This window comes from Poecilia reticulata, chromosome 21 (assembly GCF_904066995.2).
Source record: "Poecilia reticulata chromosome 21, P_reticulata-male-v2, whole genome shotgun sequence".
NCBI classification, from domain to species: Eukaryota; Metazoa; Chordata; class Actinopteri; order Cyprinodontiformes; family Poeciliidae; genus Poecilia; species Poecilia reticulata.
In genome coordinates, this window is record NC_088850.1 from 24,179,622 (window position 1) to 24,251,710 (window position 72,089).

Consider the following 72,089-nt stretch of genomic DNA (forward strand, 5'->3'; position numbering starts at 1 on the left):
CCAAGCCTTTGACATCTTTGAAACGTGGAAAGACAGAGAGTATGTTGCTTGACTGTTGGGGATCGAGGACCACGTTGCGTCGGAAGTCAAACGTGAGCTTCATCTTCTTCTTGACTGTGTCCTCATCGACTGAATGCTTCATCAGTGCGATGGCTTCCTTACACTCTTCTTCACTCAGGACAGTCTCTGGAACAAACTGGGTCTCCCGTCTAGCAGCTGGTCCTCCAAGTCCATGTTCACACGATGCTTCTTCGGAAGATGCTAGTCAATATAAGAAAATCCTTCAACTTAAAAGAACAACAACAATAAAACCTCCTCTGCCCCCCAAAAATGCAACACCATACCCGTAGTTGCATTTGTTCTCAAGTGTTAATGGTTTACCTCCATATGATGATCGTCTGTCTCTAGCAGTGGATCTCTGATTATGACTGACACAACCAGTAAATCTGCTGAGAGCAGGCATCTCAGAACTTGTAACGTCCACAAATGGATTTATGATTTTAAACTGTTTATAGCATTATTGGTTATATTTTTAAAAGGTTTATATAAAAAACACAGTTGAAATGTGGAAAAAATATTCTCAGCAGAAATTTCACAATTGAAACTTAAGGAAAATCATTTACAAAGCAACTGCATCAGTTACTCATACAATCTAATTAAAAACTAAAAGTTTTTAATGTGTTACGCTGATTACCGTAACACAGTCAATTATGGTATGTGACTTACATAACCATTCCTGGAGAATGGATCTCTGAGGTAGGGGAATAAGCTCACAATTCCTCTGGCATACATTTCTTTAACCTCTCTGGGTGGTGATGTCCTGCAAAATTAAAATGGTCAAGGTATATTATCCAAGGTATGCACTGGATTTAACAAAAACTTTTATTTCAACTAGACACCTAGCTAAAGCCCATTTGCAAAATTACCCGTTCTTCTCTGTCATATCAGCTGCCAGTATGTTAACCATTTTCCTTCTGGTTTCATCTGTAAGGCACTTGCTTCGATTATATTCCTTCATGATCCGTTCGCCATCAGGTTTGTTGTTAAGAATGGATTCCACCAACTTCAAACAACAAAACATTTCAGCTTTTATTAAATACATATCAAAACAGTAACTGTTAGTAAAACAAAAAAACATTCTCTTCTCAAATATAAGCGATAATAAAGCAGTGTGTATTATAAGACTGGTGGATCACTAGTATTTATTTTATTTTACTTGTATGTTCATTATAAGTAGGGTTTTTTATGCCCTAGTAACAGTAAAAACGAATGAAGGTTTGACGCACTGAACTTGGTGCAAGAATGTGCAAACCAATTGCCAAATCTCTGCACCTGCCCCTTGGCCCAATAAGCAGTTATTGCACCTCTGATTTTTTGTAACTTTTAACATTTAACACAAACACTGTTCTAGCACCCCTACTGAGCATAGCAGGTTTTCTGGAGGAAATAAAGGCTTTTAAAACAAAATACTTTTCGTTTTGCGTTAAGTTTTTGAGAGTCAATTCTTACATGCTTAGCTTCTGTGTCCAGGCGCTGGCGTTTAGCGGAAGGACTCTCTGAAAGAATGAGTGTCTCTTGAGAATCAGAGGAGCTTGGCTGAGATTCCTCAGGCGATTCCACAATGGAGACAAATTCTGAACATAAGAGAAGCAAATGAAAGACAAAAACATTAACCACAATGAAATAGCAAGCTTATTAAATACTAACATGAATTACTAATATAACAAACCAGTTTCATATTTGATGGTTAGGACTCCAGCAGAGGGATCCTTAACAACATCCTCAAATACATCTTCATCCAACTCAGTCCCAGAACTGTCAACAACCTTCACACCCTCTGTTATAGCTGGCATGCCAAATTTTGTGAATGCTAGAGGAAAAAGACAAATGCTTGTCTAAACCACAATTATGAGGTTATGTTGCTCTAATATTCACATGTGCATAGACTCTGGAACATTACTTTTGAATAAACAATGCAAAGTAACATTACAAGCACTTCAAATCTTCCTGTGTAAAGCTACCAGTGTCTTACCTGCTATCAAAAACTCCTTCAGATTCGGCTCCGTTAGTCGGACACATTTTTGCAGCTCGCCAAGTCTTGTTTTAATCAACATGGTTCCTGCAGGACATAATTCCTCAGTCATTCATCTTTAGTACTGAAATGCTTTCAATTTGTGAAACGTGCCAACTGCTTCACAAACCAATACAGCTTACATTACATGGTTTTCATAGAACACAATTAAAGTTTACATATTAATGGCTTGAGCGCAAAGTAACTTGACTTTGTCTGTACTCTTATCTAGGTTACAGTTACTAAACACCCTGTCCTTTAGTAACTAGAACAGTTTATCAAATTGCCTCGCTTCTTTGTCGGCTTTCCCATTAGCATTAGCAACGGTTAATGGAGGAGTCAAGCAAGATTTACAGTGGAGGTATTGTGCTGGGCACAGTGGCGGAGCCAGAGGGGGGGCCAGTGTCCCCCCTGTCATCTGATTGGCCCCCCCAGTGGTCCCCCTGATGATTGACATGTAACAGCACCAGGTTATTCCTGTACATTATTTGGAATCATTCTAAGTCAACCTAATATCTAAAGAAGAAAAACAATAATAAGTATATGAAAAGAAAATGTATAAAACTTTATATAAGTCCATGTGATGACATAAATAAATAGATTTAGATCAGGCGCGATACCAGCCTCCTTTGTCATAACAACAAGCTGAAATTGTTCTTTCAGTTATGCTGCGCTGTGGTGCAACTCAAACGCTAAAGCACTTCATACCTGGTGGTGATGGTAAAACACCAATAAGTTATTTATTGATCCTCCGCAAAAAGAGAAAAAACCGAAGAGGGGCCGACAATGTTCGTAGTTTGGAGCAGAGGTTGTGCTGGAGTTTTTTCGTTGTCCGTCAAAGAAATAAATCATTTTATTTCCAATTTGTAGTCATCAAACGAAACATTTATTATTTCTCTGTTAGAACGTTTTTGAAATCAGGTAACATTTCACGAAATAACGTGATTAGAAGACGACAGAACTCTGATCGGTTCCTGATCCCTCAGCGGGAGAAAAACCAGCAGAAGCGGATCAGCTGCTGGACGCTCCAGACGCTCTGCGCTTGTTTCTGCCTAACGGATCTGCACTTTAATTTCTTTCCTCTCTCAACAGTCAGCTGTTATTCCTCTACTTAAACTACAATAAGTAGATCATAACATTCTCTTTAGGTTTTCTCTGTGTGCTGCAAACTCATTAAATGTAAACTCATTAGAAGCCTGAGCACCATCAGGCAAATAGTTCTGGTCCGACCCGAACTATTGTTACCTGTCCAATCAGAGCTTCCTAACCAAGGTGTCCGTAACTCTTCAACACGCTGTCAGCTCCCGGTCAGAAAGATGCATTTAGTTCAGTGTCCATGAGATGATATTCAGAAAGGATATTTTATTTGATTGATTTTAGTTTCCTCTGCGATGAACTCTGCATAAAGTCCATCATGTCTCCATGTGCGCCAGTCAAAGGTGTTAATTATAACATGTCAAATGACAGAGGGGCTTAAAAAATAACCAAATATTCAGTTTGGTTATTTTTTTAAATAACCAAACTGGAAACTCGTGGCACCAACGATACAATTTACTTAGCCAAAAAAAAAAAAGTAAATAAAAAATAAAAAAGTAGCTGGACGGTTAGCATTACTGTTGACCTGAAAAGCCAGAAAGCCAACGTGACTTATTTTGTCTCAACCCAGACATCTTTTGCTAAATTTATATTATATTTCTTAAATAAATAAAACACATATCTATGCAATATCGCTTGGACATGGATTTAAGCAGGACATAGTCGAGTTGGACAGGCGAACATTTTAAGCTAGCCATTCACTCGGTCAGGTTAGCCGTATTAAACTCAGTATTAAGATATAAAAACTCACTCGGATAATGGGGCTTACAGAAAATATTCTTATAAAACAATTCAAATTGTATTATTATCTTATAAAAAGAAACTTACCGCAGTCTTTCAAGCAAGTGAAAAATGGCGTCCATGCAACGGCTAGACTTGTTGGATTGAGAGGAGGAGGAGGGCGGAGAATGTTAGAGTTAAATTGACACGACGTGTATACACTGGAAATTTTCACGAACTCTAGGGGGCATTATACTCAGTCTGTTGTATTAGCTCTGAAAGAGTCAATGAATTGTGACACAGTGCATATTTAACACTGCGAAAATTACTGTGTAGTGAACAGGTAAAACAGCCTCTCTCTACCTGCCTGTTTAAAACTGTCACATGGTTTTGTTCAGTGTGCTCAACGGTGGGTTTAAAGACAGACATCTAATCAAATCAGTATAAAGTATTAATTTCATTGTAAAGCAAGGCAGCATTAAAAAAATGAGACCATATTCTCTATGAACATTTAACATAAAAAGTACATACATAAAATACAAAATAGGTCAAACAATAAATACAAAATAGGTCAAACAATAAATACATACCCTATACCCTAGCAGTACTTCAGTATTTGTACTGTTAGCTGCAGCTGGATTATCACACTGAGACACAGTAGAGAAGACCTGCGATAGTTGGAACACTTTTTGTTTTGGTCCTTCTAACTCTGATCACTGAAGCTGCTCAGACTTCTACATAACAAAACCTACATGTGTTTACTGCAAGTGTCACCAATACCTAACCATGAAGGAACACCACAGACCTAATATGTTAATGTTAAATACAGGGTGTTCCTTTGTTATAACCTGCCTCATTAACTGTAACAACTGGGGCAAATTGGGGCAGAGTGGGAAGATTAGTTGTTTTGCAATCTGAAAATTATAGGTCCGATTCCAACCTCCTGCTGACTCACGTTAATGTGCTCCTGGGAAAGGCATTAAACCTAGGCTGCTGACTGATCTGCATTCTGGTGTAAGCTCCTCCTCCTGCTGTCTCAACAGCTTGTCCACATTGTTCTTTTAGAAAGTTCTGCCTGTCATTACATCGGTTCTGATTCAAATAGTAAACTATATGTTTTTCTCCAGGCATTAAAAACAGAAGCTCTAAAACCAGTGACTAAAAACTGAACCATCTTCTCTACAATGAAGATAGTATCTTAGTCCAGTGTCCCTGCTGGTGCAGGTATTTTGGTCCCACAATGCTGCAGCCGACTGTCGATCCTCTAATTACATGACTGAGTCAGACTCTGGTACAGTATTTCCTGATTGGAGTCTTAGCTGAAGATCAGGGACTTCTTTGTGTCTGTGAGGGTTCTACACAGACCAGCCAGAGAGACGCTGAATGGATTCCAAAAATAATCTTAATTTATTACAAAAAAGTCAAAAAATAATTAAAAAATGATGAATTGGGCACAAAACAGAGGTCAACATAACAAACTACAACTCAGGTAGTAACACAAAGAACTCACAAAGAACTCAAGCACAAAACTGACCTCACAAACAAGAAATGAGAGGAACTTAAATAGTGGCTGATCAGACCACTGCTGACACACAAGGGGTAATTAAACATACAAGAACTTAAACAAACACTGGTCAACACAATACTAAATCTTTAAATTAAATAAATACAATTATAACTAAACTGCCAAAAAGAAGAAGCATTAAAGAAATAGCTAAATTTAACTAAAGAAAACTAAATTTTAAAACAAGTGGAATGATCTGCTGAGGAAGTTTGCCAGCCATATAAGGACAACAATTAGCTGGAGATCTTCTGAGTGACTCCAACAGCAGCCCCAAAGGAAACTGGTAACCCAAAACAAAGAAATTAATTTATTGCATTTAACAAAAATATCTGACAGACAAAGTTAACTAAATGTGTGCACTGCAAATAGTTAACTAAAGAGTCAAGCTAATGATAATTTTAAAAATACAAAGTCTAAACTATTCACTAATCAATATGTAAACTAATGTTAAGGATGAACAGAAAATGATTGCCATTCAGATCTCTGTGTGACAGTAGGGTCAGCTGTCACAGTGTTAATAGGAAATGTTTTATCAGAGATGACAAAAATCACATGTTTTGTCTACTCCAGGATTCCATCTTGGGGCCCCTCCTATTTAATATCTATATGCTCCCACTAACTTATGTTATAACTACGCAGATGATTTTTTTTTATCTACAAAATTAACATTTTGTAGCATGACCTCAGAGAGAATGTTTAATCTAAAAAAACCATTTGAGGAGACTGAAATTAAACAATTTTGCAGAGAAGATTTGAGACACTTCCTTCACCATGAAGTTAAAGGGGTTATAACACTTTATTTTAAAGACAGTGTATAAAACTGATATGACTCTGTCATAAACATGAAGGAGTCTTCATGACTGTTTATGACTGTTATCATTAATTGTTTTTTGTAAATAATGACACTTTTGATGCAACTTTGAATTAAAAATGTGATTATTTAGAAAATAACACTTAATAACAACAGTCATGTATGCACACCTCTTCAAATAAAGTGTAACCATTTAACCATTCCGCGCCGCCGCCACATTTGGTCCGGCCCCCTGAACAATACCAGAGAGCATTCAGATTTTTTTTTATATATATTGTATTTTCCGGTTTATATGTGGATTTTTCTTCAACCACCAGGAGGCTCTTTAGCAGGAAGTGTGTCCTGTAAACTGTGGGTGTTTTGTTTTACATGGCGCATTGCTACCATCTGTTGGACTTTTAGGGAACTGCTTGACTTTTATGTTATTTAATCAGTACGGTTGTTTGCTAGCGGTAGAGCAGATGAACACACGTGTTTGTTATGAACGCCGCATTCCAGGTTTCCCTCAATGAAATATATACTAGTCAGTCCCGGTGACCGTTTCACTAACGGCTTTTGCAAATGTGCTTTCTGGGTAAAAATCAATCAAGAAACGCCCCCCCTCATCCCCTCCACCCCTCGTCAACAATTTCCGGCAGCGCAGGTCATAAACTGACTCCGGCCCCCCCACCAGAGAAGGGAAAAGTTATGTGGCCCTCAAAGGAAAAAGTTTGGGGACCACTGATTTAAGGTCTGAATGGCAGCTGTTGCTGTTGTGTCAAAAAGGCAGTTAATTTTTCACACTGGACCTTTTGGTTGGGATGGCTTCCATTCCGTTAATAAATAAAATCAAAATTGACAATACTTTTGTATTTACTTATTAATTAACTAATTTGTCTATTTTCTTAGACAAATTAGGTATATTTTCTTTGATGACACAAAATATTGCAGATAGACAAAAAAGCTCAACTAGAAATCTGTCAGACGGTAAATCTTTTCTAGCAGGGTTAAATTCCTGGACTTTCCCTTTAAGGCTTCAGCAGCAACCACAGCACTCAGTCACTCTCTTGTTTTATTTCATGTTAAGTTGTGTTACATTAGAGCTGGAGCAGTTGTTGACTGTCTCACCACTCTGTTTAATTAGTGCTCCTCTAAATGGACCTGCAGCAAAACTATGAATGGGGACTGACAGAGCTGATTGGCTTTCCAAATAGTTAATGAATACATGAGCCCAGTTAGCGTGCCCACTCTTAGTGTCACTAACTTGCAGTAATCAATGCATGAAGTGGAGTAAACACAGAATCAGGCGTGAAATCTAGAGACTGGTTTAAACAGTAGGCCTGTAAAGGGTCTGGCTCAGTTCTTAAACCACGGCCGGAGGCTCCGAGCATCAACCAGGGACTCACAAATTAATGGAATCCTAAGTGGCACAAGATGCAATTTATAGAACTAACATGCAAGATATAATGACCCAAATTCAGTCCATTATTAAAAACTACAACATCCCTTCCCCTCTGCTAGCCTATTTATGTCATCCAGTTTCCATGGCTACCATGCCATAGATAAAATCTAAAGCTCATGCAGTTTGCAACTGCAACTTGAACTTTCCCTCCCAGAGACAGTAAAGAGGGATGACAGTCTGGCTTTCCTGTTCATTAATGTAAAGCTGAGCAGGAAGCAGATCCTCACGTCTTCACTGTTCCTGGATCAGCTTAACGGAGCAACCTGATCCCAACAGGTTCCAGACCCCTCTGGATGTGATCCACTCTTCTGACACTTCTAGACTAAATGCTGCTGATGCAACGTTTGAGATCATTTTTATGTAAATTACAGGAGTTCATCTGATTGGTCATAAAATGACAAACTGATCTTAAAGGTGTATGTTCAGAAACACACATCAAACTATTTCAGGCCACAATAAGCTGTAATCACCAGTTCCATGTAAAGAAATAACACATATGCAAACACCTACAGTTAGAGTGCTGTTTTACTGAACGTTGAACCTAATATAGAACAGTTTCCTGGGAGCAAATTGTCTCCGTAGCAACAAGTAGAAAAAACAGCTAGGCGGAACATGAAATCTTCTTTCTACTTCTTGTGCAATTTATGCATTTGTCACTTCTGTAATGAATACTTTCTGAATGTTTGATTGTTTCTGGCTCTCAGCAGCTCTCAGGTTTATCATGACAGGCCCAACTCCCACAGGTAGCCTGTGAGCAATCACAACATGCATGAAACTGCCTTATATACTCACTTGAATAAGGATAAGGAGGATTTAGTACATTCAAAAGTCAACATAAGCCACAGGTCTGTGGAAGGAAACCTTGACAAAACCATGTGGTTTCCCTTCAGCTTCCAGCGGACCAAACATCACATCACAACCAAAGAGCAAGAGACAAAACTGGTATCACCACACACACACACACACACGCACGCACGCACGCACGCACGCACACACACACACACACACACACACACACACACACACACACACAATATCTTGCAGGAGAAGGAAGATGACTTCACTTCTCCACAATGAAGTGACTCATTGTTCCACATTTAGCTGCTAAAACAACCAGTGGAAAGAAAGAAGCAAGCCTTTGTCAGCAGAACACACAGAAAACCAAATGGAAATCAAAAGAGTGAGTCCAAACAGCAGAACAGTGAGAGCTGCTGGAGGCTTCACTTTGATTCTACTGACTGATGCACTGAATATACAGTCATAACCAATAAATTTGAATAATATTGAAAAAATTATTTTATTTCAATAATTCAATTCTCAGAGTAACACAGCATACAGATTCATTCCACACAGAGCAATGTTTCCAATAATTCATTTTGTAATTCTTATTTTCAACTAACAAGAACGTAACATTAAAGATTAGATAATACATCAGATTAATAAAACAATTTTAATGCAGAAATGTATATTTAATACCTGCTTAAAGTTTATTTTCAAAAGCTATTTTTGATCTGACAAACGAGCCTCAACAGAACCACAGTTCTGATTTATTGAATATGACTGCATGTGGTTCTTTGTGCAGAGGGAGCTCTGCAGCTTTAAGCTCCATGTCTTGATGTTTAGTGCCACCTGCTGGTTGAACTCCTGGTGTTTGCTGAGATCCATGAAACCTCAGTGCATGTGTAGGTTGAGGGTTTTACAACATCAACTTGGAGTTTCATAATAAAGGAGGAAGAAAAATCTTTTATTAATAAAAGAGGAAAACTGGAATTAAAGTGAGAAATTTTGTTTTATGTTTTTGTGGCTCTTATTCATAAATATTTGGACAGGATGGGAGGAGAGAGATGGGGGACAACTGCTTTGAAGACTGCAGCCTCTATATGGTGCTCTTGCTCTACCGCTGACCACTGGGTCACACAATGCAAGAGTGTCTTTTTTTAAGTTTTAGCAGGTCATACTTGAGCACATTTACTATTTTCCCTCTGGTGTTGGCGTGGCATGGACAGATCAACTTGCAAACAGATTTCATGTGAAAATGTGAGTTTTCCACAAAGTCTCATCTTTCTCAAGCATTTCTTCAACATAATCAGGTGATCTACTAATGAGCATGTGTCGAATATTTTTAAGCTCAAGTTGTGTGAAAACATTTTCAGGTTTAATTTTATGAAATAATCATCTTGAACAAAATTATTCACAGATGTGCTGGATGTAGTTTAGCATCAGCAAAACACTGAATGTAAGTTTAAAAATCTCATTTACATCTTCATGACAGACTTGGGCACTGCGGCTGATTTTTATCCATTAATTTTTTCATTTCTGTTTGATAAAATACACAATGCAATCAGTGGTCCATGCGTTGATGCTATAATGTTAGACTGGTAAACCCCAAAGCCGTTGGAACCATACACCTGACGGAGGGTACATGTACTTTCTTACTGTTACTGTATTGAAATGATTCCAGTACACTCTGACATCAGGCCACGTTTCCAACAAACTCAGAGCTTCCTGCATAAGGTCTGCATTATCTTCAGCTATCGAGACAGAAAAAGCCTGTTGCAATGATGGAGTTTTATAAGCATCAGGGAACAAAAAATGTATAATTGTATGACTGAAGTTATTTTTGATATTGGAAGGTTTTTATTAAACTTCAACTCTACAGTACTTGTCTACAGCAGAGTGACAATAGGAAGCATGGCATTTTTTTGACCATTTCTCATTTCTGCAAATAAATATTACAATTTTGCTTGGAATTTCAGAGACATGTCAGGAGTTCATAGAATAAAAGAACAATGTTCATTTTACTCAAACATATCAGTATAAAGAGTAAAATCAGAGAAACTGCTCATTTTAAGTGGTCTTAGTTTTTTCCAGAACTGTATGTCAAACATGACTTCAGAGAACTGAATGCGTAATCTAACATGTTGAAAGTGGCCTCTGTCCCTTTAAGAAGCTCCTGCTCTTTCTGAAATTCTGCTTCAGTTTATCATCACTATGCGCCTCCATGATGCCGTTTACAACCATTACTCGGAGCGTTGTACTGAGGAGCAACTCATATGATGAGCTCAGCAGACTCTCAGTTCCACCAGGTGTTTGCAAACTGCTGCTGCTAGTCTGTAGGAACTGAGTGGGGGAGGGTTGATCTGTGAGGCAGAATATGTGCTTGGAGACTGCCGCTCTGAATAGATTAAAGGATTTCTCAAACATGCATGAAACAATCAAGGCAACACTCCAAGCACATTTCTGATAAGGGAATGAAGTCATAATATAAAGCTAAAAAAAAGTTGCTTTCACATGATGCTGCCCCTTTAAATAGCTCCCACTCCCAGAGCTGGATCATTGTTAGTTAACATTACCACCTGCAGCAGTAAAACAGTTGATACACTGGTCAACAGCCAAAATATTGTCTGGGGTTTTTCATCTGTTTCAGGGTCATGTTGATGAATCAAAAAAAAATAATCACATTGGTTTTGCTCAATCAGGTCAACTTTCTGAACTATGGAGTAACATGAGCATCAAAATGCATGACTTGTTCTCACATCTGGAGAATCTGATCAATGATGAGCAGAAGAGATTCCATCAGGACAGAAAAGAGATGGAGAATTTTGCACAATGAAGACAAAATTTACTAATTAACCAATACATACACGTATTACTGTTTATTATTCAATTTACAGAAATCCAAATTTGTAACATTTAATTAATACATTTTGTTAGAAAACATTTTTTCCTCCTAAAACCATTTTTGGATGAGAAATATTAAAGGAAATTAACTGATAATGTCAAAAATGTCACTAATTTAGTCAGAAGATCAGATTTCTCTAAATCAAATCAGAAAAACCTGATTGAGAAAAATGGATCATTTTTGGATCCAGTGGTACAAAATAATCCTGATTCAGTTGAAAAATATGAGCAACTTCCAAAAAATATTTTGTATCCCAGTGTACAAAAAATATATGCAGAGATCATTACCATTATTACCATCATCTCCATGCAAATATATTAATGTTTGCATAGATCACTGCATATGAGATTTTCCTCTGTCTCGTGCTCCACATTGTAAACCACTAACAGCAGAGATGCTGCTTCCTGCAGAACTCCTGCATCTGCTTTCCAATTACAGTCACAGATGTTTCCACAATGCCTCACAAACTGCAATCCATTTACACACATCTGAAAGTATTCAGCAAATAAATGAGCAACAGTTCATGGTTTCGGTTCATTTAAGTTAAGAAGTTAAGACAAGAGTAGTCGATCAGGATCCACCCTTTAACCCATTAAAGGCCAACGAGTACAAAAAAACAAGAAAAGCTAATTTTAAATCCAATAAATACAGGCGCAAAATAAGCAGTGGTATTAAATATGATGTTGCAGAAAGAATCTGCTAACTCCATGCAGAGGCAGACCCCAGGCCGGGATTTGAACCCAGGACTTGCAGCAGTGAATATCCACAGGTGCTTTTAATGTAACTGTAACATAAAAGCTGGGATGAGGCCTGAATGCAGACTGTGTGCAGACCGCAGTGAAGAGCATGTTCATTCGTCAGCATGATCCCCCAACAGGACAACCATCCACTGTCACCTCCACAAATCTGACCTTCATGAAAGAAAAGCACGTTGTTTCAGGTTTGCATCATGTGCAAACCTTAAATGTGCTAGAAGATGCTAAACTCTTTAGCTTACTTCCAAAAGCAGCAGCGTGCATCATCCTCACCGCACCATGCCCATGGAGGTGGCAGCAGTATGCTGTGGGGATGCTTGTCCTCAGCAGGAACAGATCAGCTGGTCAGATGATTTGAAGATGAACAGAGTGAAATAAAAATTGATGAAAGCTGAAGCTGGTTCGCCTTAAAGCAGAGCAGCACAGCCAGGGTACAACGGTCCAGTCAAAGCTACAAGAAAACTGAAGGCCACTAACTAGCCACACGTCTCTGGGTGTAAAAGGGGCACCGTCAACATGTTCTTTTATTATTCACTTTCTTATTCTTTAAAGTCTTGGAGAACCATGAGTCATTTTTCTCCCATGGTTACTCTGTGTTGGCCAATCAGAACTGACAGTAAAGTTTTAGTTTGGAACATGATGACATGTGAAACCTTGTGGAAGGATCTGGATTTTTCCTGCTAGTTACTTTATTTGAGCTGTTTGAACACAGATGTTCGCCGAACAGTTCCTTGACTGTCTGAAACAAAACTTCTTAAAACAATCAGTAACACAGTGAATCATTGCACAGATACACCATTCAGTTTATTGTAGAATGCCTTCTAGATCTCCTTTTCACAGGAAGTTGGAAACACCTGCAGGTTACATGTAGGATGAATCTACATCAGGAGGGGCCTGGCCACTTTAAAAATACTTACTAAAAAAGGAAATAAAATGTCGGAGTAGCCAGAGTAAAATCAGTGACTGTGCAAACATATCTGGAGGATGTGAGGCATAAAGTACATCAAGTGTTCCTATAAAGCTGTTAGGAAACAGATTCACACATTCCTCTGCTTTCTCACCAGAAAACATTCCCACCTCAGCCTTAACGTTAAAATCTGCTCCGTTTTTTACTCTGTAATAGCTGTCCCATAAAACAAGCACTTAAATGCAGGCAACCTCTAAGGCAACATGTGAACTACAAGCAGACTGCGCTCAAACGCATCCTGGACAGCAAGGGCCTTCCCAGACCGGTTCTGATCCGCTCTAACGGGAAGATACCACAGAACCAATTTGCCAAATCCACTGCTGGATACAAAATACAAAAACATTACACACACAATACTGAGGTCAAACAATCAGGGAATCCACAGCTTAGTGTTGGCTCCAGAAGCTGCAGGAGGTGAAGGAGCTGCAGCAGCCAGACTTCCTGCTGCTGCTGTGAGGCGTGACCAGGAGGAGGGGTCCAGGAGGGGAACGAGGAAAAGCTGAAGAGATTCTGCTCGTTTCCAGGAGACCAGGTGTGTTTTGCATAAGCAGGATCCCGTGTACACAGCAGGGCACATTTCAAACCCCCTGCTAGCTTCTGGTTGTTCTGCAGACAGTTAGCTAAATGAACTCCATCCCAGTTTCACATTCTGTGGAGTGCCATGATGATCCAAACACACACTCACAAGGCAGCCTGGAGTCCTGAGTGCAAATGCAAAAAACCCACACAAGCTCCCACTGCTGTGGCCTCAGCCTGTCCGTCCTGCAGCAGCTGCTTGTCAGTCAGTCAGTCAGTCAGTCAGTCAGTCAGTCAGTCAGTCAGTCAGTCAGTCAGTCAGTCAGTCAGTCAGTCAGTCAGTCAGTCAGTCAGTCAGTCAGTCTCCCGCCCCTCCCCTCCTGCTGGGGCCATGGTCACAGAAGATGCTGCAGCTGTTTGTCTTCTTATAGAGTCTGTGATGCACCATGCAGGACATGCTAGATGGGGACATGTGCGTGTGTATGTGTGTGTGTGTGTGATGCAGTGAAGCAGAGAGGATGCTGGGTAGTGTCCTCATGATGTGCCCTGTCTCTTCTGCTGCTGCACCCGGATCAGCTCCAGCTGCTTCTTGCACTTCTGGTAGTAGGTGGACAGACTCTTGTTCTCTTCCAGCAGCTTCTTGTGCTCCTGCACCAGACGGGATGTGTTCTGCTGGTCCTTCTCGTCTTGGTCCAGTTCAGCGATCAGCTCCGTCCTGCACACAGGTCATTTTAAACATACACTTGAAGTAATGCATTCCAAACCACTTCCAGGCTGTGTTGCCATTCCATACAAACATGAAACAGTTTTAGTCCGGTAACCTGATGGGGTTTATCTGGAAGCAACTCAACAGTTCAGCAGACCTGTGGACAAACCTGGATCAGACTTCACAATGTAAGTAAAGTTGGTCTTAAATTAAATAAGATCTTTATACTTTACACACGTATAGTCATTGTTTAACTGCTGATATCTGTTGCATCTCTGGTTTAAATGCATCTAACATTGAATCAGACCAAGTCTAGGTTTCAGAGGACCTAGAAGCCAAAGAAATGGTTAAACTATCTGTTTACATTTTGAGACCAGGGTGCACAAAACCTACAGATCTGATGTGGTAAACCTAAGACAGGAAACTTAATTTACTGAAATGCCAATGCTTATCTTTTACTTAATGTAAAGGAAATCAAGTCTGGAAGTCACAACTTTAACAATCCATATTTTCCGTATTAATTAGGCCCAAGCAGCTAAGCGCTGCGTAGGTCTATTGTAATTGTATTGTAAATTATTATTATGCTTCTGTCAAAAGAATTGGCTTTTTGGGGGCTTTATCATATTCATGAAATATGACATGAAATTTGGTACACTTGTATAACTTCCTAAGGAGGTATACAATTAATGTCACAGTGCAAGTCAAACAGGAAGTCGGCCATTTTGGATTGAAGTTCCGATTTTCACTCCATTTTGGTCGTTTACAGCTTTCGCATTTGAACTCCTCCTCCTAGGGATTTTGATTGATCGGCTTCAAACTTGGTCAATGGTCGATTAAAAGTTATCAAAACGGTGAGTTTTATGCATGCTGAAGGGGCGGTACCAGGGGTCAAAGTTCGCCTACTCGCCATGAAACACGAAACTGTTATATCTCCTACACAAAAACTCACAGAGGCACCAAACTTTCAGTGATTGATCATCATCGGGTTAAATGATGATTTAACCCGATGATGGGTTATATCATCAATGAGTCATCATCGATGATGACTCATTGATGACTATTGAGATTTATTCCTCAATAGTCATCAATGATGACCCAATAATGACCATTGGGTGATCATTTGATGACCAAATGATGTCAAATGATGACATCACTTAGGTCACGCCCCCTGAGAACAGTAAGTGTCATGTTTTACTGTGAACAGTCTCTGTGTGACCCCTTTGACCTAATCAATATGAAACTGTGTCCAGAGACAGAAGACATGTTGCTGTGTTGTGGATTCCAACCCTGACTGGTTTCGATGGAGTAGGTGGGCGTAGTGGCGTGGCGAACTGACCTGTAATGCAGTTGTGATACATTTGGCTTTAAATTCCACAGTTTTGAGCCGAGCTGCACCAAACTCACTAGGATGAATCTTTATCCACCCGCCGACAGGAATCCAGGGTTTCCCCCAGTGTATTATAAGCCTGGCAGCCAGTCATGCTTTACTAGCCCCGTCACCTGGCTATGCATTGCTTGTTTACGTTTCTAGGGGGGAAAAAAATAAATAAAAAAATTGCTTATTTTTTACTTTTTTTAAAAGCTGCAAGAGTCTCTGTTGCTCTGAGGATTTCACTAGCAGAGCAGATTTATTCCTAAATGATAGGTTTATAATAGATAGGTTTATAGTTTATGCATTTAAAGCCGACAGCGCACGGACTAATCACACCCTGGCGCCTCTGCTCTTTGCCTCGCGCGCTGCCGCTGCTTTACCTCAGCGGGATCGCGTGCGCCTCCTTTCACTCAAACTGGACACTTACTGTGAGGAATTATGATCCTTTGGAGAACTCTAGGTAATAGTTTAAAACCCGCTGCGTTAGCTCTGGTTGTGCAGCTTAATGTGAACCGCAGGAATAACTTGTAGCGAATTCAGAGGTGGCATGTGAAGTGGTGAGAATGATTTATCTTTGTGAACGAACAATTATATGCGCCGTTTACATCTCAACACGCTGCCCAGCGTGTGGCTCTGTGTCTGTCTTCCCTGTAAAGTTTATTGTGATCCTGGTTGGCCAGAGTGTTTGTGGATAATGACCACCGCTAACCTCATCATGCAGGTTCAGCCCGGTGAGGAGCTTTCGCGCCCTCTGGTCTGTAACGCATCACGCTGATTTTATATTTTTTTTTTTAGTATTATTTTTCCGGTTACATTTTGCATCAAACGCGTTGTCTACTTAGAGTTAATGCGCGCGGTGGCACGGAGATCTGAGAAACTCGTCCAGAAACTCGACGAACCAAAACAGTTTCTGTGACGATTAAAAACTCAACAGACATGAAATGAAAGAGCTGCTAAAGCCACATTAGCAGCATTGAATTAAATCTCCCGTTTGTTGCGCATCTCTGCGTAGTGCAGCGGATTACCTCATCATCCAGGGCCAGTCCAAGGCTGTTTGAGGCCTTGAGCAGACTTTGACTTAGGGGCCCCTCTTGCTGCTAAAAACATCAGCACCTCTAACAGCTTCTGTGTTAGATTTAGTGAAATATAGGCGAAGGGAGTAGTTTAATTGGCCAGCCTAAAAAGCAATAATCGCAGTTTACTAATTTGTGTAAATTCAAAGATTAAACTCACAGCATCAGATTGTTGGTATGGTAACAAAACAATCCAACTATGAATATTATTCTTTGAAGTTTTACAAAGTAAACATGCCAGCTCCTTAAAATCTTGGATCTAAATGTTAAACAATTTAAATTCTTTTAATTTATGTATGCCTTAACAATTGAATCGAATTTAATAGCATTGATAATCTCAATAAACAAGTGTTACATTTATGTATCTGTGGTCTGTTTTAAAATATTAGCGTTTATGGGGCCCCTGGAGTCCTTGGGGGCCTGATGGACCTGCTAACTTAATTTGGATTAAACAGAAGTGCAAATTTGTTGTTTTTAGTCTAGTTGTGGGTTTAAATAGCATTTTACAGAAGATGTCTTCCTGTAACATATAATTACAAAGTAATACTTTTACATTTCCTGTCAACTTAACATCTTTTAATACAAAAACACGGTAGACCACCGGTGGACCGCCTCGACGCCCCGACCACCGGGCTTAGCAAATTTTCTGGGGGAATCCCTGGAATCTATAACAAACTTTGGTGGGTGTGGCCTAATTTCCCTACAGCGTTCCCTAGAATATTGAATTATTAAACTTGGTACACATCTTGTCAGGACCTATAAAAAAGTCTCTTGGAGTCATTGTCCAAACCCAACAGCAAGTCGGCCATTTTGGATCAAAGCTGCCATTTCCTCTTTTTTGTAGACGTCGCATCTGTTTGAACTCCTCCTACAGCTTTTGAGATACAGACTTAAAACTCAGTGAGCACACTCTGGAGGCATTGAAGGTCAAACGTTATCAAAAGATTTCTTGTACATCAAAATATGTGGGCGTGGCTAAGTGTCAAACTTTGACTATTCGCCATGAAACATCAAGGTTCAATAACTTCCACATGCAAGGTCACAGCTGCATCAGACTTCCTATATCTCACTACAGACCAGTCCTAATCACATTGTCATGTTCAATTGATGACATCACCGTAGCCACGCCCACTTCCGACAGGAAGTCACCTGTTTTTTCTACTGTATGTCTTACTTTTACTCTATGATTCATATGGGTCTAATCCTGTGCCAACTGACATAAAATGACATGATGATGAACTCTGTCAATGCTGGCTGCTGATTAAACAGTACGAGCGTGGCCGAACAGCAAATTTGAATCCCTCTGCGTTTGCATACCATCGTCTCTAAATCACACATGCATCATCCAATTTCCACCAAACTTGTTATGATTGACTCTTGTTAATAATAACAAGCCCCATAGCAGTACATTACATTGTAATTTGACTCCACTGCGCCCCCTAGGTTAATCAGTCAGTTACATCTCCTCTCTACATTGGCCGATCTGCACCAGATTTTGGGTGCTTCGTCGGGGAGTGCTACCGAAAGCGTCGATTAGTATCGCCTGGCGGACGGGTGGGGGAACTGCGCAAGAGTGTCTGCAGTGCGGGAACCCCCGCGGAGGCCAATAGGCCGGAACGGCGCTGAGCTGTGAGGGCCGTTCGAGGCTGCTCACAGCCTGGTTTCTTTCTGAAAAAAGGAGACTTTGGAAACTACAAAAAAAGAGAAATTACTGAATTAAAGGTGTATTTGACATTTTGTGGCTTACTATCCTATCGTTCCACAGCGTCTGATCCTCTCGATTGACAAATGACAAGGGAATAGACTTGGTTAGCTGGTTTCCACTTCAAGATTGAAAGTCTTTAATTTAGACTTTCAATCTGCTTCAGTTAAGTTCCAGATTTTTCCCACACTTGTTGACTACAAAATAAAACTCTGGTGATGTCCCACAGCATCCTAACATGCACAACAGGTGGTATATGGTTTATCACCTGGATAAACCTTTCATCATTTCTGAAGTTAAACCATGAATACAAAACATCTACTAAAAGTGAACATTTTGATGCATCTTGAACTGATAACTTTTTAATCACCAACATACTGCTGTTACTAGGGAAACTAAGGTTTTAACTGTTCAGTGTAAGCACAGTGTAACAATGTTCAGCCTGTTAAAACAACACGTTTAAAGAGTTTATTTTTATTTGAGCGCCATTTTAAGGTGCAACGCTGCAATGAACCTGGTCAGTTCAGTTCAGAGGGAAGCTAGTTGTTAAAGGAGAAGTTGTTGTGGCTCAACAGAGACATCAGTACATGTATTATGCAAGTAACACTAACTCACACACTTCCACACATGCTCATAGAAGGAAGATAAAGTTATCGTTTCTATTTACTTCCTTTACTGATGTATTCTCTGATAGAACAGACGTTGACAGCTTGCCATGAACAGCCAGAGCTGCAGCAGCAACACTTACTTCCGCTGAATCAGCAGGGCGATCTCAGTTTGGACTTTCAGATATTCTTGGGCCATTTTGCAGTGCTGCTCAAACACCGCCATGGACTCTTTGGAGTTCGGACAGGGAGCAAGAGGCTGGAAGACAGAGTATGTTGTCAGGAGTAATGGAGGCAGAAACTGAAAGCTGCTACAGACTACAGCTAATTAAACACAGCTAGCATAGAACTGGTAGCAGAGAGGATGAGGTACCTGCAGCTGGTGATCCAGGGTCAGATAAGCCATGGGAATGGAGTTGTCTGAGCCATTAGTGTCTGTGAACAGAGCAGACAGATAAGCTGATGGCTGCTGGGGCTGAAGTTCTTCTTCTCCATCAGTGTATTCCTCTTCAGATCACTATGACAGCGCTTTGCAAGAGGCTTTAAAGACTTTCCCTCATATTGTTATGTTATCACTACTTGTAATACAATATCTGTATGGGATTCAAATGATGAACCAACAAAGTAGAGCATAATTGTAAAGTGGAGGGAACCCGAAATATGTTTTTTAGAGGTTTTACAAGTACAAACATAAAAAGGTGATTCGCAAAGACAAAGTCCAGAATGTCTCCAACAGCTTTCAGAAGTCACTGAATAAGGAAATGGAGTGACCTGTGTGTGATTAATCTCTGAACAGTGCTGGAAGCTCAGATGTTCCTTGAAGGTCTCAGATGTTAGTTGGAGAATATCAGAGAACATCCAGCATCATGCAGACCAGAGAGCTCAGCAGAGCTAGGTTCTACCACAATGGTAGAATCCAGGTCCTGGAGGGCCGGTCCTCCTGCAATCATACATGTCTCCCTGGTCCAACACATTTCAATCAAATAGTTGAATTACCTCCAAAGTAGGGCTGTATAAATAAATCGATTCGGCGATATATATCGATATTTTCCGCCCTCTGGAAGTATTGATTTTTCATCCGCGAGTATCAATCCGTTAAACCAGGGGTCCATAGCCTTATAGCTCTTTTTAAAGTCTAGCTTGTCCCTCAGTCTCACTTTTAACTTGAGCTTAAAGTGCACATTATAAACTACACACCAGTTTTTAAATTGTGTTAATAAGCCAAGTATAACCGGAGTTATGCTAAAATTAGTAAACCATATCTTTCCGACTGTCAGAGAAATGTCAAAAGCGCTGCCATTCCCCGGCTTTTCCGATTATGTGAGAGGGAATGAGCTTCCAAACTACAAAACGAAACGAAACGAAACATTAAGATTCCTGTGTTTTTGGACATGTAAAATCTTCAATAAATAATGATGGGCTGTATTTTGTTGCTGAGAAACGAAGTAAAGTTGCGCAAGTAACCCTGAAAGAGAAGTGGAACGGAGAAGTGGAACGGAGAAGTGGAACGGAGAAGCGGAAAGGAGTAGCGGCGCGAACGGAGCAGCTGCAAAAGCAGTGAGATCGCGAAATTAATGCAAATTTCGACTGGTAGCATTCACTTCGTAATTAGTTTTTAGCTTAGCGGTTTCTGTTCTGTATATAAAGGATTACCTGAAGAATGAACAAGGGTTGATAACATCCGAAGCGGGTGTGCAGCGGCACTGCGTTTTGAGCAGGAAGACGAAGAGGAAAAACCCCGAGCCGGAATCCGCAGTGAGGATTTCCATGATAACAATGGCTGATCGATCATTCTTATTAGCAACAGACAAAGAGTATCAGAGACTGAGAGAACTATGAGATCCTGGCAGTTTGAGAGGCAGCTACTCAGAGATCCAAGCAGGGGAATAGCGGCGCTGCGTAGCTGCAGGGAGTCGATCACTACGGGGTGAGGCGGAGCCACTACTTTAGCAGTTAGAAGAAAGCAGCTTACAGCCACGACTAACTCCGGGAGCCAAGGTAGAAAAGCCTTTTCCCCCATAGTTCAAAAGACTGGATTTGTGGCTGCATTTTGGAGTAAAAATGCAGCCACAATGTCCAAAAGAAAAAACATAAGTGCAATCATCATATTGAGAGTCTACAGAGGCTGATAATCTCACCACTCTGCTCCTCGATTACAGTTTAAACTTCTAAGTTTTATGTCAAATCCACATGAATTAAATGACATAAACTAATTCTCTCACTGCATCTTGGATTCATTTTGTCCAGCTGCAGACTGTGAGACTGTCAGTTAACTAAATTCAAGTCTATGGAACACAAAATGTCACTAAAATCACTCTGTCCTTCTAAAATCTTTCAGAAAATTGTAAAAATGCACTGAATCGCATTGAATCATATCGAACTGTATCGCTCAGCAAATATCGTGATACATATCGTATCGTGACCAGAATATCGTATATCATATCGTATCGTAAAATTATTGTATCACTACACCCCTACTCCAAAGTGCAGTCAAGTTCTCCAGTGTCCTGCTAAGGACATCATTATTTGACTCTGGTGTGTTGAAGCAGACACAATTAATGGTTTCAGGACTGCGGTTCTTGAGGCCTGGATTTGTCCACCCCTGTTCTACAACAACATCTCCCAGAGATCTGTCCAACCAATCAGCTCATGTGTAGAGTATGACATGGAGGCATGTTCTGCCTAGCAACACCTCAACTGACTGGCTAGGCAAGGAGAGATTTACACAGCTCAAATGGTAAAATGTGTTGTTAGGGCAAGCTTTAATTAATCAATCAATTAATAAGTGTGCACACTACAACTCTAACTCTTTTATAAAAGAGTTGCACAAAGAGGACCACAACTGATGAAAGTCATCCAAGATCTTGCTTAAATTTCTCCAAAGGCCATGTACTGAACTCAACAATCATGTGGAAGATGGTGCTGGGGTCAAAACGTATTACTTTTAGTATCAATATAAAATGTGTGAATAAAATGTACAAGGTAGTGAACTGGGAGAAACAGTGCACAAGTAATTTCATGCAGAGGTTTTCATTAGAAGTCTTAGGTAAGACAAGCTGATGTCCAGATGACGTTTGTGTTCCAAGTGTGGGGTCACCTGTGGGGTCGTCGTGGGGGAAGTAGCTTCTATTGTTCGACTTGTCAGGTGGCCTCACACTGGGACTGGAGGAGCGGCTGCTACTCCTGCTCCCCTGAAACAGGAAAAACACACATTCAACAGAGAACCCTCACACACACAGACTGCCTGAGGTAAAAATGAACTAAAACATGCAGTTCATCACACATTAAAAAAACCACTAGAACCGTCAACATTTCAACATTAATGCAATATAAAGCTACCCATTTTGACCTAAAAACCTCTCTCACAGGAGGTTTCCCTAATTCACATCAGTGTGTTCTGGACTTGATACGTGGAGTGTGATAAACAACAGTGAAAGAAAAATGTTTCCATGACGACAACAAAAAAAGTTGATCCTTTTCTATTTTCTTGTGATGCGTTGCTAACAAAGGTGTAAACATCTTTGTGGACGAGCTCAACATTTCTCAAGCACAAATTATTCTGGTCACAACAAATCAAACTCAGATTGATTTGTTGACAGATGTATAATACAAGATTGAGCAAATCACTGACTCTACGATCCTGACAAATTTTCTCACTGTCATTTGTGAAAAAAACTTCACTAGGTTTCAAAGCAGGATTACAAATATCAAAATGAATTCCCATTTCTGCCACTTGGCAAGTTAATATCAGACAACACATCAACAAATTGTATTGAAATTAGAAATATCAATTCCAGATGATGCTACTACTGCCTTACCTGACTGGACTCTGTGCCAATAGCTGGCAGATCCTGGACAGACCGGCGTCTTTGAGCCTCGCAGGTGGCTGTGGACAAGAGGACAAGGCAAGCAAAAACGAGGGACAGAATGAGACCGAGAGGATCAGGAAGCTGTGGTGGGAGACACATGGGATGCTGTTGCTCAACATGGGACTAATTCAATGGTTTATGTTCAGGCCTCCCAAAATATAGATTTGGAGGTTTGTGAAGAGAGCTTTCATTGCTTCCAGTCCGGCACACACATACTGGTGCAATCTAAAAGTATTCATACATCTGTTGGTCAAGCTTCCAAATATGATACAACCGCAAACCTCAAGATCTTTCTTTGCTTTGACGTGAAAAATCAACAAACCGCAGAATATGGTTGTGATGAGACAGCAAAGAAAATATGGTCTCAGCTGTTTCATATAAATTCAAACCTGAGGAGTGTGGCATGCATATTTATCTCCATAGAATCATGTTTTAGTGCAATTACAGTATTTCGGTGCCATTTTAGCAATTTTAAAAACTGAATCTTGGAAACCTGCACACTCAGATACTGGTGAGTGTCTGTGGCCAGTCACTGTTTTGCCAAAGATTTTAGATTAGATTTAGTTCTGAACTTTGATCTAAAGTAGTTTATTGTAAGTCTGATTGCATGTTTAGCCTCATTGTCCTTCTGGAAGGTGAATCCCAGTCTGAAGGTAGACTAAAATGTTTTCTCCAGTAATCACTTTAATGATTGAGTGTACAAGTCATCAATTATCAATAAAAACACAACCTTTTGTCACAACCTCAAACTTGTGACAAAATGTGACAAAAAATAATTGGGTAAGAATACTTTTGCAAGACACTCTTACTGCAAACTAAGTCAATCCACAGCAGCTTCTATTAATGAGTGTGCACTGAATAAAAGGCAAATGAACAAATGTTTGGCCAACATGGCTGAACAGAACTGAAAGGTACTGCTGGTGTCTGATATTTATTCATTTATGTACTGAGCAGATTGATACCATGTTTTAACCAGCCGCAGAAGATATGCAGCATGTGAAAAACATTAAAACATCAACATTTGTCCTCGCAAATGTACTGTATTTTTATTAATATAAAATTCATGTCAGATTACAAAGATTTTCCATAGGACACAAGTTGACAGGCTTCTTCAGATTTACTATAATACAGACCGCTACAGGAGATCTTTCCTGCCAACAGCCATCACTCTTTGCATTAACTCTTTGAAGACTTTGAACTAATGAGTTACAGCAGCATTTAATTTCTCTTTGGGATCAATAAAGAGAAATTTGAATTTGAATTATAATCCACTAATGTGTTGTAACATTACATTTTATGTAAAAGTCTCTCTGCTTTTACCACTCATACCAATATGTGCAATACATATTGTCAAGGACAAAACACACACACACACACACACATATATATATATATATATATTTTTTTTTTTTTACAAGTCATCAATTTAAACTGCTAATATTGATATGCTGAGCAGCAGAGATGCTTTTTAATGACAAACTTCAGCGGCTTCCTTGGCTTTCTGACTTTTTGCACATTTTCTTCATGGGAAGAAAATGGCATTCAACACATCTTCCCTCTAGTGCTGGCCAATATGGAAAAAAAAATCACATATCACAATATGGACAATTTCATGTCACAATAACAGTATATATCTCAATAGACCACAATTAAGTACATTTTCAGTTATTCTCTGAAAAATCTGGCAAAAATAACAGGAAAAGGGCTCTGGGATTATTTTAATCACAAGATTAAAAGAAATCAATTTGTATTCATTGTTCACTTCTGAATCATAGTTCCAAATTTAAAGGTACATCTGCATAGAAGATGACATAATGTGTTGTTGTTGCAAGCTTATATAATAACCAGATTCTGCAGGTATTTTATTCTACACCAGATGTAAAGGTTCATCTAACTCTGGCTGATATTATGCTCTATGAAACACTTCAGCATGAAACATGAGTACACATGTAAACAAGGACACAGCACACAACACAAAACACGACAGAGCAGAAGTCTGAATTTCCGTTTGCTAAACTAAACATTTGCTATGTCGACATTTTAACAAGTTCATGTACGCAAAGTTTAACCCTGATCTAGGTAAAACTATGAGTTAAATAAGTTTAGATGTTACTGGCACTTGAATTGTTGAACCTCCTTGAATAGTAATGATGCACAAATGGCTCATAGGTGCTACAAGATGTTCAAAATAATGTCCCTCTGTGCTATGGGATGCAAATGGACATTTTTCAAATTAAACTTCACTTTTAGAATTTTTTCTATATAGTTTTATTATAAGGTAGACCTTCTATGTCAGATTTGCAAATCATATTTCTATGAATCCTTCAAGGTAGGCTATTGAATACTGAAGCTATCTAAAAAACCGAAAATAAAAGAGTGGAAAAACAACAATTAGTGTTTGTGTGTGTGTTTTGGAAAGAGATGCGGGCTGGCTATGAGATTATGATGAATATAAATGTACCTGTATATAAAATTAATACGTCTTATTGGCCATAAGAGCAATGTTAATATTGAATATTGCTATCGGCCTGCATTTTGATAGGAGTTCATCTCTGATCTAAAGCAATGAGTTTGATCTCCCTTTACCAGATTAAGTTAGCATCACAAAGATCAGCTAAAAAAAACTGAATGTTTTTTTTTTATATCTTTATCAGAAATAGATTCAAGTATCAAAATTAGTGAAATTCTTCTTGGTATTAAGTTCATAATTGTCATATTATAAAAAGCCTAAAAGTGACACTAAAGACACAATGACTTTCTTAGCCTCTTATCTGGTCAAATTCAGGGTCTCTCATATGAGAGCTGTGAACGGAAGCCATTTCTGACACCCAGAGCTGTCCCCATTCCTTCATATTCATATCTCTGCTAGTAATAATAGCTCTGACCCTCAAAGCGAAGGAAATTAATCAAAATGACTTTTGCAAAGTTAATGGATTTAAAGAGAGAAAAAGAGGAAGAAAGAGTCATGCTTTCTCTTAGTCTTTTATGCATGAAAGTCAAGGACAAAGCCCAAAGAACTGGTGAGCCGATTTACTCTTTGTGCCCATGATTTATTGCAGTCAAGACAGGAAGACAACAGAACACAGAGCCATGAGTTAGCAAAATTGACTTATCTGGAAACTTGACTTGCAGTGATGTTCTCACTGATTTTCCAGTGAATTATTAAAAGTCACGATCCACTAAAAACTAGAGATGTGCCGATCAGGTTTTTTCCTGCCGATACCGATCACCGATACCGATCACATAATTATTATTTTTTATCATAAATACTACCGGTTACATTATGTGGAAAAAGGAACCACGAATTCACCTTAATTTAGACAAAAACTTGTTTTTAATAACTTTTTCCAAGAAGAAAACTAAACAAAACAGGCATTCTGCAAATTGTACTGCTATCAGTAATACTATCTTTAACAGACTGATAACATATGAAGGCTCTGAAGAGGCTAAATAATGCAAAGAGCCAAAATAAAACCTCTCAACATTGCCAAAAAAATTCAAGTACAAAACTTAACATTCAAAGGCAAATACAGGATCCATTACAATAAACAATCCAGAGTTACTGAATGAAAACTTCCTGATAGCATGGAGGCTAGCTGATTACTGCTAGTTCTGAGTGGCTGTTTCTGACTGAGCGGAGTAATTATGCAGAACTGGGAGGAGATTGATTATTTTTTTAGAGATTATCTGTCTCATGTTAGGACAGCGAAAGTTTTAATATGTATGTAAAATGTATTTTTTTAGGTTAGATGCTGCAGCTTTAAACAGAGGTTCAGTGTGAGAGTCACTACCAGGTGGAGCACAAGCGGCACTCCGTCTGTGAAATATTACTACCTGTAGCGCATAGCAGCGGTTCAACAGCGAGAGAAGAACCAGCGTCTTACAACGCAGACTTAAATAATTTTGCGGATTATTTGTTTAGCTTTCTGACCATCATGCTAATCTGGGTGAGTGTTTGTAGCTGTGCGCTGCTTTACCTGCTATCTGATCCTCCATATGTCTTTTTTACTGCAGTGAGCCTCGATGTAGCCAAACTCTGTCAAGTATGCCATTGTTTTTATGTCGTATTAGCTTCGTTGTGTTGATGCTTCATTGTGTTGATGCATTTTGACGGGATTCTCCCCACGTGCTTCAATTTTCCATATGATAGTTCCACATCGCTTAGGATTTGTTGCTGCGCTTTTGCGCAGTGTGAAGGAAAGAGGAGACCAGCTGCACAAGCAGGCTGCGAAATGAGATGCAGGTGATCGGTATCGGCATCAAGAGCCAATGATTGCCAATCACCGATCATGCACTTTTTCACGAAAATCGGCCGATTATGATCGGTTCGATCGGCACACCTCTACTAAAAACTGATTTTAGAGATTGCAAACTCAGATGAGAAAGTTTAATAGTAACTCATGTTCTGGTTTTGTCAACTAAAAAGTAAATCAAAAAGCAATGAGGAGAGAGACAACGTGTGGTTTTCCCACGCCAGCACAAATACAACCTTAAATCAGAAAACTAAACAGCCAGGAAATTTAGTGGTGATAAACAGGTAGAAACTGACACAAATGAGAGAACCATGTAAGCTGACAGCAACCCACAGGCTCAGTCAAGCAAGCTCTATCCAGTCACCGGGAAGCCCAGGGATCCAGTGATACCTGTGACGACGATCTTGGGGACATCCAGAATGGTCCCGAATGATGCAGTTTTGCGATGGCCTGGCTTATACTGGCTGCGTGCTGCAAAAACACACATATACACATAGAGCTGCGTACACAACAAGCATGCAGACTGAGACAGACTTTGGGCCCACAGCAATACTGCTAATATGGGTCATGTACATGCAAAGCGGAGAATGAACTTGTAAGAAAAACATGCACCCTGCCCATTCCAGGAGCAGTGCTGTGCAACACTTCTGAGCACATCAGCAGGCACTCATCTGCAATGCTTGACATTGTGGAAAACATTACAGAAACAGTTTGTTAAAGCAGCATCAAAGCCTAGAAAACAACACAGCAAACGCTGAAGCATAAATGAAAGCAGTGGTGTGTCTGCTTTATTTCTCAGCCTGTAGAGGAAAACATGACTGACCACTGTTTCTTACCGTTTTAAAACAAACTTAACACATTGAAATATGAAGCTTACAGAGTTGTGACAATATCCAGGTAAATAAAGAGAAAATAACTTCAGTCTGTGGAAAGTACTTTCTTAAAAGTCAATTCAAACAATAAAAACTGTAAATATCTCTTAATAATTTATACTCCCTGCATATTTTTGTGCAGTGTGATGTCTGCTTGTACCTGCAGGTGTAATCTGCATTGTGGGCTCCAACTCAGACAGGTCAGCACTCATTCGTTTGCTGTCGGAGGATGCAAAGCACTGTGTTCTTGCTGGCAGGCTCTCAACACTGCCTCCTCTGGACAAGGGTAAAGTTCTCAGTGGGTCTCCCTAAATAAAGAAAGAAAAAGAGATAATGTTGATTACAATAATTTCCTTCCAAAACAATTATTAAAAGGAAACCCATCAGGATATTAAAATGTATTACTTGCATAAAACCAAAGACAAAGAGAGGTGTAAAAGGCACTTAAGTTCCATAGTCAGGTCTTTTGTGAAGTGAGCTCCTAAAAGCTGGACTGAAGCCAAAACCAAAGAGGCTTTACCTGGTAATTCTACCCCTGTAGGGTCTCAGATCACAACCCTTACATCTCACAGGAGGAAACCACCTTACAAACCAGCTGTACACAAACCAAGTGACCTGGACAGTAGAAAGGTATGAGGAGATTGAAGCTCAGCTAGACTGCCCTGTAAGCCAGGAACTCTGTGAACCTTAGAGAGAGTACACCTGTAGTCAACCGAACTCAATGGAGAACGTTGCTCCCAAAGTTCTCCAACAGGAGATGGGAGACAAAATGTATGCCAACCAAGTCACAGCTGAAGGACCATCTTTAAAATCATGCTAGACTGTGACTGCAGAGAGGAGTTCCTTCAGTAGCATCCTGATGTACTGCAGCTAGACAAGAAGCATCATCACAGAACATGATACGAGCAACCACTAAATTACACTCCACACTGGCCATGTTCCAACTCTGATCCATGTTCCGGCCCTGTTTTAAGAACAGAGCCTCTTCTTTTAGCTCCCTAGTTCTGATGCTACTACCCCAAAGATGACGGTAGAAGAGATGATGCTTTCAGCAACACACTTATAGAATCTGCAGCATCTTCAGGATATCTGCAGCAACTTCCTGCAAACCTTATTATTGTTATATTAGTTAACAATGGTCTCAATACACAGGGTTTCCCCCAATGTATTATAAGCCTGACGGCAGGCCATGCTTTACTAGCCCCCACGCCAGACTAAGCATTGCTTGTTTTCCAAAGCCAGATTGCAATCATCTCTGTTACTCTAAGAGTTTCACTGGCAGAGAAGATTTATTCCTAAAAGATGGGTTTATAGAAGAAAGGTTTATAGTTGATGCCTTTAAAGTCGGGAGAGAGGATCAATCACACCGCTGGCACCTCTGCTCATTGCCTCGCGCTATACCCGTTTGATCTCTTAAGTTTACCTCAAAGCGGATCGCGGGTGCCTCCTTTCACTTAAACTGGACACAGGCTGACCTGTATGGATATTGACTTCAACCCTCGGTGAGGAATTATGTTTCTTTCCAGAACTCTTCGTCAAGGGAAAAGTTTAAACCCCACCACATTATATCTGGTTGCGCAGCTCTATGTGAACCGCAGGAATAACTTGCAGTTGTGCTTTCAGAGGTGCGAATGATTTATCTTGTAAACAAAGAGGCGTTTACATCTCAACACGCTGCCCAGCATGCGGCTCTGTCTTCAGAGTAAAGATTATGTATGTGGTTCTGGTTGGCCGGTGTATTAGTGGTTAATGAACCAGCGTTAACCTCATCATGCAGGTTCAGACCGGTGAGGAGCTTTTGCGCTCACCTCTTAGTCATGCATCATGCTGGCTTTATATTGTTTTATTTTTTTTTCTAGCATTATTTTTCCGGTTACACAATGCATCACACCATTTGTCCACTTAGTCAACAAGAGCTAATGCACATGGCCGCGCAGAGATCTGAAACTCTTGTCCCATAAACTCGAGCAACCAAAACAGTTTCTGTGGCACTTATTAAAAACTCAACAAACATGAAATGGAAGAGCTACCAAAGCCACATTAGCAGCAGTAAATTAAATCTCCCATTTGTTGCACATCTCTACAGGCAGTGGATTTAACTCATCTTGCAGGGTCAGTCCAAGATTGTATGAGGGCTTGAGCAGAATTTGACTTAGGGGCCCATTTTGTTGCTAAAAACATCAGCACCTCTAACAGCTTCTATGTAAGATTTAATCTGGGAGAGAGGAAGTAGTTTTAACTGGCCAACCTAAAAAGCAATAAGTTATAACTGCAGTTTACTAATTTGTATTTGTGAACAAACAGAGCTCAAACTCCAAGATTAAACTCATACCATCAGATTGGAGCTGTGGTAACAAAACAATCCAACTATGACAATTGTTCTTTGAACTTCTACAAAGTAAACTTGCCAAGTCCTTAAAATCTTACATTTAAATGTTAAACAATGTAAAATCTTTGATTTTCTGTATGCTGAAATCTCAATAAAATACAGTGGGGAGAACAAGTATTTGATACACTGTTGATTTTTCAGGTTTTCCCACTTGCAAAGCATGTAGAAGACTGTAATTTTTATCATAGGTACTCTTCAACTGTGAGTGATGGAATCTAAAACAAAAATCCAGAAAAATACAATGTATGATTTTTAAATAATTAATTTACATTTTATTGTGTGAAATAAGTATTTGATCATCTATCTATTTTGGCTCTCACAGACATGTTAGTTCTTCTTTAAGAAGCCCTCATGTTCTCCACTCATTACCTGTATTAACTGCACCTGTTTGAACTCGTTACCTGTATAAAAGACACCTGTCCACACACTCAATCAATCAGACTCCAGCATCTCCACAATGCCCAAGACCAGAGAGCTGTGTAAGGACATCAGGGATAAAATTGTAGACCTGCACAAGGCTGGGATGGGCTACAGGACAATAGGTAAGCAGCTTGGTGAGAAGGCAACAACAGTTGGTGCAATTATTAGAAAATGGAAGAAATACAAAATAACGGAAAATCTCCCTCGGTCTGGGGCTCCATGCAAGATCTCACCTCGTGGAGCATCATTGATCTTGAGGAAGGTGAGGAATGAGCCCAGAACTACACGGCAGGACCTGGTCAATGACCTGAATAGAGCTGGGACCACATTCTCAAAGAAAACAATCAGTAACACTCTACGCTGTCAAGGATTAAAATCCTGCAGTGCACGCAAGGTGCCCTTCCTCAAGCCAACGCATGTCAAAGCCTGTCTGATGTTTGCAAATGACCATCTGAATGATCCAAAGGAGGAATGGGAGAAGGTCATGTGGTCTGATGAGACAAAAATAGAATTTTTTGGTTTAAACTCCACTCGTCATGTTTGGAGGAAGAAGAATGATGAGTACAACCCCAAGAACACCATCCCAACCGTGAACCATGGCGGTGGAAACATCATTCTTTGGGGATGCTTTTCTGCAAAGGGGACAGGACGACTGCACCATATTCTGGGAAGGATGGATGGGGCCATGTATTGTGAGATTTTGGCCAACAACCTCCTTCCCTCAGTAAGAGCACTGAAGATGGGTGGTGGCTGGGTCTTCCAGCATGATAACGACCCAAAACACACACCCAGGGCAACTAAAGAGTGGCTCCGTAGGAAACATCTTAAGGTCCTGGAGTGGCCTAGCCAGTCTCCAGACCTGAATCCAATAGAAAATCTTTGGAGGGAGCTTAAAGTCTGTGTGGCCCAGCGACAGCTCCAAAACCTGAAGGCTCTGGAGGAGATCTGTATGGAGGAGTGGGCCAAAATCCCTGCTGCAGTGTGTGCAAACCTGGTCAAGAACTACAGGAAACGTCTGATCTCTGTAATTGCAAACAAAGGTTTCTGTACCAAATATTAAGTTTCTTTTTTCTGGTGTATCAAATACTTATTTCACACAATAAAATGTAAATTATTTAAAAATCATACATTGTATTTTTCTGGATTTTTGTTTTAGATTCCGCTCACAGTTGAAGAGTACCTATGATAAAAATTACAGTCATCTACAAGCTTTGCAAGTGGAAAAACCTGAAAAATCAACAGTGTATCAAATACTTGTTCTCCCCACTGTATTAGAATTTATGGGACCCTTATAACCTGGGCGGTTTTATGGAGATGCTGACTTAATGTGGATTAAATAATGCAAATAATTAATATTCATTTTAATTGTATTTTTTGATTTGATGTTTTTAAGACCAGTTGTGGGTTTAAATAGCATTTCACTGGCGATGTTTTCCCGTAACATATATAATTAACCAGTAATATTTTAACATTTCCTGTCTACTTAACATCTTTTAATACAAAAACACGGTGGACTGCTGGTGGACTGCCTAGGCGCCCCAACCACTGGGCTTAGCAAGTTTTCTGGGGGAAACCCTGAAAACAACAATATTACCATTTATCACAAGAATTACTGGGACAATTAATCGGCCAGAAAAATTTGTTATCGTGACAGGCCTAACCAGAACCCAACAATAATGTTGGCCTTACCTTTGGTTTGAAATGAGGTGCAAACTGAGGAGTGATCTTGATAGTGTCGTTGCTTCCTTGAGAATCACTGTGTTCCATGTGTACATCACTTCTGTTGCTTGTGCTGGTCCCAGTATAGTCCATATATGACACTAAGATCCAATAAACAAGGTACACAAGATTTTAAATTATATATATCTCCTTTGATTACTTTTACATCCCTCTGATTTAACAGAATGTTTACTGAGCTTAAAAAAATATTTGTCAAAATAAAAATACAGAAGTACAAAGTTAACCTATAACAAATAAAGGTGTTGAGTTAAAAAATTGTTTAGATACCAAAGGAAAAAACACAATGTTCCTTTAATCTCAAATGACACTGCAGAATGTATTATCTGTAGAAGATGAAGCTAAAGACATAATGAAGCCAGAACAGATACAATCGTAGAAAATAGAAAAGATTCTTCGATACCTGTACTGTTTGCAGAGTTGCTCTGTGCCTCATCTGAATACTGGTATGGATACTGAAGAGGTTCATCTGATCCTGGGAAGTACTGAGAGGAATTGCAAATAAACAGCTTGAATTTAGTTTTAATCCATGAAACGCACAAATAAGCATAAAAAAAAACAAAGACCAGCTGTGCATGAAAATGTGATGAGTTATACAATGAAGCTGTGGGGAAGAGTGAAGGAAGCTAGCGAATTCCGTTCACCTCATGTTAGCTTAAAACCATCTTTCAGTTCTTCTTTTAAGAAAACACTAGAGGTGTGTCGATCAATCGGCCACCGATCATAATTGGCCGATTTCCGTGAAAAAGTGTATGATCGGTGATCGTCGATCACGGTCTCTTGTTGCCGATCACACAAACCGATCACCTGCTTCTCATTTCGCAGCCTGCCTGTGCAGCTGGTCTATGGAGGACCAAAACTGGCATAATAATAAATAAAAGAATAAATATATATCGGACATAAATAAATAAAAGAATAAATATATAAATAAAAGAATAAATATATAAATAAAAGAATATATATCCAACATAATAATAAATTAAAGAATCAATATAAAAATAAAAGTAGAAATATATAAATAAAAGAATAAATATATATCCAACATAATAAATTAAAGAATCAATATAAAAATAAAAGTAGAAATATATAAATTAAAGAATAAATATATATTTCCATTTGCTGTATTGTTTTCTGTATTTATTTCCGCAGTTTTCTGTATTTATTTCTGTATCGTTTTCTGTATTTATTTCTGTATTGTTTTCTGTCTTTATTTCTCTATTTATTTCTGTATTATTTCCTCGCTGTATTTCTGCTTCGTCGGTATGCTAATGAGGTGGGCTGGCTTCTACGTCCAGCTCTTCTACTATTGGTCAATAAACAGGAAAGAGAACAATCCGTGTGCAGATCGATTGTGAATGCCTGCCTACATGGCGCTTTCGGCCTCAGTTCAACAGTCCTCAGGAAACCTGACTGAAAAATTCACGAATACTCATTATCTTAAGGACATAATAAAAGGTAAGGTTAATAACAGCATTTAAGTGTTAGAAAGCTGTTATTACTCATTGTCAATTCACCATTCTCTAACTCTGTAAAATAAACTGACTCCGATCGGAGAGTAAATCAGCTAGCAGCAGCTTTATCCACAGTTAAGAAAAATATACACCGCTCTGTCAGTGCTGTAACGTTTAGAGATTCACTTTATTTATCAACTTTAATAATACAGCATTTAAGTGTTACATAACCGTTATTACTCATTGTCAATCCACCATTCTCTGACTGTGTAATAAACAGCCTCCGATCAGAGTAAACCAGCTAGCAGCAGCTTTAGCCACAGTTAGGAAACATACACGTACACCGCTGCCTTTCAGTGCTGTGTTGTTAAGTTTCACTAAAATCACTTACATCTTCCAACACTGTTGTTTGGAAAAGCATTTTAAATATTGATTTAAGCACCATCTGCCAAATAATTTACATATTCTGATGTGATTCATAATTTCTCCATTTGTTTTGTTGTCCATCTTTCTCAACAGTAGCCGACCTAACAACCTACCATATCTGAGATGGTCTTGTTCCTCTGTCCATGGCAGGTTCAGTCAATCAGCTGTGGGACATCTGCTGCCTAGTCAAACTATCATGGGCCTCTTGATTTAAAAGGAGACAAACCAGTACAGAGCCTCCCTGTGCAAGTCATACTTCTTGGATGAACACTCACTACTGCTAGCAGCTGTTAGAAATGAAATCTTTGTGTACCTATTCTGTAGTTAATATATATGTATCTATTAATAAATGAATTGATGTTGTGTAGAGTTCTGCAAAAAAAAAAAAAACTATTGTAAATAGCTTCTCGAGTAATTCTACATATGTGCAACTTTTACATTTAAATTGCTTTTTTTTGTACATTTTACACATCTGGCAACAAAGTATGTGGAGGAGAGAAAATGCTAAAATTAAAGCTGCTATTGTGGAAAAGACATAAGGTTTGTGGCTGTTTCTTTAAAACATCTATTTAATAACTATATTAAACACTGCATGGTTACATTACACAAACATTATTACCACAGTTAATAATTTAAGTCATTGATAGAGAAAATGTATTTACAAAAGACATATAAATTTTATTTCAACATTATGTACTCAGGGTTTACAACTTAAGAAGACATCCATGTAGGGTCCTTGGCGGGTGCCAGTCTGCAGTGAACTGGTGCCAGTCTGCAGTGAACTGGTAGATGACAGGGGCAATGGTTCACTGTAGTGAGCCGTGAGAAGCAGAAGTCCCACCATGTGATCCACAGGGTTTTCCCACCTGAGCACACACTTCATGCACTTTGTTTCCACAGGCACCACAGAAGAATCAAGTGTGACCTGTTAAAAGGTATATAGTTATTATTCCTATGTTATCAATTTTCTATTGCCAAGTCTACGAGAGAGAGATAATAAAATTTCTCCAATGAAATGTTAATATCTATCTATCTATCTATGACAGCGACTTCCTCCTCATGTCTTTATCGTAGTAAGAGTTTAACTTCTCAGGACGTGATGGAGTAGCGGGTGTTTGGCATAACTGTCAAGTTTTGGACATGTGGCTACAGGTAATGTCGCTACTGAGCAGGAGGTGAAACAAGCGTAAATGAGGAGAGTTTAATACGATCATGCATTTTACATGAGGGGTGGTAACCCCAGTCTATACTATAAAAATGTGATTAAGATTAGCGCCTAAATACGTTTTATTTCCAAAACAGAAAGGCTACGTAATGTTAGCCAGCTAACAAATTACTATTGCTAGCCTAGCATATCAACTAACACCTAGAAAAAAAAAAACACGTACCTTCGTAGTCAAACTGGTATCAGTCAGCGAGGAATTTGTCCAGTTTAGATTATGTATAGATAGTGGATGTTAGGATGTTAAACAGATGTTTGACGTCTTGTGAAAAGGGTCTATAAGACTCTCTCCGAAGAGGACCACAGCGCAGGCATTCACAATCGATCTGCACACGGATCGTTCTTTTTCCTGTTTATTGACCAATAGAGAGCTGGGCGTAGAAGCCAGCCCACCTCATTAGCATACCGACGAAGCAGAAATACAGCGAAGAAATACAGTAATAAATACATAAAACAATACAGAAATAAATACAGCAAATGGAAATATATATTTATTCTTTTATTTATATATTTCTACTTTTATTTTTATATTGATTCTTTAATTTATTATTATGTTGGATACATATTTATTCTTTTATTCTTTTATTTATATATTTCTACTTTTATTTTTATATTGATTCTTTTATTTATTATTATGTTGGATATATATATATATATTTATTCTATTATTTATGTATTTATTTATTTATGTATTTATTTATTTATTCTTTTATTTATGTCCGATATATATTTATTCTTTTATTTATTATTATGTCAGTTTTGGTCCTCCATACTCGTCTCCTCTTTCCTTCACACTGCGCAAACGCGCAGCAACAAATCCTAAGCGATGTGGAACAATAACGCACTGAGTGAATGGGGAAGTTTGTGTGTTGCAGCGGAAAATTAAAGCACGTCAAAATGCATTAACACAACGAAGCTAATACGACATAAAAACAATGCCATACTTGACGGAGTTTGGCTACATCGAGGCTCACTGCAGTAAAAAAGACATATGGAGGATCAGATAGCAGGTAAAGCAGCGCACAGCTACACTCGCCCGGATTAGTATGACGGTCAGAAAGCTAAACAAATAACGCGCAAAATTATTTAAGTCTTCGAGCTGCGATGTGATTCTGTTCTCACTGTTGAACCGCTGCTATGCGCTACAGGTAGTAATATTTCACAGACGGAGCGCTGCTTCTGCTCCACCTGGTAGTGACTCTCACACCAAACCTCTGCTTAAAGCTGCAGCGTCTAACCTAAAAAAAATACATTTTACATACGTATTAAAACTTTCGCTGTCTTAACATGAGACAGATAATCTCTAAAAAAAAAAAATCGATCTCCTCCCAGTTCTGCATAATTACTCCGCTCAGTCAGAAACAACCAATCAGAACTAGCCGCCATGCTATCAGGAAGTTTTCATTCAGTAACTCAGGATTGTTTATTATAATGGATCCTGTATTTGCCATTAAATGTTAAGTTTTATACTTGAATTTTTTTGGCAATGTTGAGAGGTTTTATTTTGGCTCTTTGCATTATGTAGCCTCTTCAGAGCCTTCATATGTTATCAGTCTGTTAAAGATAATATTATCAATAGCAGTACAATTTGCACAATGCCTGTTTTGTTTTTGTCTAAATTAAGGTGAATTCATGGTTCCTTTTTCCACATAATGTAACCGGTAGTGTTTATGATTTAAAAACAAAAAAATTATGTGATCGGTATCGGTGATCGGCCCTCATGGGTGATCGGAATTGGTATCGGCAGGAAAAAACCTGATCGGCACATCTCTAGAAAACACCTTTCAGTTCTCCTGGAAAGAACAGAGAAGGTCAGAGAGAGCTGCACTGTACCAACAGGGTGCTAAGAGAGGAGATGTTGTTCTGGAGTGGCAGAAAAATATGTCAGACTGGTATAAGGCATGTATGAGACATGCTGTGAGACAGCAGTGAAGTGTGCTGAAGGAGTTCCATGTGATGGTGGGAGTGCGTCAAGGATCGGCTCTAAACCCCTTTTTGTTTGCGTTGACGTTATCCATCAGCCCCAGACAGGAGGCTCCATGGACTACAAAGGTCATGTTACAAAGCGTTGAGTTGCAGTTGACATTGTGATCTGAAGTGAGAGCAGGGAGCAGGTAGAGGACAAGTGGGAGAGGTGGAGGTGTGGAGTGGAAACGAGAAGAAGGAAGATTAGTCACAAGATAGAATTAATGTGTAAACGAGAGGAGAACAGGTGGAACAGTGTTATTACAGGTAGAAGAGGTAAAGAAGGTAGAGGACTAAGTAATTAGGGTAAAAGATTCAGAACAACAAACCATATGGAAAAGAGGTGAAGAAGTGAGTTCAAGCAGTTTGGAACGGGTGGAGCGGCGCTTCTGGTCAGATCATTTTATCAGGTGTGATAAAATGGTCCGAGTAAGAATGGAAGGAAAGGTGGAGAAGACAGTAGTGAGACCAGCAGTTGTTTGGTTTAGAGACGGAGGCAACAAGGAAAGAATAGGAGACAGAACTGGAGGTGAAGACTTGCAAAACACGTTTGACCTCTGTGATTGCCAACAAAGGTTATGTTACAAAGCATTGAATTGAATTTTTATTATTGAACATATTAGGGCTGCACTGATTGCAATTTTCTGGTTGATCGCTAAAAACCGCTCTTTAAAAAGTCTGGCCTGCTGATTATGATTTTGGCCAATATCAATTTCTTTTGTGTGAAATGTCGCTAAACATAGCAAGAAAGTTCCTGAGTTGGCAACAGTGGGGCAACTATTGTTAAATGCAAATGCGCAGACATGACTTGTATCTCATACTGCAGAGCAGAAGAGAACATGATTGATTTTTAGACCTTTGTCAAGGTAGATGAGATTGGTGGATAAAATTGGCTTCACATATAATTATCGGCCGAGCATCGATCTCACATAACACCGATAAATTGGTGCATCCCTACATCCATCCATTTTCTTTACAACCTTCTCCCTTAGAGGGCTTGGGAGGGTTGCTGGTGCCCATCTCCAGTTAACATTCTGGGCGAGAGGCGGGTTTCACCCTGGACAGGTCGCCAGCCTGTCGCAGGGCAACACAAAGACAGATAGGACACACAATCATGCACACACACTCACACCTAGGGACAATTTGGAGAGGCCAATTAGTCATGTTTTTTGGACTGTGGGAGGAAACCGGAGTACCCGGAGAAAACCCACGCATGCACAGGGAGAACATGCAAACTCCATGCAGAAAGACCCCAGGCTGGGAATCGAACCCAGAACCTTCTTGCTGCAAGGCAACAGCTCTACCAACTGCGCCACTGTGCAGACCTGCATCCCTACATAAAATACTTATTTTCCACCATAACTTACAAATAAATTTTAACATCCTACAATGTGATTGTAGGATAAACTTTAAATAGCTTCTTTTTGAGACCTAATTCACTCAGTTTAATTGTGCAATTATGATCTGTGATCTGTATTATCTGATGTAAGCTGATGTAAGCTCATCATGGAATTTATTAAATTGTGTGAGTGAACAAACTGAAACTTTAGTGGATTTCTTTTTTTCCATTTTGTCTCTCGTAGTTGAAGTGATTAAAATTAGCAATGATGAAAATTACAGACCTCTTGTCCTTCTAAGTTTTAAAGAGAACTAGCATAATCAGTGGCCGACTAAATACTTTTCCCCCCTCTGTATGTCAGACCACAGTAGTTCAGTCCAACGAAGCTGAAACACTGCAGGTGTCTTTCTTTAATTTTTAATGAGGAACATTAGAACAGGAAGCTACTTGATATGAATTTTCCCCACTTCTGTACATCTGTACTTCAATAAAAAAGTGCAGATGGTGTGAGAAATAGGAGATGGCACACTACCTTCATTAGATGAGTCATAATCTTGACTATTTCTTCCATGGAAGGCCGCTGAGAGGGGTCTTTAGACCAGCAGCGTGTCATCAAGCTCTCAATGGGTTTAGGCAAATTCTTGATGAGTGGTGGTCTTGTACCTAAATGCAAAAATATTAGGTTAAAGAAAAAATCTTGAAAGATAGAAAATTAATTATTTACATCCTTAAACCTCAGAATGAATTATTAAAGATTCACAGATAAAAATTCAGTAATAAAAAATATTGGAGATATTCCCAAGAGCCCTATTGTGTATGCAAAAATAAAGTGCAGTGCAACATTTTACAAACACTTTGGCATATACAAAAATAATGGGGTGTGGTAATCCAAACAAACTTTTAACCTGCCATGAAAATGTGCAGCAGCAACGCAAACTTTTTTTAAATAAATTTTTCTTCCTAATATAACACCTTAAGCTCCAGAGTGTGTCTTTTTAAAACCTTGCTCTTTCTAAAGCTCCGCCTTCAGGAAGCCAGCGCAATATGGCTCCTCTATTAACCCTTTAACAATGTTGTTGACCAGCGATGCAGAGAAGGAGCTTCTGAAATGAGCTCAGCATTTTTGTAACTATTGTGTAAAAGTTAACATTTTACACAATACAATTATTTTATGATTTATAAAATGTGAAAAACACACAATTTGCTTTTAATTTTATTTTCTGTAATGTAATAAAATAAAGACATTTAAAAGGTGTTCTGAAATGCACCTTTTAAATAAAATCTATTGTTATTAGTTGTAATTGAAAACAGACTCAAGCAGAGGTCGTTGCCATGGTTATTCAAACCAGTAGTGGAAAATTTCTGTGTATTTACCAAATTGCATATGCATTTAGGTGTGGAGAAATGACATGCTCAGCTGCGCCCAATTTATCACAAATCTGGATTCATGAAGGCAACGTCTACGTAGGCCTGTCACGATAACAAATTTTGCTGGTCTTAAATATTATTGCGATAAACAATAATATTGTTCGAAGTCCATTTTAAACTGAAGTAATGGTAATGACATAATAATGCAAGCACATCCTGCCAAAAAAATAAAACACTTTATTTTCAAAAGAACACTAAACACTGGAACTTGTAAACAAAATAAAACAACCAAAAAGTCTCCATTAACAAAAAATGCACTTGAATAAAAACTAAACCCAACATAAAATCAAAGTGGAAATAAAAACTACATTCAACCAAAAGAGTACAGATTGTGAAGTCTGTATGCTATATTGCCCTTGGATAATAATTAGATTTGGATAGAAGATGAGCATATCCGACTACCAGATGCAATAGTTCACTCCTCCCTTAAGCCCAGTTCACACTACACGATTTTTTGCCCCGATTTTCCTGTTATGTATCTAATCAAATGTATGTAATCTGTACATACATTTGTATGCATGTACATACATACAAGGTGATCTGGACATACATTTGTATGTACAGATTACATACAAATCTGTACGTACAGCGTTCTAAGATTGAAGCTTGCAATAAATGTAACCGATCATCCTGTGTTGTGTGTTACAACTGATTGGGTCCAGTCGGTAGAGCCTCGTGGCCGCTCCCATCTAAATCAGGCATATTCAACATGTTGGATTGTCTTGGCCAGTTTGTCACTGCAGCGTGTGGGGTTTTCCCCGACTGGGAGCAAGGATGCAGCCTGTTGAATGTGGCAGGTAGCTAATCAGAAAGCGTGGATTCCCCTCCGTGCTTTCTGAGGGGAAAGCAGGAGGGGAATCCCAAACGGCTCACACAGCGCAACCTTCGGGTTGCGGACATCGGAGATGATATGTGGCAACAACATTAACGTTTATTCAACATTTCGTGATGGGAATATCCATAAAAATGATGAGAGGAGTTGGAGCAAAATTGCTACCACAGTTGATATACCCGGTAACTTTTCAGCTGTTCATCGTTAACGTGACATAAATAGGTTATAATGATGAGGCTATTCGTTCTGCCACGTTCGCTTACTTTAAATTTACGTCTTATATAGTGGGTTTTTACGGGATTTTCTGTCTGAAATCTGAATGTCGCTGAGAGAAATCGGTTCGTGTGTGGTGTGTAGCTCTTGCTGTGTGGCTGGACACCACACATGGCACGATTAAACCCGATCGAACCCGTTATACTTATGATTTTTTGTCGGCTAGTGTGTCTCTCAGGTTTTGAAAATGGGCAGACGATTGACAATTCTAAAATCGTGTAGAGTGAGCTGACCATTACACTAAGGAAATGAGGAAGGGAGGGGTCAGTGGAGAACACTGGAGTTGAGTCTTATTCATTCTCTGTCATCAATAAAATGAGAAAAAAGCAGGAAGAAACGATAAAGCCAATAAATTAATGAGGACAATAATTTTAATTTATTGTGCGATTAATTGATTTGTTTATCGTGACAGGCCTACATGTACAATGACACGCCTACACACCATTTTATACATAAAAATGTTTTTCTGTTCTGTAAGTTTCAGAATTTCTCCCAACAACAAACTTTCAAACGCTGCGCACTCTTTTATACACGAATCCCATGGTCATTTCCTTTAATCATAGTGTGCAGGACAATAAACTGCAGGTGGAGCTGCATGTGTCAGTGGATGGGAGCCTTAAGGCACAGACACATCTGAGGCCTCTCAGTGGCCGACAGCTGGACTGTAGCCTCTGAATCCCACACACAGACAGACGACATTTAAAAACACAGTGTGACTCACCGTTGTGAACAGCCCACATAATGCGAAAAGCTGGTCCACCAATTTCATCAAAGGGCTTCCTGCGAGTGATCACTTCCCAGAGAATGATTCCCCAGCTGAAAACATCACACTTCTCGCTATAATTGCTGCCTGCAAATACAGACGGGGCCACAAAAACACTGAGCACATTTTCACACAGAGAAAACTCAAACTCTCATACTGATGACTGATAAAATCAATTCTCTGTGGCAAAATTAAGATGAGAGAGAAAGATGTGCCCGAGAAAACAGAGCAGCAGAAGAGCAGTTTTTATTTCCTTGTTGCTTTCAGAAGGGAGAAGGATGAAAATATGCAAGCAATTTTTACTGATGAACAGCTCCTGTGTTGCTTAATTACAAGGCCTCTGTTGAAGAATAAACGTGCACATCACACACCTATTTTAAACTTGCTGTGCTTGTGCGTTTTGAATGCTCTTTACACCGATGCAAATTAGTTGTGAAGAGTTCATGGAGAGGCCAGTAGAAAGTTGTTTAATTGCATTTGAGTCATGCATCTCGCCTCCAAAAACAAGGTAATGACTAGATGTTATTTCATCTTTTCTCCTGACCCTCTCGCCAAGAACACGTCTGATCATTTTGTGATACATTAGGCTGCTGGCTGAATGAGAACACAAATACTACATTGTAGTGTCCCCGGGGAAATAAAGACACAAGTATCAAACCATCCATCTTTTTGCCTTCCTTTGGTGACTACCATCAATAAAGCAGAGTGTACGATGGCTGAGGATGAATCAACGATTAATGTATCCATGCTGGCAGCACCAAGATGCAATTAAAGTGAAAAGTGCCTGCGCAAAGTGAACTGCAAGAAGGAAAACAAAGAAATGCTTGAACAGGTTTGTGGCAATTCAGAGAGAATGTCCAGAAATAAATAAAAAGAAACATATCAGGATGCATTCTGTTCCAATAAAACCAGGATGATAGCAGGAATGCCACTTCTACTTGCCTTCAAATACCTCTGGGGCCATCCATGCTGCACTTCCTTTGTTGTTGGTCATGTGGGTCTGGATATCACAGGCTGTTCCAAAGTCACAAATCTTCAGCACTGTGCCACCTGCCACTAGAAGCAGACTGGAACAAACAATTGAGCAAATAAAAGCAATTAGAAAAAAAGAACTACAGGGATGTGCTGAAATGACTGCACTAATAAGATCTCTCACAGACAGAGGTTTCTTTCTAGAACTGTTTTTGTTCTACCTTTTGTAAAAATACCAGTTTAGCTAATTCTACAAACAAAAGTAAATAACACCATCAATTAGCCACATTTTTGTTGCAACAAGTGGTACCCATGAACTCATTAAGTGAATGCATATAACATATCCCCTTAGGTTAGATGCATTCATCTAACCTAAGGGGAGAAACAAGTTTCTCCCCTTAGGTTAATGGGGAGAACCATGTGTTGTATGTATTCACATCTCCTTCTGCTCCAGCTGATGTGTGACAACTTCTAATCATCCCAACAGCTTCAAAGCAGAAACACTGGCCAAATGCTGATCTTCTTAGCTGGAATTAGTTGGATATTTTAGGACTGTTTATTAATAACATTTTCTATTTATGGAACTGGGTACTGACCCAAACAAGCACAAATTCAGGACTATTGAATTCTTTTTCAAGAACGTGCAGCATTTCCATTCATCAGTAACACAACCAGTCAATCCAGAAAAAAAAAGTTTTCTCTTTCTCTTTCTCATTTTTTATTGACAAGTGATACAACTATTAATCTTTAAAAAAAATTGGATTTAAGTGCATTTTTAAAAATATACTATTTTTAAATTGATTATTCTAAAAAGGAGGGAGGGAGGGAGGGAGGGAGGGAGGGAGGGAGGGAGGGAGGGAGGGAGGGAGGGAGGGAGGATGGATGGATGGATGGATGGATGGATGGATGGATGGATGGATGGATGGATGGATGGATGGATGGATGGATGGATGGATGGATGGATGGATGGATGGATGGATGGATGGATGGATGGATGGATGGATGGATGGATGATGTTGAACAAATTGTTCAGTCAAACTAACGTCTAAATATATTATTTGGTTTCTTTGCACTACTTCATTTTGCCAATAAACTGGTGGACATCCTGAGGAGCAGCCATAGCTAAAGTCCAGGGGGCTCATGCATAAAGCGTGCAAACGCATAAAAAATGTGCGGTCCCATATTTTACGCAAAAGTTGGCATGTATAAAAATTTACTTTGCGTCAAGGTTTGCGTAAATATACGCACACTTTTGTGTGGCAGCCACACAAACTTTTTCTGTGGACAATATCAAACTACAAAGCGTCAATACTCACCTAAATACACTGAAATCTGACTACATTCGGTGTTATTTAGACCAAGAAGCACCAAACCGATGTTTTTCATGATTTTAATATTTTATTGCTTAAACCTAAACGATGACACTGAACCGCATTTATCATCAGACAATAAGCTAACATGCACACAAAATAAAGAAAATAAAAATAAAAGCATGTGAAAACCTTGCTCGAATGTTTTTGTCTCATAAAGATGTAATGCATTGGTAATTTCATTCTCACTAAAAAAAAAACAGGGTTGGATCAGCCGATTAACTCAAACCTGCTGATTAAAAATAATCAACAGGTTTGATTATTTAAGGTGATCAAGGTGTGTATGCAATCACACGTATATAAGTAGCTGTGCAAAGGTGAGCCGTAATTGTGGAGCTTTGGCTCTGATGGAGAACATCCCCAATGAAAGGATTCTGAGGGAGCGTTTGTTCAGAGATCATGTTGATCTGCTGTGAAATGTTGATGATGGTTTATTAGAATTTAGATTAATCCAGATCCAGTCCTGGATCTCTGAGCAAAACTTAAAGAAGGAGTGGTACCGGTACCAGTCCAGCTGCAGTCATCCTTCAGTCGAGCCGCCCGCTTTGTGAATGCGCCTTATGGACATAAAGCATCTTTATTCTGTAAATGTACAACTTCACATGATTCTACTATTTAGAAAATACGTCCACTTTCCCCACTCAAAGGACCCTCTGACTCTGTCTTTAAATCCTGGTTGAACGCGCTACTGTTCAGACAGGCATTTGCACGATCTCTTTATTTTGATTTTTTTTTCTCTTTAAAATGTATTTTTATTTTTGTGAGGTGGCATTATGTGCCCTCAAAGTACTTTTTAAATAAAATAGATAATAATTATTATAAATACTTATTCTGCTTCAAACAAGGACGTTGCCATGGTTTTTGCTTCACGTGGTGGCAGACTTCCGGGTATTTATACTAATTTACCTATGTATTTGTGGGTGGCGATAGGGCGGACCAGCAGCTGCACTCCATTTCCCGCAAATTAGGATTTATAAAGGAAAGGTGCGCGGCCATGTGCGTGCGCACAGCTTTATGCATCCGATTTTTTTTTGTGCGCCACACTTTTCTACAATTTTCCATACACCAAGTTTTAGTGTCAATGACAAGTTAGTGTCTTTTATGCACGAGGCCCCAGATGTGCTAAGCAATGCTGCAGCAAGTCTGTTCTTCCTGAGATAGTCAAACATTTTAATACACACATATTTGTGCATTTTAAATGATGAATACATTTTTAGCAATGTCTATTTTTCCCAAACAAGTGAAAATGACAAAAGAAATACAAGACATTGTGAATTATTTTTTTGGCCTGAAAACTCAAATTGCACTGAAAAGTCTTGTTCCCCTAAAAGAAACTTAAGAAGTTTGAAAACTGCAGTTTAAAAGGAATTTGTTGCTGAATAAAGTCAGGTTATCTTGTATTAACATGTTTCAAGTGTGTTAAGCGCTTTAGATCTCAAAGATGTGATTCAATAACATATTGAATTGAATATTGCAGTTTTTATGTAGCAAAGCAGTGAATAATGAGACAGCACAATTTTTAGAACTTTTACTTCTGCTTCCTTGGGACTTTTTGAGGTTGTCTTTATTATCATATCATGCTTACCCACTCGACACAACTGAGGGACAACTTTCAAACCTCTGACCTCGCAAACTCTATTCAACAACTTGACATTTTCTAAGCAGCCCCATCTCTGAACTAAACTAAATTGCTTCTGCATTGCATTACACATTCTTAGTGTTTTTTTTATTAATCAATCAATCAAATTTTATTTGTATAGCACATTTCAGCAGCAAGGCATTTCAAAGTGCTTTACATCATTAAAACAAAAACAGAGTCATGTGACATTGAATCAAGCAAATAATAAAAATAAAAAATGAAATAAAAATTAAAAAAACATTAAAACCCGCTTTTCTAACCCTTTAGTTAAAACGCCATTTAACTGGGACTAGGCCTGTCGCAATAAACGATAAATCAATTAATCGCACAATAAATTAAACCTATCTACCTCGTTTTAGTTATCGTCTCTTCCTGCCTTTTTTTTCTTTCTGTTGATGACACTGAATGAAAAAAGGCTCAACTCCGGTGCTCTCCACTGACCCTCCCTTCCTATTTCCTTAGTGTAATGTCCAGCGTACACTACACAAGCTGTCGGCCCATTTTCAAAACCTGACAGACCACACCTTAGCCGACAGAAATCCTAGGTATAATGGTTTGATCATGCTGTGTGGTGTCCAGCCACCTGGGCACAAAATAAGGCCTGATTTTAAAATAAAGTAATTTTAAAATCAGGCACTAATCAATGCTTTACTAGAATCTACCTGTGATGCATGTGGCTAGAGTCAGCGTAAAGTCATGACTTAATGAAAATCATTGTAACCTATTTATGCCACATTAACGAAGAATGTGGTAGCAGTTGATAAACTTGCTACCGCAGTTTATCAACTGCGGTAGCAATTTGGCTCCAACTCCTCTCCTTGTCATTTCTATATTCTTTGCACGAAATGTTGAATAAATATTAATGTTGTTTCCACATATCATCTCCAGTGTCCGCTGGACTTTGTGTTGCGCTGTGTCAGCTGTTTGGGATTCCCCTCGTTATTTCCCCTAAGAAAGTATGGAGGAGAATCCGAGCTTTCTGATTGGCTACCTGTCACACTCAGCGTTAAGCTCCCAGTCGGGGAAAACCCCTGATTTAGATCTGAGCGGCCATGACGATCTAAATCACACTACAGGATGATTGATGGTTATGAAATCACCAGCGACACTCTTAGATGGGCCAACGATCTAAGATTATCGTAAGGGGAAAATAGGGGCAAAAAATCATGTAGTATGAACTACTTGCATTAGGTAGTTGGATGTGCCCGTCTTCTCTATTTAAATCTAGTGATTACTGAAGGGCAATATAGTATACAGACTTCATAATCTGCACTCTTTTGGTTGAATGCAGTATTTATTTCCACTTTGACTTTATGTTGTTTAGTTTTTATTCAAGTACGTTTTTTGTTAATGGAGACTGAGAATCCATTAACAATGGAACTGATTTAGTTTATCAGTTCCAGTGTTGTGTTCTTTTGAAAATAAAGTGTATCTATCTATGGCAGGAAATTGCATGCATTATTAGTCATTTCCATTAAATCAGTGTCAAAAGGTCTTGAAACAATATTATCTTTTATTGCAATAATTTTTTAGACAATTAATCGTCCAGCAAAATTTGTTATCGTGACAGGCCTAACTGGGACTCTAACCATTAGGTACTTTAGTTGAAACGTCATCAACTGGGACTCTAACCCTACTTCAGCCATAGGCAACTCTAAACAGGTGGGTTTTAAGTCAAAATTTAAAGACACTCAGTGATTCAGCTGTTTTATAGTTTTCTGGAAGTTTGTTCCAAATTTGTAGTGCATAGAAGCTGAATGCTGCTTCTCCTCGTTTGGTTCTGGTTCTACGGATGCACAGCAGACCAGAACCAGAAGACCTGAGGGGTCTAGACGGTTGGTACAACAACAACAGATCTTTAATGTATTGTGGTGCTAACCCGTTTAGTGATTTATTAACTAACAACAGTATTTTAAAGTCTATTCTCTGAGCTACAGGGAGTCAGTGTAGTGACTTTAAAACTGGTGTTATGTGCTTTTGATGCAGGAGGTGTAGAGGTTTATGACCTCTACACCTCGCTGCGTTTGTGAGCTAGCAAGATCAGAGAGTGAAGTCAAGGCACTTCAGTGATAGTGACACAAGAGACAGCAGTGTATGTACAGTGAAGAGAAGGAGCATACTTGGGTGGTTTGAGGTCCCTGTGAATGAGAGCCTTTGGTTTCATGCCATGGAGATAGGCCACGCCCTGGGAACACTGATAACACCAGCTCATGGCATGGGAAGCAGTGTAATAAGGGAGGGGTTCAGCACCATGCAGCACTGTGAACAAGAGAACACAGTCACAGACACCACTATGAACAACAAACTTAAAAAAATAAAAAATAAAAAAATACAGGCAGCAAACTGGGTCCTGCAGGCACACATCGCAGTGCCACACATCTACTCAACTGTCTCTTGGCTATAGCTGCTTCAACATTTAGACAAGATAAAACTGAGACCTTACAGTTATAAACAGCATTCACATGAGATCCCAAAAACATTAAAGGTATGGTTTCAAAAATATTACGCTTGGACTAAAGGAGTGTAGAGCATGGGAACCATGAACAAGCTGATATCACTAATCTGTGCTAAATACTGTCAGCTCAACATACAATATATACCTCACAGCTTCATTAACCATTTATATTCCAATCATAATTATTTTGAAAATAAGAAGTCCACAAGTTACTGGACAAATAACATTTCATTCAGTGTGATTTGAGTCACAATTCTCTAAATGTTGGGGAATAATTTTTATATGCTTGAGAAAAAGCCTCAGCAGACAACAGTCCAACGCTCTGCTCCAGAATCCAGCTATGCTGCAGCGCAACAGGATCAAGCTACAGAAAAATGCTGAATTTACCCAAGTCAACTTAAGCTATGCAGACCTTCACATAAAGATAACATTCATTCTTAATTCAGAAAAAAAACACATACACGCAAGATAAAACATAAGGGCATCTTGTTCTTGGTGTGCAAGTCTAAATCTTTAGTGAGGAAAAATAAGTTAAAGGGCTTCAAGTTTATTTTTCTCATTTATATCTTCCCAACCCTTCAAATCTCCAGTTGAATAAATACAACAGTCACAACCACTACAAACACTGAAAGTCACTGTGCAATGACGAGTTGTCAAGAAAATCCAACAAGTTTCCCATCAATCATGCAACAATGAAAAGGTAAACTGAAACAGGGTTGATCCTCATCTCAAGGTTGTGGTCTTTAAAGAGTGTAACAGCAGCATCTGGACTCACCATTGTATAACGATCCACCTTCAGCATATTCCATCACCAGGCAGACCTAAAGGAGGAAAGGAGCAGAGAAACCCTCTTCAAGGAACCAAGACAGAAAATTTATGGCATGTACTCACTCTTAAGTTAACTTACCGGACTTTTGCAAGAGCCATACAACTTCACAATATTGGGGTGGTTGACACGTGAAAGCTGCCTGAGCTGGTGATCAAGACAAAACATCATACAGCATTCTGTCTGCACAGCTCAGTAAGAACATTTTAACTGTTTACAGACCAAGACACGTATTGTCTGGTAAAAATGGCTGCCGGCGGTGAGTGGAAAACACCAGTGTACACGACTAATGCAAGTGGGCAACAAATACAGCCCTAAAAGATGACAGAAGAGCTTAAACGGGTATTTATACAATTTAATCAGATTAATCACATGCTTAACTTTATAAGCTTTAAAAATAAAAATGCAGGTTCTCAAATAAAAGCTTAAGAAAATGTTCCATTGTCTCAAACTAAACATCTCAGTCTTCCAAGTTTTCAGGAAGGTTTAAAAAAAAGTCCGGATTGTTCCTGAAGTGGACCGATGATTTTCTCAAAAATAGTTTCAGATTCATAAAAATGTTCAATTAGTTGCAAAAAAAAAAAACAGAGACGAAAAAATAAAAAATAAAAACAACAACAACATTATGGATAAAATATTATCGCATGTTTAAAAACATAGTTTCTGATCCTTGATGCTCTTGTTCAATTTGTGAAAAACAAAAATTGTTTTTAGTTTTTGTAAAAATATTGTCTCATCTTTTTTGATATGAAGCTACTATTGTTTATTCTCTAATTAGCTGAAAGCATCATTACACCCCAAGCAATAGGGTAAAAGTTAATAAAGTGTTCATATATGTTGTTTTAATCAGTTACAGAATTAAAACTTCTGCAAATTTAATGTTGCTGCTGCTATTCACTGTTGTATGGTTTTTAGAAACGTGACAGCAGTGAGTGTAATTCTATGACATCATTCCATGGTGAGCACACTCAGATACTAATGTATTAATACATTTGGACATTATTTTTTCATTTCCAGAAGGATAAAATGACTTAAAAGTGTTAAAGATTTACAAATCTGTTTATGTATTTTACATTACCTGTAAAATACATAGGCAGAGTTTATAAAGAAGATCATTTTCCTACAACTGTAATTCTTGCAAAGTTATTTTAGTGGCTGTCAGGAACTAAATAGTAGATAAAAGCACCACAAGATAAAACTCAGAAAATTTGAACATGAGACATTTTCTTGGCAGTAATAATGAGGCTGAGGGCACATGAGGAAAAAGCAACACTGAGTTGATATAAAAGAACCTGTGATTCACTGAGAGCAAAAGTAACAGCTGTTTCCTTCTTTTTAAGCCCCAAACACACCTCTGAAACTCTAGTTTGCTGATATGGTGAAGAGGAGAAGGAAGCTGCAAAAGCAACAACCTAGCTAGAGAAAGCAACTTGCACAGCAGTAGCAGTGTATGATGTAACAAAAGAAAACAAAGAGCCGACTGCAGGTACTGTGATTTGTGGACAAAACATTAATAACAGTTTTTTTCAGTGCTACTTGCACAAGTTTGGTTCAGGTATCAGATGTAAAGTTATTACTACAATTAGAAAGAAATGAAATGATCCTGATTAAATGATTTGTGATACAATATAAAAAACCCTGAGACGACAGATGATCTGTATACCTTTGTAAAGGCCTGTCATGGTATTTTGCTGGATGATAAATTGTCCCAGAAGTTATTGCGATATACGAGCTGTGTGAAGCTGACACCCCACCCACGTCAAAAAATCCAGCAGATAGTCTGAATGGTTAGTGCTCCGTTTGTGCAGGTTTGTGCCGTTAAAATTTTCGTTTGTGCAGTTTTGGTTTCTGAGATATTAAACATTATTTTTTAGGTCATCTAGAGTTCACCATCCCCCCATATCGCTCCAAAACAAACCAAAGTGGGCTAGTTCGTTAGTGCTCCGTTTGTGCAGGTTTGTGCCGTTAAAATTTTCGTTTGTGCAGTTTTGGTTTCTGAGATATTAAAAGTTATAATTTTGGCCGATGACGTCACCGTCACCCTATCATGTTACAATGTGTACATTTTGTTTTGAACTTCAATAAAGACTTAGAACAAGAAAAAATGTGTCTCATTTCAAGAAATGTTTTAAGATAGCAATGTTTTTTCACGAACGTAGCGTTCTCTCCACAATAATTGAATCCTGCTAATAAAGGACATGCAGTCTGACCCTAATGTAATGTGTATAACCTGTTCAACTGTGCTTTGATTTCGGAGGTGGTCCGAAGAATTATATTCACATTGTTGATGTACTGTCTGCTGATTATGCAGCAAACGTGTAAAAAAATTACATGAGCCTATAACGGCCAATTTGCTAGTTGCTTGAGCAAAGTTTTTGCAGAGTAAAACGGAAATGTGTCATTATTCCAAAGTTCATCCAAGTAATGTACTTAATATTTAGTAAATATATTTTCAATGCAACGACTTTCATTTCATCCAATTTCTTACATTAAATGTGTATGGGCTTCAAGGATTTTGAAAAGCTCCACATGTTTTGCGAACTTTGACAGTTCTCACACAACTGGGATTGGCTCCACCCACACTGTAGTGAGCCCCCACCACCCCCGATCTTGTTTTGGCGGCAGAGCAAGTGTAATTTCAACCTCTCGTTAATATTCTAGCGGTCTCAAATCGTTTTGAATAAGTCATTTTGGAATTTTTTCAACCCCGATTTTGATTTTTGAACAAGGTAAGTAAATTAATGCTCAACTAGCAAATTGGCCTTTATAGGCTCATGTAATTTTTTTACACGTTTGCTGCATAATCAGCAGACAGTACATCAACAATGTGAATATAATTCTTCAGACCACCTCCGAAATCAAAGCACAGTTGAACAGGTTATACACATTACGTCAGGGTCAGACTGCATGTCCTTTATTAGCAGGATTCAATTATTGTGGAGAGAAGCTACGTTCGTGAAAAAACATTGCTATCTTAAAACATTTCTTGAAATGAGACACATTTTTTCTTGTTCTAAGTCTTTATTGAAGTTCAAAACAAAATGTACACATTGTACAACAGCTGAGAATCTGAAGAATTAAAAGAAGTAGCCCACACTTAGGTTTGATTTGGAACATGATAGGGTGACGGTGACGTCATCGGCCAAAATTATAACTTTTAATATCTCAGAAACCAAAACTGCACAAACGAAAATTTTAACGGCACAAACCTGCACAAACGGAGCACTAACGAATTAGCCCACTTTGGTTTGTTTTGGAGCATATGGGGGGATGGTGACGTCATCGGCCAAAATTATAACTTTTAATATCTCAAAGACGAAAGCTGCACAAACGAAAATTTTAACGGCACAAACCTGCACAAACCTGCACAAACGGAGCACTAACGAACTAGCCCACTTTGGTTTGTTTTGGAGCGATATGGGGGGATGGTGAACTCTAGATGACCTAAAAAATAATGTTTAATATCTCAGAAACCAAAACTGCACAAAAGAAAATTTTAACGGCACAAACCTGCACAAACGGAGCACTAACCATTCAGACTATTTGCTGGATTTTTTGACGTGGGTGGGGTGTCAGCTTCACACAGCTTGATATACGTAATGCAATGCTAATGGTATAATAATTCAGGAACACATTGTCAAAGATCAATAAACTTTAAATTGTAATGAACATTTAAACACTGGAACTGGAAAAAATTTTGAATATCCAAAATAAATAAATAAACAAAACAAAATAAATGACATATAAAATTAATTATGAAGTCTCTGTCCTTCAAAAAAAGGGCAGGTTGAGACCAAAACACCAGAGTTTTGTCATCCAGTTTTTGGTAGAGAGAGAAAAAGGGAAAATAGAAAAATCATGAAAATGGAAATTACTGAGTTTGTTTCAATTTATCATGCAATTAATTATTTACTGTTTATTGCGACCGGCCTTCTTTTGTATTTTCAATTAACGCCTGACAGTGCTACAAGGTGAAAAAGCCTCAGCCCTAATGGTGCACTCTATCTGTACAGCCAAGTTGGAGATCCCAGCTGGAAATACTGGTCAGAAACCCAAGAGGTTTCTAAGTCACATGTTGTACTGTGAAATGTCTAAAATTGAAATACAATCCTTTTGTGTTTGAAAACATAAAACCCTGAACTACACTATTTTAGAACTACAATAAAAAATTTCACCAGTGGCAACAATAAAACGTTCAACTCAGGTTTGAAGTCATTTGCTAAATGTGTTTCACCTTTCAAGACATTTAATTCCCATAACCTTCAAATATTAAAGCATGTTTTACTGATGGATAAGAAATAGACACCACATCAGATCTTCAAAGGTCGAGCAGAGTTCAGGTACGTCAGTGTTGTCAGTGGCAACCAAGGTGATACTTTGGATGCTGCTCTGATCACTACTATAACTTTCAACAATATAAAACACTATACGCATAAAAAAATTATGCTCATCTATGTTTTACATGTTAAATAAACAAAATGAAACAATCAAAATTCTGAATTTCTAACTTGACAGTGCTGCACTAATATATGTAATATGTAATATAGCACTAAAGACAAGAACTGTAATAAAGGTAGACAGTACTTTATTGTCGAGGTACGTACCTCAACAATAAATGCCTTCCTCTCTGATTCACTCTCAATTGTCTTTATCGCAACATCTTTGCCTTTCCACTTGGCTTTGCAGACAACTCCAAAAGCTCCTCTTCCCACCACCTACACAGGTAACAAACATAAAAGCATTTAAGATCATGAGTAATTACCATACTATGTAAGTTTCATACTCTCTTGGTGCAACCCACCTCTTCAACTTCAATATCCTCATAGTTTATTTCTTCAAACGGATATCCAGGTGGTGTTTCCAGCATGTCAGAGGGCGGCAACGTTTGAGACATTACTAGCTAAAATAAGCTAGTAACTTACTGGAAAAAAAGAGACATTTGTAAGATATGAAACAACAACACTCGTAATTACCATTACTTACAAAATTCAAGTATATATAGCTGAATTAATGTGAACACGGACAAAAAAAGTGGCAATTTTATGATTGTAAAGTTATTATCAAAAGGCATGTCTAATTCACTGAATGAATTGGTAAACAGTGTTTTTAATGTTCTGTTGCAAGTTGTCAAAACGAAATAAGCACAACCTTCTCCCGGCTGACTACTCAGCACGGGTAACAGCAACAACCCTTTAAAAACCGCCCAACTACAGACTTAGAACTTTGGCTTTTTTGTCGGCAAATTAGACAATGCAACTTACAATATCAAAGCAGAGCGGAACGAACTACGACTTTGCATCTGACACACTACATAACCAAGTGAAAACAGATTATTCTAGAAAGGCCTAGAGCTTAAAGCTAGCCATCTTACGTTAGCCTTGTAGCCTGATAGCTGCTCTTAGCTACGGGGACTTGAACAATCCTACCCTTCGTCGTATATGTGTCAGCAGTGCCAAGACGTAGACATAGGGATGTTATCCACTACTGCTGTTCTGGAAGCCGAAGGACAAAGTCCATCCTTAGAAAAAGCTTCTCCCCGTCCACTGGACAGCCAGACATAACTTCTTCTCAACTCGTCAAGCTGTCTTACTCGGTATTATTCTTCGCTGATACTTAGCAGCTCCATCAGGAAGTGTGTGCACACTGCAATTCGGTCCCCTGAGCACTAAAACGCTGACATTTTTTATTCTCCTGAAAATTACAGCACCGCCTATAATAATAATAATAATAATAATAATAATAATAATAATAATAATACCAAGCTATTTCTAAGAAAAACATTTTTAAACAGCAGCCTTATTAATCTTAGCAAACAGCTTTAGTTTTCGTACGAAGCTAAACTAATCCATCCATCCATCCATCCATCCATTTTCTTCCGCTTATCCGGGGTCGGGTCGCGGGGGCAGCAGCTTCAGAAAGGAGGCCCAGACTTCCCTCTCCCCAGCCACTTCTTCAAGCTCCTCCGGGGGAATCCCAAGGCCAGCCGAGAGACATAGTCCCTCCAGCGTGTCCTGGGTCTTCCCCAAGGCCTCCTCCCGGTGGGACGTGCCCGGAACACCTCACCAGGGAGGCGTCCAGGAGGCATCCTGACCAGATGCCCGAGCCACATCAACTGGCTCCTCTGGACGTGGAGGCTAAACTAATCATAGTTTAAAATAGTTGTAGAAAATTACATTTTAAATTCCTTCGGCACTATGCCTCCCAACTATCTTTACTCAGATAATATAACATTACTTAGAAAGTCAAATTCAATTCAATTGAATTTTAAAAAATGCTTTATTAATCCCAACAGGAAATTAAATGTAACTTATTTTTCATTTTTTGAGGATGTCTTTGCACAATGATCACAATAATAAGGTTTGATTTAACACTGTTTCTTTTGAAATCTGCAATCACCTCTTTTGTTTGTTTGCATTCAAGATAAGATTTTTGTTTCCACACCACAAAGTGGTTTACCAGCTCTCCGTACTGACCTTCTTGTCTACCTCTGATCCACTTGCAGAGTTAAATGTTTCTGCAGATGAATTCTCTGCTGGAGAATTCCTCTGCAGAAAAAGATATAGTGAAAAGGAATGGTGAGAACAGTCCTCTGTGGTGCTCCTGTGGTGTTGACCACAGCAAAGTTTAAGATTAGTAAGTAAACCAAATGTATTTTAAATAAGCAGTACTAGATCAAGTAGTACAACTAACGGGAAAAAAATTAAGTTCATATAACTCAAATTAAACAAACCGATTTTTTTTTTATTGAGAGGCTTTGCTCTTTTTTTCTTTAAATTAAGGTTTTATTGGCTCTTGGGCCTTTATTTAAAAGTGTTCAGACAGAAAGGAGGGCAATGACAGAGAAGAAAGACATGCGCCACCAGACCGGGACTCAAACCTGTGACAGCCACGGCGAGGTCTAAGGCGCCTTAGACCTCGCCGTGGTCTAAGGCGAGGTCTAAGACGCCTTAGTCCTTATACAGGTCCGTATACCCATATGGAGTATACGGGTTGTCTCTATACACAACCCTTATAGAGATATGGGTTGTGCATCTCTATACACAACCCATGTTGTGGGTTTTATCTCTGTGCCAACAGCAAACCTCTCTCCAACTTCAAAGAATTACTAACTACATCAAATATTTGAAAAACATAATATAGAAAATAAATATTCTGTCTGATAAAATATACAATAAAGATGAATTCACTCTCACTCTCAACCATCCCTGGCGAAGGTTGAGAGTGAGAGTGATGGTTTACAGGTGTCAGTTGTGCGTCAGATTTATAGGAATACCGAAAACACAAAACAAAGGTTTCCGATTGGGACTTTTGCACATAGAAAAAAATGCAATTAACAACAACAACAACAACAACAACAACAAACATTTAGCCCAGCTTAACTTAAAATAACACACAGAGACTTGTTCTGATCTTCTGCTGTGTGAATGCACCCCTGTTCATAATAATGCCGGGATTAGTCTTTCCGTGAATCAGATGGGACAAACTGGTGGCTCTAGAATAGAAAAACAAAACATCAAGTAAAGTATTTGTACCAGGATACATGCAGTATTGAGTCAAAGTGATTTCCAATGCAGGAAAAAAAATCACAATTATCACAAACTTACTTTTTATAAATTAATCCATCTACAATAGTAAGTTGAAGAACCACAAATTCCAAGAAACTTAGTAAAAGTGAGTGTTGATAGAAAATTGATGAAAACTTATTTTAATCAACTTACTGTTTTTTATTAAATACCATTTTGAATTTAATAAAATCAGTCTCATAAACTGTGGTCTGTTTGTCATGTAGTCATAAATCCAGACAGTTGTTGAGGCCTCCACCACTCAAACCATTGGGCACTATTTCAATGGTGTCCTCTTTCTGGTAAAAGCTCCTGGTCTTTTCCCAGCTGCTTAAAGACAAATGCTGTCTTTAACAAAAGAAAGTGCAAAATGTGAGACTAATGCTGGGCAGCTCCGATATTACTGATTTCAATCACATTCTGGAATCTGATGTTCCACTGTGAGTAAAGCTGGGATCCCAGATTACTCCTACAAGAGGAGGAGATACTCAGCATCTGCCTAATTGGTCTGGTATAATGCAAACGCAGACAGAAAACTACACAGGTTGATGAAAAGTTTCCATGAAATTAAGTTTCAGAGAAAAAAACTTTTCAGGAACATGTTGTATGTGAATGTTTTCAGGGTCATATTTAGAGGATGTTTTATCCATCCCTGCTCTCCCACTGCAGGATTCAAGTCTAAATGAGACAAAAGTATGTAAAATCTCCCTAAAAATGACTCACATACTGTTTGGAGTTAAAGGTAGAGCTTTTTTAGCTTTTGCAATGCATTTGATTATTTCTTTTTAAAAGTGGAGTAAAAAAAAAACAGAAAAAAAACACTCCCCCTTTTTCTGAAAAGGGGGAATAATTCACCTTTGGTTAATTATTGTAATTAATCAGTTAATTACAATAATTATTCAGTTATTAATGTCAGATAGCCTATTTATACACTCTATTCTGTTGAGATGCTGAATATGAAGAAATTCTCAGCCTGTGTCAAAATTTACCCAGACCTACCATGAAGGTATCAAATATGAACAGTGTGTTGGGGTTGAAGTGCAACAACTGCATCAAATACTTTTATTGTACTTTCAAATTTTGCTAATTGTTTTCTATGTAGGATGACTAAACCACAGGAGCATTTTAAAACCACCTTTACTACAACTTGTGAGTTAACTTTTCAACACTCTCATTTCGTCTCTCAAACCCCTCCAAGCTGCTGATACACTTATGTAACAGCAACGTTACATTTATGGGGTTGGGGTGGTTGCTTCATAAACATAGCAGTTGATGAATGTTAATTACATGCTCCTCACAAAGGGAGTAATAAAGCAAGTTCCCAATGGAGGTTTTCCAAACCACTAGGCAAGCACAACTCATACTAATGAGCATGAACTAATTTGTTGTGATATTGAACAGAGGGTTGTTAATAGCAGGAGCCATCCCTCTCTCATGGAATAATTATTCTAATCTCTCATTTCAGAGGTGACTAAAATACTTTCACCCGGCAGCTTTTTTGTGAATATCTCACTGCCATGTGGTTTGAGACTGGTGGTCAAAAAGACAATACATATTGCCAGAAACCTGAACATTAGACCATATGGACTGCTCTCTTTCAGGGCGTTTCACCTTTGGTTGTGAGGAAACTCTCTTAACCACATCTCAACTGAACTGGAGAAGGTAAGGCAGCCACATGCAGCTGTCACTGAATCTCCAAAATGAAAATGAAGAGACCTGAATGACATAGAACTGTCCTGATTACCACAACAATGAAGCAGATCATCTCAACACCGACTCATTCTAGCAAAAATACATTTTGTAATGTAAAGAGGTAGATTTCATGGCATGTTGTTTTTGTTACTTTTGGATAAACCCAGAATGTGAACTGAACAAGAATTCCATTTTTTCTGCAAAAGCCTTCTAAAGGCATTTAGATAGAGCTTTTCAATAATGTTTTTTAACTTTAATCTTCCATTAATCCTACAGTTGGATTAAAAGCAATCCATTATTGCATGTGATATAAAACATACTGAACGCAAAAAAGATGTAGAGTGCATACCCATAATTTGTTCGTTTTTGAGTTAGTTCAATTTAGTTAGCTTAGTTCAATCCAGCATCTGGTATGGGAATCTGTCCATGCAAATATTTTGGTTAGGAAATGTTTGTCTATACTACTTTTTAAAAATTCCTCCAAATATCTTAGCTTGTGAGTTTTGGACCCCCTTTAGATAAGAGAGACTACTAGAATAAGTTAGTGAAGGGAACCTGGGGCGCGGTAAAGGGATGAAAAGTGATGACAATTCTAGGGACCCTGACCAGCAGGGGACCCTCCACAATTTAATTATTTATATTTTGCTCATAGAAATACAATTTAAATAATCGGGATCCTGTCAAAAACAAAATTAATCATATTGTATTTTCAAAGATTATTTTTAGCAGTAAAAATGTAACGTTACCCCTCCCAGACCAAAAAACACACATCCGTTTTTACCCCCTATCAGCTTTAAATGGTTCGTTCCTGCTTGGAGCGCTTCACCGCGACGCAACTGCGTCAGTAGAAACTGCAGCTGCCACAAACAACTGTAACAGTTACTATGCTGCTAAGAAAAGTTATAAAATCAGGGTTTCAAAAACAAAATAGAGAGAGGGAGAGAGAGAGAGAGAAAAAGGCAAGAGTGTTAATTTATAGCTCAGTTTTTCTCAGAGAGAGGTGAGTAGACTGTGTGAGATTATCAACAATTTAACAATTTAACAATTTTAGCTTAGCTAAAGACTACTGTTTGCCTCCTTTTCACTAGCATTTAATGAATTAAGGAAAAAAATTACCTACATATTCATATATTTAACTTCTTCCCTGTGCGTTTTGCCACTTAACAACAGGTGAGTCAGTCAGCAGCAGTTATAACCCACGTCCCTCCTGACCTGTTCTCTCCTGAGTGAAATTAAAACTGCAGTATGTAACTTTTATATAAATATTTTTTTTCACATATTTGTTAAAACTGTCATTATGTTGTGACAGTATTGTATGAGAGGTAATCTGTGAAAAATCTATTTCCTCTGCTTTCTCCCAGGGTTCTCTAAAAACAAGCAGTCAGTGGCAGGAGAGTTTTAGTGCTGTCAATCACAATCTCATGTGGTGCTGCTCTTCCTTCCTCCCCCTTGATTTGTGCTGTGCTGCAACCCCCATAGCACAGAGCTGCCAGATTCAAACTGTGAATGCTCAGTTTAGTTTAGCAAAGATACCAATGATGGCAGATAAGCGGTTTCTTGTAATAATAAGTTGTTTCTCCACCATTATCTCATTTAGCACTGAGTGAATGAGGCTAATTGACAGTGCTAAGAGCGTCCTACTAGTTCTGATTGGTTGGTTTGGTCAGAACAGTGCATTACTTTAACCAGTAATAGTAATTCAGGAAGGAGGTGGAGGAGATTGATTGTTTTCACAGATTATCTGTCTCATAACAAACTGCTATGACATGGTGACAGTTTTAACAAATATGGAAAAAACATTTTTTATTAAAGATATCTACTACAGCTTGAATAAAATGCAACTACATAGAATTTTTGAGAAGTTTGGATTGCTTTATGTGTATTTGCATGTTGCTTTTGACTGTTGCTCATGGGGAGAGACATTTCAGTAATCTAAACCGAATAGAAAAAAATTGAAGCAATCTACTTGCATACTGGATTTGGACTGTTGGATGTTAAATTCATGAGCAGTAAATATTGTGCTAATTATCAGAATTGAACCAAAGGAAGCAAGGCAGATGCAAGCCTTTAAAATTGTGACGCATTTATGGGTCGAATAGACTCAAAGAATTGTAGCAGCAGCTTCGCGGGGGGGTCCAAACAAATTTTTTGTCAGGGGGCCCAAGATTCCTGGCGGCGCCCCTGCAGGGAACTTAATGGTTGTTTCATGAGGAAGAACTTTTTTTTTTTTGATGGACTTCAGCTAGTTTTGAAACAGTTTTGAAATCCTTTTAGTGACAAGGCTCTTCTTTAAAATCAAGCACAAAGACTTTCCTCCTTGACTTGTTCTAACCTTCATCTGAAAGCTCCAGAACAGCAAACTGCCCACTTTCTAAAAGAGGCAACAAAGGAATACTTTTTGTTTTCCATTTTGGGCTTATTTTTTGCTTTGTTAAGATTAGAATAAAAGTGGAGATAAATTAAATTAGAACCTGGAAATGTTCACATGTTTTACCTCCTGACTTGTTAAACCCTGAGCAGAAACAATGTGCTCTTTCTCTGGACCATGATAGTATGTTTCTTGTGTCATGAAATTTTTCAGAAACTGCTTGAAGAGAGCTCTTCTGAACCTGCCTTTGTACATACAGGTTCTACCTGATGAATTCTTCAGGGCTGGAGTTGTTGTGTTTCATGGCCACATGGTGTTGCTGTTGTACTTCCAATAGCTCCATTCTCCCTAGTAGATCTGCTGCTGATCCATCACAATTCCTTCTCTCTTTCCTCTTAGATGAGACCAGTATATTTCATCTGTTTCTGTGCTTCTGTGAAGGGACATTTCTTACAATTAGCATGCATTCATTTATATTCTTATGTCAGCATCAGCACTCTCCTGCACAGAAAATAATCTTTCCTTAGTCACATGATTGATTACAGTTCACTTGTGCAGCTGATGAACATTTGTCTTGTGTTTATGGCTTTTTAGTGCTGAAGGTTGGCATATCACTGCCCCTTACAAGACTTAGTGTTTAATTAAATTGGAGAGGAAAAGGCTACTCTCCACAACTACACACTTAAATCATAACTCTCTTTAAAGTAAATCCTACACCTGGAAAAGCTTAAATTTATTTGCATTTTTATTTTCCATACTATGTAATGGATAACATGAAAAATTACATTTAGTGTTAGTAGTTAGTATTAAGAGAGGAAAAATTATTCTAAAACTTTAAAAACCTTTTGACTCGTTATATCCTCTCTATGCCCGGATTCAGAAAATGCTGTGCGCAAAGACTGAGATCACACAGAGATGACAGCGTCACAATAATCAGCATTTATTCAAGACAGATGCAGACTATCACCAGAAAAGCACATCACAAAGCATCAGAAACCTCAGAGCACAAACAACACATAAATTTACCTGAGAAAAGGAAAAAGACAAAAGACGGAAACGACAAACAGACAGCAAAGACGTCTTTGGAGAATTGCAAGCACAAATCTGATTTGTTACTCTGTGTAGAAAGTTTTATCTCCTTTTCTTTAATTTATTCAAATAAGGACCTGTCTCTGACCCTCTCTCTAAAGCTATTTGCTCCCATTGTCTAAGGAGAGCTTCTCTGAACTCCTGCTGGTTTATGGCCTTCACAGATCAGTGTGAAAAGCTAGAACTTCCTACTGATTGTTTTCCAGACAGACAAAGGGCAGATCAGAGATCTTGGCAAACAACTATGGGTAAAATAAAGATCAATAGGCTAAAATAAGTTATAATTTTAAAACTATAATTAGGCTATTTCAATCAAGTCATGTTAAATTTTAAAACTAGCTTATTTTAAATAGATTTTCTTAACATTAGATAAGTGTTGACATTGCTGTTTTATAGAACAATAAAGGAGCTTCATACAAGCATGAGTGTGACTTAATCAAGATGTCTGAACCTGTTGGAATAGGGAAAGGCTTGATCCAAACATATCAATTGTCTCCGGGACACCTCCCGGTTGAGGTGTGCCAGAGACGTCCCACCAGGAGGAGACCCATAGGAAGACCTAGGACATGCTGGAGGGATGATGTTTGTCAGCTGGCCTTGGAACCTTGGGATTCCCTGGGAGGAGCTGACCCAGGTAGGGAAAGGAAAATTTGGGCCACTCTGTTAAAGGCTGCTGCCCTCCTGACTCGACCCTGTGTTAAACGTAAGATAATGGATGCACAGATTAATTTCTTTCTTTGTTACCTCTTGAAAAGCTGATTAAACAAACTACCAATGTGTGTTACTGCATTTTCCTATCCTGACACAGAAAGTTGTGGCCAGCTGGTCAGCCCGGGATGCACTGTTCCATTAGGCTGGCTGAGAGTGACCTTTCCACAATTTTCCACCAATCCAGGCCAGGTGAAAGAAGTCCCCTTCTCTGAAGAAACAGAACTTGATAAAGCTCTGTTTCATGTCACATGTTTTTTTTTTTTACCATGTCACATGCTGCCATAAACAAAAGGTTTGAAAGAAAAGGAGCAAATTGAAGAAAAAAAATCTTATATAATCTACCCCTTGTCTTAGAGGTACAGAGTGCTTGGATTCACTCCGTGCTCCATCACACCTCATCCAGGCTGATACTTACACAATAACCTACACAGAGTGAAAGTGTTTGAATATTGATTTGTGATGCTCCATCATGGTAATTCAATCAAAAATCACTGTTTTATTAATAAATCCCCTTGAGTATTTATTAGTAGATATTGATAGCCAAGCAAAGTGATTATTTCCCAACACATGGAAATATAATAAAATCGATGTGTAAGATTTAGAACAGGTCTGCAAGCAGGCGTAAAAAAAAATTACTGTTTAATTTGTGCAAAGAAACCTGTTAAAAAAATTTTTCAATATATTCAGTGCTGTTTATATTTTTCTCACATATTTAGACAAGTGACATGCAAATAAGCTGACATGTAAAAAAAATATGCCATTACTCTCACAGCTGTAATTGTGATCGTTTCATTTTACTTTGGGGATATCCAGGTGTTGCACATGCTGTTTCTCTGTTGTGGTTTTCAGGAACATTTAATTCTTGATCATTTGCTTTAATCAGTGGTTTCCGTTACAGCGTGTCAGATGTTTTCCTTTGAAAAAAAGACAAAAACTTGAAACAGATGAATAATTTTTCCTGACTTCAGCTTCACAATAAGTTCTCCTCCACAGCATGTAAAAGAATACACATAAATAAAATGATCCTGTGTCATAGGATGTCATAGGATATGATGCTTTTCTTGGAGAGCTATTATCTTAATATCACAAGTTATTCTGTCCATCATTACTTTGTGTTTTAGGTTCTTTGTTCAATTAATTTGTTCCTATGTTTGTTTGTTTCACTCATTTAGCTTTTTTTTTTTTAAGATTTCATCAGTTCTACTGGCCTTTGTCAGAGAGTGGTCAGGCAGGAAAGCTGGTTATGAGAGAGGGGGAAGACATGCGATAAAAGGTCAACGGGCCGCGACCTCAACCTGTCACAGCCACACTGAGGACTGAGGCCTCCACACATGGGTAGCTCACTCTGCCCTGCACCACCGCAGCACCCCAGATTCAGCTTTAGCAAAGAGAGAAGTGCTGATCTGAACGAAGTGGCTGTTTATATTAATTTAATATTTAGTGACATAGAACCGTGTGACCGACACGGACTGAACAGCTTCCTTCACTTCTTCCACGGCCACTGCTAAAACTACAGGCAGACTTCAATGTGAAAACAGAGCAGAAAATCAATATTATAGTTCACTCCTTCTGTTTGCTGACTGGCCCCGGTAGAAATTGTGCTGGAGTAATCCAAGTCAATGGGAGAAAGCCCAGACTGATTAGGAGTGAATGGTGCTGGAAAGTCATGGCCAGGCTAATTTTTGATAGATGTCAAAGCAAGTCCAGAGTCAATCATCAAAAATCATATTGTTCCAACAGAATAATGTACAAGGACATATTTATTTTCAAAAATAATTAACCAAGACAGATGGCATTCACTCGAAATACTTGCTATATCATGAATATATGGGTAGCCTATATTAATGAATATTTCAGCATGTATCATTGACTATTTGAACACACAAAATGTGTATCTGAAATCTATAAAATCTATAGATTATAGTTATCTTTGTCGAGTTGCAGTAGTAGCATCGGTGAAAGCAGACTATGTGAGAGAGCAATTCATTACAGAATTTGTGTACTACAGGATTTTATATGACACCTCTCATTCTTTTTATAACCACCTTTCTCACGCGATTTCTCTTTTCCCATACATGCTTTTTGGAGTATCCCTGAAGTTCACAGTGGAGTGGACGTGCATGCAGTGGAAGGAGGATGAGTTTTGTGGCTACAACAAAGTAACATTCTCCAAAACTGCTCCTCTCCTTTAGCATACTCACTATCAGGTTGACAAACACCTTTGAGAAATTATCTGACAGTAGCACAGCAGTGTTATTTATCAAAAACACCCAAAGGAGAAAGTTAAGGTACTTCCTTATTTGAGCAGACAGACAGTACCAAGGCAAGAACACAGAGGAGCAGAGTGTTGCAGCCACAGAGGGATGAGACAGAGATCAAGACCATCTTTGTTATTTGCGACTATCCCTCCAAGTACCTGTGGAATGCATTTGGATGCATCCATCCATTCATTTTCTACCCCTTATTCGGGGTCGGGTTGCAGGGGCAGCAGCTTCAGAAGGGAGGCCCAGACTTCCCTCTCCCCAGCCACTTCTTCCAGCTCCTCCGGGGGAATCCCAAGGCGTTCCCAGGCCAGCCGCGAGACATAGTCCCTCCAACGTGTCCTGGGTCTTCCCCGAGGCCTTCTCCCGGTGGGACGTGCCCGGAACACCTCACCAGGGAGGCGTCCAGGAGGCATCCTGACCAGATGCCCGAGCAACCTCAACTGGGTCCTCTCGATGTGGAGGAGCAGCGGCTCTACTCTGAGTCCCTCCCGGATGACCGAGCTTCTCACCCTATCTCTAAGGGAGAGCCCGGCCACCCTGAGGAGGAATCCCATTTCGGCCGCTTGTATCCGGGATCTCGTTCTTTCGGTCATAACCCAAAGCTCATGACCATAGATGAGGGTGGGAACGTAGATCGACCGGTAAATTGAGAGCTTCGCTATTTGACTCAGCTCTCTTTTCACCACGACGGACTGGTACAGCGCCCGCTTCACGACAGACGCTGCCCCAATCCGCCTGTCGATCTCCCACTGCCTTCTTCCCCCATTCGTGAACAAGATCCCCAGATACTTAAACTCCTCCACTTGAGGCAGGACGACCCCCCTGGCCCGGAGAAGGCACTCTACCCTTTTCCGGCTCAAGACCATGGCCTTGGATTTGGAGGCACTGAGCCTCATCCCGGCCGCTTCACACTCGGCCGCGAACCGCTCCAGTGAGAGCTGCAGATCACGATCTGATGAGCCAACAGGACCACATCATCCGCAAAAAGCAGAGATGCAATCCTAAGGCCACCAAAACGGATCCCCTCAACACCTCAGCTGCGCCTAGAAATTCTGTCCATGAAGGTAATGAACAGAATCGGTGACAAATGGCAGCCTTGGCGGAGTCCAACTCTCATCAGAAACGAGCCCGACTTACTGCCGGCAATGCGGACCAGACTTTGACACCGGTCATACAGGGACCTGACAGCCCATATCAAAGGAGGGACACAGTCGAACGCCTTCTCCAAGTCCAAAAATGCATGTAGACTGGTTGGGCAAACTCCCATGCACCTTCCAGGACCCTGCTGAGGGTGTAGAGCTGGTCCAGTGTTCCACGACCAAGACGAAAACCACACTGCTCTTCCTGAATCCGAGGTTCGACAATCCGACGGACCCTCCTCTCCAGAACCCCTAAATAGACCTTACCGGGAGGCTTAAGAGTGTGACTTCCCTGTAATTGGAGCACAACCTCGGGTCCCCCTTTTTAAACAGGGGGACCACCATCCCAGTCTGCCAATCCAGGGGAACTGCCCCCGATGTCCACTAGGATAGACTATCCCCCGTTTGAAGCCTACTTTTACAGCAGCTGGCTCATGTATGGGACGATCTTGGGTTTGGATGAAGCTTACTAGGGTGCTTACAGCAGAAATGTTGATCCCCATGGCCCTACCAATAAGCTCAATAAGTTTGTAGTTCCCTCCATTGTCTTTAATGAACTTGTGGATCACATTGAAGCCTACTATCGGTCTCTCGATCTTTAAGCGGCTCACAAGGAAGGGTACACGTATAGATAGGTCTGGGAACGTCGTTGCCCTTGAGGTTGACTACAACCTCCACCCACCCATCATAAGGTACTGAGTCCCCCGTGACTGCTTTCACACTAAGATCATCATCCGTCAGTTCATTTAAGGGTCTAACCTGTTGTCCAGGTAAGTATCTAATTAGCCACGCATGATCTAAAAGACTTACTGTTGGGTTTTTAAAATTAGCTCAAGACTTGTAAAGAACCAGACCCAAGACCAATGAGGGTTTTATGACTTCCTTTGCAAAGGGAGAGATCCACAACCTCTAACCCGCTCGGGATCAAAGATTGGTGAGCTCTGCTCAACTCTGCTTGGAATTGGCTTTTATTTTGATGACCTTCTTCAGTAGAACAATGCTGAGATAACAAAACAGATGGACCTCTTGAGTAGGAAATTACATCATAGATAAAGAAAGAACCTTAAGAATGACTGGTCAGAGGTAACTGAACATATGTAAATAAAACACTCAAATAAAATGATAAAACAATGATTAGTTACAATGATTAAGTGTTTTACCCAACATTCCCCCCTGTTTAACATTTTATTTCCTAAATACACAATTGTTAGAAAAATTGTACATACTTTTATCATAGTTAGAATGTTGCATTAAGATAGGGAAGCGGGCACGGCCGCTCTCCGCATGATCAGCGGAATGGAATGTTCTACTTATAACCTTTGCTTGCATGCATAATATTATAACCTTGCTTATATGCATACTACTGATAATGAAATATATTCCTGTTCCAACAGGTTACCCCCAACCTTCAGCGGTTGAAACAATAGTGTAATTAGGGCGTTCCTAAAGAAATAAAAAGCAAGGCAGAGCGGAGACTTGTCAGAGTGTGTTGGGAGATTGTAACTGTACAAGTCTCCGGGCACTCTCCTCGCGAGTAAAACCAAATAACTTGTCTCTGTGTTCTTCCTTTCAGTGTGATGTTTAAAAATGTTTGGGGTTTGAACCTAACATTTACTTGGTCCTTCGAGCCGGATTCCAAGATACCTGACGATTCCAGCGGGTGAGTGAGATCCAGGATAAGTCTGTGGCCACAGCATTGAGACCCTTTCCGGGACTGGTCCCTTCCTCACGGGCTGGGATCCGAAGGTTGACGGATTCCGAGGATCACAGAGACAGTGAGTAATTTTCAGTTAAAAAGGAATGAATGTGAGAGAAATAAAAAGAGAAAAACCCTGACAATCCTAGGCCCTATCAGGTAAACTAAACAGTTAAATTCCGTGGGAGGACAGACTCCTCTGATTTAGTCAGTTAAATTCTGTGTAGGACGGCGGAGTCCTCTGTTTGAAGAAAATAAGGAAATAAAAGCGTGAATGAGAGTGCGAAAGAAGATTAAACACTACTAAGTGGTTGATCTTATACAAACAATCAACGGAAAGTAAATGGTGAACCTTTGTGGATGTTCGTAGACAAGAAGACTCCACTCTGACGAGTTGAAGAGAGTCTTACCACAAAGGCAAATTTATCACCATCCGTTGAGAAAACAATCCAGTGTTTAGAACACAGTAGGTGTTGAACCCACACTGGACCAAATTTACTTTAAAAATGGGAAAAGGGGCAAGTAAAGAAAAAGAAAAAGTTTTGGAAGGACTGTCGTGTAAAGATTGGAAAATAGTACAGAAAATAGATGAGGAAGCCCTAAAACCTCTTTGTCACTGGATAAAACAATATGATTTTAATGGAAAATTAAGTACCACGAACCTAAAAGAATTGCAACAGAAAATTAGAACAAAATGTAAAGGAAAAGAAAAACAGTTGACAAAAGAAGGTTATGAACAGACGAAGGTATGGATACAGGTTGATGTAAAAAAGGCAGTAGAAGGAATACCTCACCCTAAACAAGATGTCGAGATATGCATTGAGCAAATGGAAAATTTGAGAAAAACATATCACTTAAATGGATATGAGATCCAACAAGTATGGATGCAACAATTAGGCCCAGATTGGCACCATGTTAAGGGAGGCTATGTTCCAGCAGATAATGGAACACCAATAACAGCTGATAGAGCTGATCTAGTTGGAGCAGTAGAAGCACTATATGGCAGAATTAGAGGAAGATACAGGAGACAGGCAAATTACACAGAAATCAGTAGATGTAAACAAAAAGCTGATGAAACTTTCGATGATTACAGAGTAAGAATGGAAACAATATTCAGAACTCACAGTGGTCTGGCTCCTGACAGTGATGAACAGGGACCCTACAAGCAGCAGCTAAAGAATGCTTTACATGCAGGATCTCTGCCCGAAATATACGGGTGGATTAACAAACATTACATAGGCATGAGTGGAGGGGCTCTAACAGATTATATAACCCATGCCCTCCACGCAGAGAAAGTAACAAAAGGGAAAAAGAATAAAACTCAACAGGCAGCCGTCTTTTACTGTGACCCCTCAGAAGAGTTAGAGATCTGTTATCAAAACAATGGAGGAAGGAATAGAGGAAGAGGCCGAGGCAGAGGACGAGGTAGAGGATTTGGCCCTTGCCCAGCAGATGGACCTCGGGTCTGTTGGTCCTGTGGAAAAGAAGGACAAATGGCCAGAGACTATAGAAGTGGCCATCAAAATCATGGGCAATCAGCATAGGGAAGCAAAAAGGTGAGGATAACAGTAATGATCAAATGATTCTCACCAGGGAAGGAGATTTGGATATTCTAAATTTAGAAGACTTATTCTTCCAAGAAAAATATAGACCAGAAATAATCCTAATAATTGGAGAAAAGAAAATTACATTTCTTTGTGACACTGGAGCATGTAGAACCACAGTAAAAGAAGATTTGCCCTGGGCTAAATAGGCCCAAATACCATAATGGTAAGAGCAGCGCAGGGAGCATTGAGGCATGTTCCAGAAACACAACCAATATGGATAAGAGATCCTCAGGGAAATCATGTCAACTGCAAGTACTTCTCTTGCCAGACTGTCCAGTAAACTTACTGGGCCAAGACGGGCTTATAGCACTAGAACTAGCTCTAGTACCAACACAGGAGGGACTCAGAGTGGTAAGGGAAGACCACACGAGAAATGACCTAATGGTTGTACAGGGAAAAGAAGAACCACACTATTATTACACCCTAGATGTACCAAATAAGCTTCCCACATCTACAGGAGCTCACCTCCTGGATGAAGGAAAACAGGCCATAAGAACCACTCAAGACCAGATGTTTCCTGACCAACTGCATGTCGCCATGTGGTACAAAAATACACCAGGTCCAGATAGAGATTATGAGAAAGAACTAAACAAAAGGACCCCTGAGAAAATAACTATTTCCTATGTGTATGCAGATACTAAACATAGTTCGGCTGCAGCTGTACTTCTGCCAGACACATTAACCAGTGTCTATCGGCAATTTGGATCACCACATATATCCCTGTGCAAAGCCACAATGGAAGACTGGCAAGACTTAGGGAAAATGGTGACAAAAGGGGAAAGAGCAAGAGATTGGACAGCAACTTCTGTAAATACATGGTACAGCGAATCAACAGACTTAACAAAGAAAGCCTTGTTTTGGACAACTACTGTCCAAGCGGGAGTCCATTTGGACCCAGAAAAAGAATGAAAAATATACTTGACTGAAGAGGAAGACATGCTGTTAAAAGAGGCTCCAGAAAAACTATGGTCAAAAGGTTCTTCTGACGTAGAACTACTAAAAAGAGCAAATCCTGTTGAAATAAGACCTAAAACTGAGTATAGACCGAGAGTGAGACAATATCCTCTTAAACCAGATGCTCTAACTGGCATCAGACCAGTTATTAAGGATCTTTTAAAAGCAGGAGTGCTAGTTGAATGCCCAGACTCTCCTTGTAACACACCAATTTTCCCTGTGAAAAAGGCACCACCATCTGTAGGATGGAGAATGGTACAGGATCTGCAAGCAGTAAATGAGGCTGTAATACAAAGGGCACCTTGTGTGCCGGACCCACATACCTTGTTGAATTCCCTGAAACCGGAAGCAAAATATTTCACTGTGATAGACATCAGTAATGCCTTTTTCTCTGTACCTGTACACAAAGACAGTCGGTTCTGGTTCGCCTTCACTTTTGAAGGGAAAAGATACACATATACCAGAATACCCCAGGGCTACTGTGAGAGCCCTACCATATACTCACAAATAATGTCAGCTAGTTTATCAACCTTCGAGCCTCCAAAAAAGAGCCAATTACTATTATATGTGGATGACATCTTAGTGGCTTCTAAAAACAAAGAAGACTGCCTTATTGACTCTTTAGCACTCTTGAAGCACTTAGCTGAAGAAGGACATAAAGTAAGCAAAAATAAACTACAACTCTGCAAAGAGTCAGTAAAATATTTAGGACACCAGCTCAGTGCGGGAGGCAGAACCGTGGTGCATGAAAGAAAGATAGCAATCTTACAAGCACCAAGACCTCAAACAAAGAAACAAATGATGTCATTCTTAGGGTTAACAAACTATTGTCGCAGTTGGGTACCAAATTATGCAGAAATAACAGCACCCCTTAGCTCATTAATGTACAAAACTGAGCTCAGAATGTCAGAAAATATAGATTTGACACCAGAGGCGGAAGAAGGCTTCTGCAAACTAAAACAGACCCTAGTAGATAGCGGGACACTAGCCCTACCTGACTATAAGAAGCCTTTTGTGCAAATAGTTGATTGTAAAGAAAAATGTATGACCTCAGTATTAGTACAGATGCATGGCAGTAAAATGAGACCTATAGCATACTATTCTACTAAACTTGATGCAGTAGCTTGTGCACAACCTCCATGTATCAGAGCTGTGATAGCAGCATCACTTGCTGTTGACATGCTACTGGATACAGCTGCTGATGGCAGCCTGACCAAGGCCATTGAAGCACTAAGGTCCCTGAACGGCAAAATGAAAGACCATTCTGGAGTTGACACAGAAATGTGGGACGCTTGGGCCAACATGTTTGGCAAATATAAAACATTGGTAACTTCTGTTCTAATGTCTATTGCTGTCTTTGCAGCTATTCTGACCTTGTGTGGATGTTGTTGTATTCCCTGTCTTCTGGCTTTAATTAACAGGTTAA

General features: G+C 39.2%; 1 protein-coding gene and 1 pseudogene across 4 annotated transcripts in view; both read right to left on the bottom strand.

Moving 5' to 3' along the window:
• Positions 1 to 4,435, bottom strand: part of LOC103457978 (uncharacterized) — a 5,706-nt pseudogene extending 1,271 nt beyond the window's left edge. The window contains exons 1-8 of the transcript XR_014085691.1: positions 3,995 to 4,435; positions 2,033 to 2,119; positions 1,730 to 1,870; positions 1,510 to 1,634; positions 927 to 1,063; positions 727 to 820; positions 382 to 505; positions 2 to 261 (exon numbers count right to left, since the gene is read on the bottom strand). The product of XR_014085691.1 is annotated as an uncharacterized LOC103457978 (transcript). The remainder of the gene's footprint in view (position 1; positions 262 to 381; positions 506 to 726; positions 821 to 926; positions 1,064 to 1,509; positions 1,635 to 1,729; positions 1,871 to 2,032; positions 2,120 to 3,994) is intronic.
• Positions 4,436 to 12,921: 8,486 nt separating this feature from the next.
• On the bottom strand, positions 12,922 to 55,234 carry map3k7 (mitogen-activated protein kinase kinase kinase 7). 3 transcript variants are annotated; one of them, XM_081602574.1, is made up of 18 exons: positions 55,008 to 55,234; positions 54,383 to 54,502; positions 54,186 to 54,296; positions 49,663 to 49,728; positions 49,531 to 49,576; positions 48,421 to 48,559; positions 43,258 to 43,386; positions 42,278 to 42,402; positions 39,556 to 39,686; positions 33,024 to 33,105; positions 32,573 to 32,703; positions 28,235 to 28,382; positions 27,593 to 27,673; positions 22,899 to 22,966; positions 22,178 to 22,271; positions 19,454 to 19,515; positions 19,224 to 19,339; positions 12,922 to 14,337 (listed from the first exon to the last, which is right to left on the bottom strand). In XM_081602574.1, the coding sequence occupies exons 2-18, from the start codon at positions 54,473 to 54,475 to the stop codon at positions 14,157 to 14,159; spliced, it is 1,803 nt and encodes a 600-aa protein (XP_081458700.1). In that variant the 5' UTR covers positions 54,476 to 54,502; positions 55,008 to 55,234; the 3' UTR covers positions 12,922 to 14,156. The 3 variants fall into 3 exon arrangements, with proteins under 3 accessions (XP_081458700.1, XP_081458701.1, XP_081458702.1); XM_081602575.1 differs by having other exon boundaries at positions 54,953 to 55,234; XM_081602576.1 differs by lacking the exon at positions 27,593 to 27,673 and having other exon boundaries at positions 55,008 to 55,233.
• Between the last annotated feature and the right edge of the window lie 16,855 nt (positions 55,235 to 72,089).

What these genes read in the sequence shown, in the direction of transcription:
- map3k7 (XM_081602574.1), bottom strand. Translation starts at nt 54,475, where the DNA reads ATGTCTCAAACGTTGCCGCCCTCTGACATGCTGGAAACACCACCTGGA. An exon ending in CCAGAGGTATTTGAAGGCAA is followed by an intron (nt 42,403 to 43,257) that starts GTAGAAGTGGCA and finishes ATTTGCAGGCAG; the next exon opens with CAATTATAGCGAGAAGTGTG. An exon ending in CACCTCATTTCAAACCAAAG is followed by an intron (nt 28,383 to 32,572) that starts GTAAGGCCAACA and finishes TTCTTTATTTAG; the next exon opens with GGAGACCCACTGAGAACTTT.